This window comes from Tachyglossus aculeatus, chromosome 23 (assembly GCF_015852505.1).
Source record: "Tachyglossus aculeatus isolate mTacAcu1 chromosome 23, mTacAcu1.pri, whole genome shotgun sequence".
NCBI classification, from domain to species: Eukaryota; Metazoa; Chordata; class Mammalia; order Monotremata; family Tachyglossidae; genus Tachyglossus; species Tachyglossus aculeatus.
Window position 1 is genome coordinate 21,119,004 of NC_052088.1, and position 72,089 is coordinate 21,191,092.

General features: G+C 42.9%; 1 protein-coding gene and 2 non-coding genes across 3 annotated transcripts; all 3 read left to right on the forward strand.

The window, feature by feature from the left end:
- The first annotated feature begins 32,346 nt into the window (after nt 1-32,346).
- Nucleotides 32,347-40,163, forward strand: LOC119944653 (cytochrome c oxidase subunit 7C, mitochondrial). Its single transcript, XM_038765710.1, has 3 exons — nt 32,347-32,509; nt 38,260-38,403; nt 40,059-40,163. Exons 1-2 carry the CDS (start codon nt 32,435-32,437, stop codon nt 38,374-38,376), a joined length of 192 nt encoding a protein of 63 aa, XP_038621638.1. The 5' UTR covers nt 32,347-32,434; the 3' UTR covers nt 38,377-38,403; nt 40,059-40,163.
- Nucleotides 38,019-38,081, forward strand: LOC119944899. Its single transcript, XR_005456040.1, has one exon. It is a non-coding gene; the product is annotated as a small nucleolar RNA Z39 (small nucleolar RNA).
- Nucleotides 39,646-39,709, forward strand: LOC119944887. Its single transcript, XR_005456029.1, has one exon. It is a non-coding gene; the product is annotated as a small nucleolar RNA Z39 (small nucleolar RNA).
- Nucleotides 40,164-72,089: the final 31,926 nt, after the last annotated feature.

Sequence of the window (72,089 nt, forward strand, 5' to 3'; positions counted from 1 at the left end):
ATTTATGAAGGCAATTAAATGCAGGATGACTCAGCAGCCTGAATAAAACAAAATTAAGAGATTAAAAAAAAATTCCAACACTATCTATGAGCAGAATCTCACCTCTGGTTCATTTTTATTTATCTGTAAATTAATTCCACAGAATGCTCCGTCAACCGCAGAAGAGATCAGATTTCAGACTCGAAATCTAGCCTGAGACTTTACCATCAACTCAAGGCCATTATGCATGGGATTAACGAAGAATCACTGAATGAAATGTCAGCACTAATTGCCTTATCAACAAGAATAATTTGGCAGATCCATTACATTTCTCTGACCACTCAGCCCTGCTGTAGAGCAAGCCCAGAACCCAAAATCAAATGGAAAGCATTGGTCTATTAGGCAGTAGCAATTTTGTGGTTGGCATTATTATCACTAAGGTATTATGGGAGAGCCCAGTTGCAGAGCATGTTTCGTGACATATTACAGAAAAATGATTCTACTGAGATATTTAACTATTCTCATGTATTATTAAATATTTATTCATTCATTCATTTAATCATGTCTTTTGAATGTTTGCTGTGCGCAGTGCACTGTACTAAACACTTGGGAATGTACACTATAACAATAAACAAAGAGACGTTCCCTGTCCACAATGAGCTTACAGTCTAGAGGGGGAGACAGACATTAATGCAAATAAGTCAATTATGGATATCTACATAAGTGTTTTGGGGCTGGGTGAATAAAGGTAGCAGGTCAGGATGACTCGGATGGGAACGGGAGAAGAGGATAAGAGGATCTATTTATTTTATTTTGTTAGTATGTTTGGTTTTGTTCTCTGTCTCCCCCTTTTAGAATGTGAGCCCACTGTTGGGTAGGGACTGTCTCTATATGTTGCCAATTTGTACTTCCCAAGCGCTTAGTACAGTGCTCTGCACATAGTAAGTGCTCAATAAATATGATTGATTATGATGATGATGATTTAGTCCAGGAAGGCCACTCGGAGGAGATGTCCCTTCAATACAGCTTTGAAGAAGGGGAGAGTAATTGTCAGATTTGAGGAGGGAGAGCGTTCAAAGCCGAAGGCGGGACGTGGGCGACGGTCAGTGCAGAGATGGACATGATCGAGGTAATAATAATAATAATGATGACCTTTAATAAGCGCTTACTATGTGCAAAGCACTGTACTAAGTGCTGGGGAGGATATAAGGTGATCAAGTTGTCCCATGTGGGGCTCACAATCTTAATCCCCATTTTACAGATGAGGTAACTGAGGCTCAGAGAAGTTAAGTGACTTACCCAAGGTCACACAGCAGACGCGTGGTGGAGCTGGGATTCGAATCCACGACCTCTGACTCCAAAGCCCGGGCTCTTTCCACTGAGCCATGCTGCTTCTCTACAGTGGTATCATCAATCGTATTTATGGAGCGCTTACTGTGTGCAGAGCACTGTTCTAAGTGCTTGGGAAGTACAAGTTGGCAGCATGGTACAGTGAGAAGGTTACATCAGAGGAGCGAAGTGCACGGGCTGCGTTGTAGTTGTAGAGTAGCGAGATGAGGTAGGAGGGAGCAAGGTAAACGAGTGCTTTTGAGCCCATGATGAGGAGTTTTTTGTCTGATATGGAGGTGGATGGGCAACCACCGGAGTTTCTTGAGGAGTGGGGAAACACGTGCTGAACGTTTTTGCAGAACAATGATCTGGGCAGCAGATTCAGCAAGAAGGCTGATACAGTAATTAACAGTAGTACATTATTTACTGTTCATTCTTCCCTCTGTAGCCTGAAAGCCTCCTACATTTATGTGCTGCTGAAAGGCTGGTTTCATGGGCCTAGGAGGCCTTCCCAGACTGAGCCCCCTCCTCCCCCTCTCCATCACCCCCACCTTACTTTCTTCCCTTCCCCACAGCACCTGTATATATGTATATATGTTTGTACGGATTTATTACTCTATTTATTTATTTATTTTACTTCTACATATTTATTCTACTTATTTTATTTTGTTAATATGTTTTGTTTTGTTCTCTGTCTCCCCCTTCTAGACTATGAGCCCACTGTTGGGTAAGGACTGCCTCTATATGTTGCCAACTTGTACTTCCCAAGCGCTTAGTACAGTGCTCTGCACACAGTAAGTGCTCAATAAATACGATTGACCGAATGAATGAATGAATGCATGGAAAATCCTGAAAACTTAAGGGTCAACTGACATATGGAAACAACAGGACAACCATCTGTTTACAGCTATTTTCTATCATTAGATAAGCTATCATTACTTTCAAAAAAAGTCACCTTACAGAAGAAACCAAATGGAACTCTTACACCCCAACTTAATTTGCTATATGTGGAAGGGGAGTCCGGTATGGGGAAATGGAGGAACAGACTCATTAAAGGTAGAATGGTCTTTCAGCTCAAAGATGATTGATGCAATAGCTTATTCCCTCTAACCTTCAATTCAGGAGAAATTTCAAAAGGGGCTCCCCAAAATAAATGTAACCCAGAGATTATGGTGATAATGATTATGGGAGATGAGGGAGACTCCATATTTCTGCCATGCACTTATTGGAGATCCGCTGGTTGAAAAAATTCCTGGAATTTGGTCTACAGCATCACGGCACAAGCAACATTCATTCATTCATTCAATCGTATTTATTGAGTGCTTACTGTGTGCAGAGCGCTATACTAAGCACTTGGAAAGTACAAATTGGCAACATATAGAGATGGTACCTACCCAACAACGGGCTCACATGTGACTCAAAAGCCAGCTAACCATAGAGGGGTGGTTGATTTTACTGCTTTTTGTTGCAAGTCGGCACGATCGGCCTGAAAAGCATCATGGTTAGGTCATGCAAAATAAAGTGTTTCTTTTCCCATAATAATAATATAATAATGTTGGTATTTGTTAAGCACTTACTATGTGCCAAGCACTGTTCTAAGCGCTGGGGAGGTTACAAGGTGATCAGGTTGGCCCACGGGGGGCTCACACAATTTTAATCCCCATTTTACAGATGAGGTAACCGAGGCCCAGAGAAGTGAAGTGACTTGCCCAAAGTCACACAGCTGACAGTCAGCGGAGCAGGGATTTGAACCCACGACCTCTGACTCCAAAGCCTGGGCTCTTTCCACTGAGCCACGCTGCTTCTCTGAGACGTCATTCTCATTGCCTACCATTGAATGGGGTGTGATCATTCTAGACTGTAAGCCCGTTGTCGGTAAGGATTGTCTCTATCTGTAGCCGAATTGTACTTTCCAAGCACTCAGACAGTGCTCTGCACACAGTAAGAGCTCAATAAGTATGACTGAATGAATGAATAAATGTCCTTCTAATGTTTCTTCCTGAGAGATGCTCAACATCATAAATAACCTCTGTTTTATTAAGGTCATAAGGTAGAGAGTCTGCTCAACCTGCTAGGATTGATTGGGTAATCTGGCTACTTCCCAATACAACTTTTAGCATCGTTTTCCATCGTATTATTGGGTTGATACTTTTCACTATTTATGGCTGCATACTAACCTTGGCAGGATTATAGCAGCCTCATTTGGAGTTCTGCTTGGGCTATTAAAATAATTGAGCTTGTACAGACTGGCACTGTGACACTGAAATGAAAACCTTAACTTTTTCATTTGCTCAGATCTCCATTATAAATTTATAACCCTAATGTCGGGTTTTTTTTACTTGTGTGTGTCTCTACGAGTACAAGCATGATATACTTTTACACTGAAGTCACTTTAGCTACTCAACCGAGATTTATGTGTATATTGCAAAAGCAAACAAACAAACAAACAAAATCTTGTTGGGGTACCCAAAAACCCATTATTTACACCAATCAACTATTAAACCAAAGCCATTTCAAATGCAGCTAAGGTAAAAAATGAATGTGATGTTCCCCAAGCACAATAGAATAGCAAATACATTTCATAGCTGAATCAAAACTTTCCTTTTACAAACAAAACATATTTCAGTCACATTACATTATCATAATCAAATATACCATTTTTGTGAGGTGTATTTGCCTTTCTATATCATCCAAGATATTGGAATCACCGATGAAATGTGTTATCAAAATCGAAGTGACAGGTAGGACAAAAAGTGTTGCATATGGGTTTTCAAATACATTAATCTCATTGGAAAACTAAAGATAAATGTGACCACTTGGATTAGAAAATAAATAAAACCACTGCAAGTGTTATTCTCTTGTCTATTTCAATATAACCACTCACACTACTCTGAATTCATGCATTTACATGTTTTAAACACTAATCTGAATGATGGCCTCAAATCTGTCATGTTTTCCCAAGTTTGTTCCCAGACTTTATTTTTTACGGCGATCCTAAATTATTTCCCAATCCAAAACATATTCTTTAATTATGTTTCTCTAATCCTTGAACTTCTGGGGTCCTGGTGGTGAAACCTGAGTTCTAATCCCACCTCTGCCACTTGATTGCAGTTTGACCTCCAACAAAGTCACTTCCTTATTCTGTCTGTCAATTTCCTCATCTGTATAATGAAGATTCAATATCCATTCCCTTCTTAGAGTATGAGGCCCATATGGGACATGTACTGTGTCTGTGTCTGACCTGATTATCAAGTAGTTACCTAAATGGTCAAGTAATAATAATAATAATAATAATAATAATAATAATAATAATGGCATTTATTAAGCACTGACTATGTGCAAAGCGCTGTTCTAAGCACTGGGGAGGTTACAAGGTGATCAGGTTGTCCCACAGGGGGCTCACAGTCTTAATCCCCATTTTACAGATGAGGGAACCGAGGCCCAAAAAAGTGAAGTGATTTGCCCAAAGTCACACAGCTGACAATTGGCAGAGCTGGGATTTGAACCCATGACCTCTGACTCCAAAGCTCGGGCTCTTTCCACTGAGCCACGCTGCTTCTCTGTTGGCACACATTAAGCACTTAACGCCACAACTATTATTAAGAGCATTAAATTTTGAATACAAATACATTGTACAATCATATCATTATTAATATATTTAATAAGATTATTTAAATCACCAGAGTATGAGAATCACTGAAGATTGGATGACTCTGTCACATGGGGCCTGGAATTTCTCTTAAATCCAGCTCGTAACACAGTCCATCGTTAGTCTTTATTCATTCCCTACAATGTGGAGTCACTTGGTTATTTAGAAATAGAAGATATGGTCCCTGCCCTTAAAGAGTTTATAATCCGTAATGATCAGCAAAAGTATCCCTTTAGTGCGTTTGCCTTTTAATCTTCAAAAGCAGTTTGAACAAGTTTATGGTCAAAGAAAAAACTGTTCACCTCTGGATGAGTTTGTCCCTGCCCCTAAAAGAAATTATTTTACAGCCTAAACACCTAAAATGACCTAAACACTCTGCTAATGAGTAGTTGCCCATGAAGGAGGTGTTCATTTTCCAGACAACTGTTGGGACTTTCTCTGCAGAGTTCCACAATACATGAGGTTGTATCTTCGTTTTATATGAAAGTCTTCTTGGTTAAAAACGTTAAGAAATGGCAGGCTACGAAAATAAGCAGTCAAATATATCAAAAGGAGACATTTGAGATTTTTTTTCGAAAGTATCCTGAGTCTGCATCTCAAAATATAGGGGTAGAGTATATGGGTAGAGTTTTGCCTGAAGGTGAGAAAAATAATCTGTTTTTCATAACCTATACTAGGTCACTGGGTCCAAATGGAGTCCGAGTGGTTTCTGATTGAACGTCTAGATTGAAAGCTTTTTGTGGGCAGGGAATATGTTGGCCAACTCTGTTGTATTGTACTCTCCCAAGTGCTTATACAGTGCTCTTCAAGTGGTAAGCGCTCAATAAATACCACTGATGATGATGATGATGATGTTGATCTCTAAAGATAAAGAGGAGGTAAGAGTTGAACAATCATCTTCTTAATTTGATCAATCTATGACCACCATCAGTGCTGTTTATTGAGCCCTTAGTTTATGCAGAACACTCTACTAAGTGTTTGAAAGAGTACAGAAGAGTTAGAAAACACAATTCCTGCCTTATAGTTTAGGAGAAACATACGAGTAAATTACAGACAGGGGGAATAACAGAGTATTCAAAATGTGTACGTAAGTGCTACCAGGGGGCTGCAGAAACTAAAGTGCTTAGGTGGCATGGAAGGGCTGAAGTGGGAGACGGTTTCCTTCTAGCTGATCCAGAAAGTGGAATGACAGTTGAATCCCTCTGATCCACTTCCATTTGACTACATTCACTTCTTTGTTCTTACTAACAAGATAAATAGGAATAATTACTGAACGGACAAAAGGTAAGCAAAATGGCAACAGAAATCATCATCATCATCATCAATCGTATTTATTGAGCGCTTACTGTGTGCAGAGCACTGTATTAAGCACCTGGGAAGTACAAATTGGCAACATATAGAGACAGTCCCTATGCAACAGTGGGCTCACAGTCTGGTACCGATGACAGCAGCGTGGCTCAGTGGAAAGAGCCCGGGCTTTGGAGTCAGAGGTCATGGGTTCAGATCCCGACTCTGTCAATTGTCAGCTGTGTGACTTTGGGCAAGTCACTTCACTTTTCTGGGCCTCAGTTCCCTCATCTGTAAAATGGGGATTAAGAATGTGAGCCCCCCGTGGGACAACCTGATCACCTTGTAACCTCCCCAGCACTTAGGAACAGTGCTTTGCACATAGTAAGCGCTTAATAAATGCTATTATTATTATTATTATTATTATTATTATTAAACATTGAATTTCTTCCAAACAAGACCTTTTGGGAAAGGGCTAATCAACTATCCCCTCCTGATGAAACTCCTTATCCACACTGCAGTGAAGTACATGTAACAGAATGTTTGTAAGCCAACATTGCAAACGGGAAAAATGAGAGCGATACTTGGTTTTAAAATGAGCAGCTTATTGCCATTAAGACAAGCAAATTACTACTGCAGCCCATCATGCACAACCCTAACTATGGGCACATTCTGAAATGTCTGCTTAGAAAAATTACCATCAGAATAGCTAAAGGCGGCTTCGAGGTATATAATTCGTAGAATGGCATAGAAATGTTGGTCTGTAATTTAATCAGTTATAAATACAGCGTGATCAACTGTTCTAAAACAGAAGTATATTATCTACCATGTTCACTCATTCATTCATTCATTCAATCATATTTATTGAGCACTTACTGTGTGCACAGCACTGGACTAAGTGCTTGGGAAGTACAAGTCGGCAACATGTAGAGACGGTCCCTACTTCCTTCCCTTCCCCACAGCACCTGTATATATGTATATATGTTTGTACGTATTTATTACTCTATCTATTTGACTTGTACATATTTATTCAATTTATTTTATTTTGTTAATATGTTTTGTTTTGTTCTCTGTCTCCCCCTTCTAGACTGTGAGCCCACTGGTGGGTAGGGACCGTCTCTATATGTTGCCAACTTGTACACCAAGTGCTTAGTACAGTGCTCTGCACACAGTAAGCGCTCAATAAATACGATTGAATGAATGAATCATTAACTAAATAAATAGAATAGTAAATATCATCATCATCATCATCATGTTAATCCAAGCAATCATCTCATCCCACATTGATTACCATACCTGTCTCCTTGCTGATCTCCCTGCCTCCTGTCTCTCCCGACTCCAGTCAATCTTCACTCTGCTGCCCAGATGATTTTCCTACAAAACACATTCAGTCCACATTTTCCCACTCCTCGATAACCTCTAGTTTTTTGCCCACCCACCTTCGTATTAAACCGAAACTCCTTACCATCAGATTTAAAGCACTCAATCACCTTGCCGCCTCCTTCCTCTCCTTGTTACTCTCCTACTCCAACCCGGCGTGCACATTTCACACCTCTAATGCCGACCTACACACTGTACCTTCATCTCATCCATCTCACCGCCAACTTCTCACCCACATCCTACCTCTGGCCTAGAAAGCCCTACCTCTTCATAGCCACAGACTGATACTCTCCTCCACTTCAAAGCCGTATTAATCAATCAATCAATCAATCAATCGTATTTATTGAGCGCTTACTATGTGCAGAGCACTGTACTAAGCGCTTGGGAAGTACAAATTGGCATCACATAGAGACAGTCCCTACCCGATAGTGGGCTCACAGTCTAAAAGGGGGAGACAGAGAACAGAACCAAACATACCAACAAAATAAAATAAGTAGGATAGAAATGTACAAGTAAAATAAATAAATAAATAAATAAATAAACAGAGTAATAAATATGTACAACCATATATACATATATACAGGTGCTGTGGGGAGGGGAAGGCGGTAAGGCGGGGGGATGGAGAGGGGGACGAGGGGGAGAGGAAAGAAGGGGCTCAATCTGGGAAGGCCTCTTGGAGGAGGTGAGCTCTCAGCAGGGCCTTGAAGGGAGGAAGAGAGCTAGCTTGGCGGATGGGCAGAGGGAGGGCATTCCAGGCCCGGGGGATGACGTGGGCCGGGGGTCGATGGCGGGACAGGCGAGAGCGAGGTACAGTGAGGAGATTAGTGGTGGAGGAGCGGAGGGTGCGGGCTGGGCAGTAGAAGGAGAGAAGGGAGGTGAGGTAGGAGGGGGCGAGGTGATGGACAGCCTTGAAGCCCAGGGTGAGGAGTTTCTGCCTGATGCGCAGATTGATCGGTAGCCATTGGAGGTTTTTGAGGAGGGGAGTGATATGTCCAGAGCGTTTCTGGACAAAGATAATCCGGGCAGCAGCATGAAGTATGGATTGAAGTGGAGAGAGACACGAGGATGGGAGATCAGAGAGAAGGCTAGTGCAGTAGTCCAGACGGGATAGGATGAGAGCTTGAATTAGCAGGGTAGCGGTTTGGATGGAGAGGAAAGGGCGGATCTTGGCAATGTTGCGGAGCTGAGACCGGCAGGTTTTGGTGACGGCTTGGATGTGAGGGGTGAATGAGAGAGCGGAGTCGAGGATGACACCAAGGTTGCGGGCTTGTGAGACGGGAAGGATGGTAGTGCCGTCAACAGAGATGGGAAAGTCAGGGAGAGGACAAGGTTTGGGAGGGAAGACAAGGAGCTCAGTCTTCGACATGTTGAGCTTTAGGTGGCGGGCGGACATCCAGATGGAGATGTCCTGAAGGCAGGAGGAGATGCGAGCCTGGAGGGAGGGGGAGAGAGCAGGGGCAGAGATGTAGATCTGGGTGTCATCAGCGTAGAGGTGATAGTTGAAGCCGTGGGAGCGAATGAGGTCACCAAGGGAGTGAGTGTAGATTGAGAACAGAAGGGGACCAAGCACTGAACCTTGGGGAACTCCCACAGTAAGAGGATGGGAGGGGGAGGAGGAGCCTGCAAAAGAGACTGAGAAAGAACGACCGGAGAGATAAGAGGAGAACCAGGAGAGGACGGAGTCTGTGAAGCCAAGGTCAGATAACGTGTTGAGGAGAAGGGGGTGGTCCACAGTGTCAAAGGCAGCTGAGAGGTCGAGGAGGATTAGGACAGAGTATGAGCCGTTGGATTTGGCAAGCAGGAGGTCATTGGTGACCTTTGAGAGGGCAGTTTCCGTGGAATGAAGGGGACGGAAGCCAGACTGGAGGGGGTCGAGGAGAGAGTTGTTGTTGAGGAATTCTAGGCAGCGCGTGTAGACAACTCGTTCAAGGAGTTTGGAAAGGAATGGTAGGAGGGATATGGGACGATAACTAGAAGGTGAGGTGGGGTCAAGAGAGGGTTTTTTTAGGATGGGAGAGACATGGGCATGTTTGAAGGCAGAGGGGAAGGAACCAGTGGAGAGTGAGCGGTTGAAGATGGAAGTTAAGGAGGGGAGAAGGGATGGAGCGAGAGATTTCATAAGATGAGAGGGAATGGGGTCAGAAGCACAGGTGGCCGGAGTAGCACTTGAGAGGAGGGAGGAGAGTTCCTCTGAGGATACCACTGGGAAGGATGGGAGAGTAGCAGAGAATGTTGAGAGCCGGGGGGTTGGAGAAAGGGGGGAAGAGACTTTGGGGAGGTCGGACCTGATGGATTTAATTTTGTTAATGAAGTAGGAGGCCAGATCGTTGGGGGTGAGGGAAGGAGGAGGGGGAGGAACCGGGGGCCTGAGAAGGGAGTTGAATGTACGGAAGAGCTGGCGGGGGTGATGGGCATGGGTGTCAATAAGGGAGGAGAAATAGTTTTGTCTGGCAGAAGAGAGGGCTGAGTTAAGGCAGGAAAGGATAAACTTGAAGTGAACGAGGTTGGCATGGTGTTTAGACTTTCGCCAGCAGCGTTCGGCAGCTCGAGCATAAGAGCGAAGGAGGCGGACAGTGGCAGTGATCCAGGGCTGTGGGTTAGTGGTGCGAGAGCGGCAAAGGGAAAGGGGAGCGAGCGAGTCTAGCTGAGTAGAAAGGGTAGAGTTGAGAGCAGTAATCTGATCATCAAGACTGGGTAGAGAGGAGAGGGCGGCGAGGTGGGGTGTGAGGCGTTCCGAAAAAGCACAAATCCTCCAAGAGGCCTTCCCTAAGCCCTCTTTTCCTTCTCTTCCGCTCCCTTCTGTGTCGCCCTGACTCCTTCCCTTTATTCATCCCCATGCTCAGCGTCACAGCACTCCTGTACAGATCTGTAATTTCTTGATTTCTATTAATGTCCGCCTCCCCCTCTACAACGTAAGCTCACTGTGGGCAGGGAATGTGTCTGTTATATCGTTATCTTGTACTCTCCCAAGCAGTTGGTACAGTGCTCCGCACACAGTAAGTGTTCAATTAATACGATTGATTGATTAGTTATAACCTCCTCACCGTGCCTCGTTCTCGCCTGTCCCGCCATCGACCCCCGGCCCACATAATAATAATAATGATGGTATTTGTTAAGCACTTACTATGTGCAAAGCACTGTTCTAAGCACTGGGGGGATACAGGGTGATCAGGTTGTCCCACGTGGGGCTCACAGTCTTCATCCCCATTTTCCAGATGAGGGAACTGAGGCCCAGAGAAGTGAAGTGACTTGCCCAAAATCACACAGCTGACAATTGGCAGAGCAGGGATTTGAACCCATGACCTCTGACTCCAAAGCCTGGGCTCTTTCCACTGAGCCACTCTGCTTCCCCTGGCCTGGAATGCCCTCCCTCCGCACATCTGCCAATCTAGCTCTCTTCCTCCCTTCAAAGCCCTACTGAGAGCTCACCTCCTCCAGGAGGCCTTCCCACACTGAGCACCCCCCTTTTTTCCTCTCCCCTTCCCCTCCCCACAGCACCTGTATATATGTTTGTACAGATTTATTTCTCTATTTATTTTACTTGTACATATTTACTATTCTATTTATTTTATTTTGTTAAAATGTTTTGTTTTGTTGTCTGTTTCCCCCTTCTAGACTGTGAGCCCACTGTTGGGTAGGGACCATCTCTATATGTTGCCAACGTGTACTTCCCAAGTGCTTAGTACAGTGCTCTGCACACAGTAAGCGCTCAATGAATCAGTGGGATTTATCGAGCACTTCCTGAGTGCAGGGTATTGTATTTTGCACTTAGGAGACTACAGTAGAGTTGTTAAACACAATCCCTGGCCTTAGAGAATGTGCTTTTTTCAACACAATTCAAAAATACATTGCAGGAAAATGACAGTTGATTCCCAGTTACTATCTGAACCATCTGCTGACACAGCTAACTGAATCAAGAAATGTAAATCTATGAGCTCATAAGACAATCTTGAGTGTAATATCTGTTCTCTAAGGAGAAACCAGATATGAAAAAATGTAAAGTGCTAAAGTGATGAACCAAAGAGCTCAGCAATTGCTGCTAGTACACAGCATTTCTACCGCTCTTGTTGAACTAGGAAAGAACTTGCTAGCAGTTTTACTTACTGTTTCTCAAGAAAAAAACAAACAAAAAAAAAACCAAAGCTGGGAATGTACTCATATTCCTCATCTCAGTTTTATGAGTGAGGAAATTAAAACCCAGACTGTTTCTTCAAGAGACGGACAAAAGTGACATGTCTCAGCTGTAGGTCTTTCCCACCGTTTGGTGTAATCCTGTAATGGTGGGGAGGCAGCTTGTCCTAGTGGAAAAATCACAGACTTGGGAGTGAGAAGACCTGGGTTTCCATTCTGGCTCTGTCACTGGCCTGCTCTATGACCTTGGGCTTCTCTGTGTCTCAGTTTCCACTTCTGTAAAATGGGGAGTAAATACCTGTTCTCCCTCCCTCTTAGACTGTGAGCTCCTTGTAGGACAGGAATCCAATATGATCTGATTACCTTCTATAGAACCACAGTGCTTAGTACCGTTCTTGGCAAATAGTAACCGCTTAACAGATACTGTTGCAACAATTACTACTTAGGGACAGAAATAAGTACTTTAAGTGTAAGTAGATTGTAAACTCGTTATGGTAATTTTGTTGTATTGCATTGTTGCATTGTAATAATGGCATTTATTAAGCGCTTACTATGTGCAAAGCACTGTTCTAAGACCCAAGCACTTGGTACAGTGCTCTGCACTTAGTAAGCACTCAATAAATACCATCGATTGACTGATTGAGTGATTGTGGAAATAGGTGAGAGTGGGAAACTGATGTTTGCATTTCAGACTTTCAGTAAGGATTTGGTCCGAAAAGTGAAGAAAACTATTCTCCTTGCGTAAGATGCTCAGGTGGATTCCCTTCCCTGCATTAGGGTTGCGGTACTCTGAGTTACAATACTTAAGCACCCCCCTCAACTCTGCTGCTCTGAGAGAAAATGTGCACTGAAACAGCATCAGGGCTCTCATTGATTTATTAATAATAATATTGTGATATTAGTCAAGCGCTTGCTAACTGACCATCACTGCACAACGCCCTGGAGTAGATGCAACACAACTGGATTCAACAGTTTTGCTGTTCCAAATCTAGTCAGTCCGTCGACCATATTTATTGAGCGCTTACTGTGTGCAGTAAGCGCTTGGGAGAGTACAATATAGCAATTCATTCATTCATTCATTCAATCGTATTTATTGAGTGCTTACTGTGTGCAGAGCACTGGACTAAGCGCTTGGGAAGTACAAGTTGGCAACATATAGAGATGGTCCCTACCCAACAACGGGCTCACGGCCTAGAAGGGGGAGACAGACAACAAACCAAAACATGTGGCCAGGTGTCAAGTCATCAGAATAAATAGAAGTAAAGCTAGAAGCACATCATTAACAAAATAAATAGAATAGTCAATCTGTACAAGTAAAATAAATAGAGTAATAAATCTGTACAAATGTATATACAGGTGCTATGGGGAGGGGAAGGAGGTAGGGTGGGGGGGGAAGGGAAGGGGGAGAGGCAATGTAACAGACACATTCCCTGCCCACAATGGTTTTATAATCTAGAAGGGGAGAGTCTAAGGGTCTAATCCCAATTTTGTATGCTCCTTGTGGGCAGGGAGCATGAATACCAATTCTACTGTATTGTACTCTCCTAAGTGCTTAGTGCAGTGCTCTGCATGCAGTAAGCACTCAATAAATACCCTCGATTTAGTGATGCGGTAACTGAGAAACAGAGAAGTTAAGATTGTCCAACACTCACCCTGTCTCCCCCTCATCTGAGTTGTGGCAACAGCCAAATATAGGACATGAACAAATAATAATTAATAATTATGTAACCTGTTAAGTCCCCTCTCAGGGTCACACCTGGAGGGTTTCCAGTATTCTAACAGTCACGATTAAGGGAGGGAGACTCAAGCTTGCCCAATCCATTCGTAACTTGGGCAGTGGCTAGCGAGCGGAAGACAATCTGCCACAAACAAGGATGACATGCAAATTCGTGAAGCGTTCCATATTTTCTCTATTTATTTTACTTGTGCATATTTACATATTCTATTTATTTTATTTTGTTAATATGTTTTGTTTTGTTATCTGTCTCCCCCTTCTAGACTGTGAGCCCGCTGTTGGGTAGGGACTGTCTCTCTATGTTGCCAACTTGTACTTCCCAAGTGCTTGGTACAGTGCTCTGCACACAGTAAGCACTCAATAAATACAATTGAATGAATGAATGAATGAACTCAAAACTCACCTGTGCTGGGAAGCAGTGGAGTAGGAGAGAGTCGAGGGAGGAGACTTAAGTTCAATGAGCAGAAGGAGGTCATGGTAAACAATTTCCATACTTTCATCAGGAAAACCCTATGGATCCTCTACCAGAATGATTGCAGGTGGAGGTGGGGCGTTCTGGAAGAGATGTGTTCATAGTGTTGCTATGGGTCGGAAGCGACTCGACAGCATAAGACAAGAAAACCTGTTAAGTGCTCACTATGTGCGTACCATTGGACTAAGTGCTAGGGTAAGTGCTATAGAACTGGATCAGCTCAGTCTTAGGGGGAGAAATAACAGAAATTTCATCCCAGTTTTACAGATAAGGATACTGAGGCATAGAAACATTAAGTGTCCTGCGCCAAAACCACACAGCAGGCAAGCGGCGGAACTGGGATTAAACTCAGGTCTCCCAACTCCCGGTCTTGTGGTCTTTCCGCTAGCCCACATTCATTCTCTGGTTGCCTCCTTCCAGGATTGCCACCACTTCTTCCTCCTTCCTGGTAGTAGGAAAGGTACATAGGGATCAGAGGGATGAGGAGAAGGGGTTTCAGGAAGGAGAAATTGTGTCACGAGCACAGAGATAATCCACAATGGCCCTGCTCTAGCATCAAATGAACGAAAAGCACAAAGTGGAGGGAAACAATCTTGAGTTGTTCCCCTCACTCACCCAAAAAGAAACCTTACCCTGAGACATGCAGTCATTTACTTCGGGTTTCTTCACACGCATGATGAAGTTAGAATTTTCCTGCCCACTAATGTAAGAATTCAAATATTAATTGATAGGCAATTTAATAGAGAAATATTATTGGTATGAAGCCAAAGGAGAAATGTTAACCAGATAGTCACCCAATGTTCTTTCAATGCAACTGTTTGAATTGCCAGACTGTATTCCCACTGATTCATTATAACTAGAACTTAATCCTTGTCCTGTGAAAATATAATGAAGAACTGAGCCGATCCTTCCTGAGAGGGCGGTGAAATGGATGCTTGGGTGACGGAGGGGGAGAATTGTACTGTCGATCCAATAGTGTAAAATGGAGGTGCCCCATCCCGTCGTTATTAAAGGCTTCATCCAACTTCAGAAGCTGAGGAAAGGTGAAGAAGTGATTTATGATTCCACTGAACTTGGTTCTGTCATTAGATCTGCCTCTGAGATACCCTGCGCCTTAAGTCAAAATACCCCAATCAGCAGGAGGTAGCCAGAATAAGAATGTATAGGTCTGGGCTAAAACCAAGAAACCACATTTTCTTCTTTCTGCTGTCAATACTCAGCTAACCTCCTTAAATTGTTTTGCAGTTCAAAATTACCCACAGTGGTAATTAAATCCAATTATATGTACTTCATTCTTCCCAGAACTGCCTTGTTCCATTTATGCATATCCAGAAAAGTCTATTCGCAGATGTAGCAGATTGGGCAATTCTTCTAATGAGCCAGCAAACAAAAGAGAAGATGCTGGAAAATTTTCACAGCCTGATATTTGCTTTTATTTTTCTTTTATGTTTTATCTTTTGTCGGTCCTGACGGGGTTCTGTGCACACCACAAAAAAATGAAGCATTTGCAGTGATGCAAATAAAATATTGACATCATTTAGGAAAATCTAAATGAAGCCAATTCAGAGTTGAGTGTCTTCAAAAAGTAGTATTGTTTTTCAATCATGTAGAAGCGGGAGCCAAAAACGAAAGTCAGAATCTCTTTCACTGTTATGATACCCAACAAATTATAAATGCCGTTTCTCCGTTTAGGTGGGTAAAGGTATCCAATGAATGTGTTTCTTCATAAGAGTTCCCCATGAAATAAACAATATAAGAATCTGAAGACAGGATTTGTCATTAAAATAACTTTTCTCAAAATGCATTTGCTTACAATCACAATACAGATAAATCCAAGGGCTCTGCCAGAAAAGTCTGAGCAATTACAATCCTAAAAATTATAGCCTTGGTATAGAAAATTTTCTTGGTAAAGAATCTGTATATGCCTCATAAGCATCAATTCTATAATTATTCAGCATATTCCTGTACAGGTGTTTGTGTCTATAATCTCAGATAATTAACTCAGCAGCAAGAGAAGAAAAGGAAACAAGTTTGGATCCTTTGAATCAAGGGAAATATTTATCTTGTTGAACACGAGCAAAAAATGTTATCAATGAACCAATTTTCCCCCTGGGAAGAGAGGAAAATAGGGACATGTAAACCTCGGAAAGCTTTTTGATTAAACCGTAAGGAGTCTTCTCTCTTAATTTAGCTGTGCCCAGTAGAGTTGTACCGCCAGAGGAAAACATAGCCCAGTGTGTGGAATAGTACATATATATATACGGATTTATTTTTGACCAATTCTGCATATTTAAATTCTTTGATGATTTTGGTACTGAAGCTTATTTGATTATTAAGTGGGAAGCTGGGATGATCAAGCTCATATATCCTTGATGAAAAGTCCTGGGGGAAAACGAACTGTTGCTTTAGACATCATCTTGTAAACATTATGTTTGTCTTTCATGGAAGAGTAGATGCTTTGATGTGTGCAGGGAACAAGTCACTTTGTTATTCTATACTTCCCAAGTGTATAGCAGGGTACATTTATATTTAAAAACTTTGATGACTGTGTTTAATTGTACCAATTTAGGTACATTTGTAGATGAAGCATCAAAGCAACTACTCTCCATAGCTATTTACTTTCTTAAAAAGCAACCTTTGGGCTTTGAATGCTTCCTCAGATGGTTTGATCAAATGGCATCTTCTGTGAAAATTTTAAAGAAAATAGATTTTTTTTTCCATTTTCATTAATAACAAGGAGTGGAAAAGAAACGAACTTAAATAAACAAGACTTGAGCTCATTGTGGGCAGGGATTGTCACTCTTTATTGCTGTATTGTACGTTCCCAAGCGCTTAATTCAGTGCTCCACACAAAGTTAGCACTCAATATGATTGAATGAATGAATAATCAGTCACTTGTATGTCATATGTTCCTTATGAGCCACGATCATCACGCAGTAATACTTGGGTGACTGTCACAGAGGCTTCTGAAGATGTTGTAATTATAGATTATACATTATAAATTTGAGTACCTACTGTGCAAGGTGTATGAAGTGTATAGGAACATACAGAGGGAGAAAAAGACATGGTCCCTGCCCTCAAAAGGTTTGCAGTCTAGAGTGAAAGGCAACCAGATTATGATTGACTGGACAGGGAGGGGTTTATGGCAGAGACACCAGCAAATAAGCCAAGAAGGACACCAGCAAATAAGTCAAGAAGGACTCCGTTATGGAAAAGGACATGTATGGCCTAGGGAATAAAGCATGGGCTTAGGAGTCAGCAGGACTTGGGTTCTAATCCTGGCTCCACCACTTGTCTGCTGTGTGACCCTGGACAAACTACTTAACTTCTCTGGGCCTCAGTTCCCTCAACTGTAAAATGGGGATTAAGACCATGAGCCTCAGGTGGGACATGGACTGTGTCCTACTTGATTAGCTTGTATCTACCCCAGCTCTTAGTAAAATGCCTGGCATATAGTAAATGCTGAACAAATATCATTTAAAAAAAAATGTTTCTCCATCACTGTAGGTAGCCTTTTTGACACATTCATTCATTCATTCATTCATTCAATTGCATTTATTGAGCTCTTACTGTGTGCAGAGCACTGTACTGAGCGCTTGGGAAATACAAATCGACTCCCTTCCCTTCTTCTCCTCTCAGACCCACCCACATCCTTTCTTTTATTTTTCAAAACTTTTCTTTACCAGAGTGCGTGGTATTTCCACTCCCGTGAGGTACTGTCCCTCTCTGGCCCCAGTGCTCAAAAACACAGATTATATTCACCATTAATGGTTTCTGACCATCTAACGTGGAAAGCACACTCCCCTAGTCACTTATGGAACATTTAGAAGACGTACAAAATGCATTCTTGGCCTTCAAGGAGCTTATAATCTTCTCTTTGAGAATAGCCAACTTCTTCCCACAGAATGAATGAATCAAGTGGGCACATCCTGGGGTGATAACAACGGACTCATTGTTGAATCCCTGTTCTCAATTCCAGAAGCAAATGGGAAACAATTGCTTGAGTTCATAGAACTCCAGAAAAATGTACTGCTGAAGAAAACTTAATGAGTGGGGTAATGCCTTTGCATGTGAAATTTCAACTAAGTCAAGATGGTAGTGGAAATGAACAATGACAATGTGTTTTCCAGATTTAAAAATTTTATTTTCGGTATTAAAGTTTGAAATTTTGCCTAGTCCAGCAATTTTCTGAGTCACCAGAATGATTCAGAAACCGAGAATGAGAGGGAGAGGGAGAGAAAGGGAGAGAAGGAATTTACCAAGTGAGGTAATGAAGAACACACCATCTTAAATAGATTCAGTCTGCAGATTAGACCCATGATTCTAAGCTTTGGAATGGAGTTTCAGAAAGCAGAGTTTCTGGGTACCACGAGGCAGGTTAACAGAGGTATCTGAGCAAATGTCTGGAAGCCTGCAGGGGAAATCTGTTACTGGGTAGCCATGAGCAGTAAGGAAAAGGAAAACGACCACGGTATCTGCCCATCTCTCCACATCTCCTCATTACGTCCCGCACCATATCTCAGCTCTGGACTACAATTTTCAGGGACTGCGACCAGGCCAGGCTGCGGGATGTTGTCCACTAGCGGACTTGACATGACTGCCTCCATTTTGTGTATGCTGACAATAACCCTCCATTTTGTGCAGGCCGAGAGAACAACTCCTTTTTGCATTTTATGCAAGGCTCGGCAACAGATGTCTTCAAGGCCAGTAACAAGTAACAGGTATCTATGCAAGGCCATAGGGCAGATAACAACCTGCACAAGGCAGTGAGAACAGAGAATAATGAGAATGTGTAACATCCTGTCGGTCCTAATCGGATTCCTGAAATCCCTAAATGCTCCGCTCCCATGTTGCTGTAACTCAATAAAAGAAACAGTGAGAATGGGAATGGGGCTGCTTGTCACTCGTACCTCTCCCGGGAGGTGAACGGGCAGGTAGCCACTTTCCTTCTTTACTGCTCTATCTGAACTCATGTTTCCGAGTCATTTTTCCTCTCTGCGTCACCACCCTGGGTACAAGAACCCTGCGGCCGATTTACACCGAATTAACCTATTTTGCACCCTACTTGTCGATAACAGGGAAGAGAGAAAAGGCGGCATTTCCACCAAAATTTCACCCTGCCAGGAACTGTTCTTCCCTCCTCTCCATCAGTCAACCGATCAGTGGTATTTATCGAGTGCTTACTAATGTGCGGAGCACTGTGCTAAGCGGTTGGGAGAGTACAATACCACAGAATTAGCAGAGAGTTTCCCTGCCCTTAACAAGCTCTCGTTATCCATCTCCTGTCCTCTAGCATGGTGGATGAATGAGGGTTCTTCTCCTTCCACGAAAACTAAAGCGATGATGGCTTTTTTAAGTTGAATTGAAGTCAACCAATATATGAGAATCGGTCTGCCATATTGATCAGTGAGAATAAAGGCAGCTTCATAGCTTCAGCTTCAACTTAGTACAGTGCTCTGCACACAGTAAGCGCTCAATAAATCCGATTGATTGAATGATTGATTTCCACTACCATCTATGAAGCAAAGGGAGCACATTCCTCGGGCTGAATCATCATGAAAATGAGGTCTATTTTCTAATTGGATTTTCGATTATTCATGCTCTATATTGCATCAACTTAACGCTTTTTCTCCTAAGGAGTCGGATCACTTTGTGAAAAGCATCACATTTCCCAACTTCCATTCAAACTACATTGATAACGATACTTATTAAGCACTTACGACGTGCTAAACACTATGGTACCTGCGGAGGTAAGTGTGTAAGATCAAGGAATCACAATCTAAATGGAAGAAGTTATACAGAAAATAGGAGGCGTGATGCTAACGGGAATAAAATACCTATTCCGCAAACAAAAATGAAGGGTCGGATTAAATGAGCCAGCTTGATCACTGGGCTCGATCTCGTCACTCTCCACTTTCCCACTCCTCCCTCTGACCTGGGACATCCTCCCCAGCTCAATATACACCACACTACCACTCTCCCCATCTTCAAAACCTTAATAATAATAATAATAATAATGGCATTTGTTAAGTGCTTACTATGTGCAAAGCACTGCTGGGGGGGGATACAAGGTGATCAGGTTGTCCCATGTGGGGCTCGCAGTTTTAATCCCCATTACACAGATGAGGGAACTGAGGCTCAGAGAAGTTAAGTGACTTGCCCAAAGTCACACAGCTGACAGTTGGCAGAGCCGGGATTTGAACCCATGACCTCTGACTCCGAAGCCGGGCTCTTTCCACTGAGCCACGCTGCTTCTCTGTAATGTCCCCTCCAAAATGCCTTCCCCAATTAAGCCCTCTTTTCCCCAACCCCCTCTCCCTTTTCAACATCCACGCCAGTGGATCTGAACTCTTTCGGGACTTGATGATAATGAAGGCATTTGATCTTCACCCCGCCCTCAGCCCCACAGCATTAAGGTATAAATCCATAATTTATTTATTTATATTAATGTCTGTCTCCCCTTCTAGACTCTAAACTCTCTTTGGACAGGGAATATGTCTGCCAACTGTTGTACCGCACAAAGCACTCAATAAAACACCTTACACATAGTGACCACTCAATGAATTATCATTCATCCATTCAATCGTATTTATTGAGCACTTACTGTGTGCGGCGCACTGTACTAAGCGCACGGGAAGTACAAGTCGGCAACATATAGACATGGTCCCTACCCAACAACAGGGTGATAATAATAACAATAATAATAATGATAATAATAATAATAATCATAATGGCATTTATTAAGCACTTACTATGTGCAAAGCACTGTTCTAAGCGTTGGAAAGGTTACAAGGTGATCAGGTTGTCCCTTGGGGGGCTCACAGTCTTAATCCCTATTTTAGAGATGAGGTAACTGAGGCACAGAGAAGTGAAGTGACTTGCCCAAAGTCACACAGCTGACAGTTGGCAGATCCTGGATTAAGGTACATATCCATAATTTATTTATTTATATGAATGTCTGTCTCCCCTTCTAGACTCTAAACTCTGTTTGGGCAGGGAACGTGTCTGCCAACTCTGTTGTACCACACCAAGCACTCAATAAAACGCCTTACACACAGTGAGCACTCAATGAATATACCATTCATTCATTCAATCGTGTTTATTGAGCGCTTACTGTGTGCAGCGCACTGTACTAAGCGCACAGGAAGTACAAGTCGGCAACATATAGAGACGGTCCCTACCCAACAAAAGGCTGATTATAATAATAATGGCATTTATTAAGCACTTACTATGTGCAAAGCACTGTTCTAAGCTCTGGGGAGGTTACAAGGTGATCAGGTTGTCCCACGGGAGGCTCACAGTCTTAACCCCCATTTTACAGATGAGGTAACTGAGGCACAGAGAAGTGAAGTGACTTGCCCAAAGTCACACAGCTGACAATTTATAATCTACAGGGGAAGACAATTAGACACAAATTGCCAAAGTACAGGTTTATGTTTTGCGTTGGTTTAATTCTATGATGATCTTAGAATAGTGCTCGTCACTTAATTGGCTCTTCATAAATACCCTTGTCAGTTCAACCTTCACAACATCGCTAAAATCCTCCCTTTACTTTCCACCCATACTGCTTCCATGTTAATCCAAACACTTGTCCTCTCCCACCTTAATTAGCACATCAGCCTCCTTGCTGAATTTCCTGTCTCCTGCCTAGGCTCTCCCCATTTTAGTCCATACTTCACTCTGCTGCCTGGATCATTTTTCTATGAAATTATTGAAGTCCATGTTTCTCCACTCCTGAAGATCCTCCAGTAGTTGCCCATCCAACTTCACAACAGAAACTTCTTACTATAGACTTTAAATCACTCAAACACCTTGCCCCCTCCTACCTTATTTCCCTGATTCCCTTCCCTGTCTCCCCCTTCTAGACTGTGAGCCTACTGTTGGGTAGGGACCGTGTCTATATGTTGCCAACTTGTACTTCCCAAGCGCTTAGTACAGTGTTCTGCACACAGTAAGTGCTCAATGAATATGATTGATTGATTGATTGATTGACAATTGGCAGATCCGGGCTTAAGGTACATATCCTTAGAACAGTGCTTTGCACGTAGTAAGTGCTTAACAAATGCCATTATTATTATTATTATTATATCCATAATTTATTTATTTATATTAATGTCTGTCTCTCCTTCTAGACTCTAAACTCTCTTTGGGCAGGGAACATGTCTGCCAACTCTGCTGTACCTCACCAAGCACTCAATAAAACACCTTACACACAGTGAGCACTCAACGAATATACCATTCATTCATTCAATCATATTTATTGAGTGCTTACTGCGTGCAGTGTACTGTACTAAACACACGGGAAGTACAAGTCGGCAACATATAGAGACGGTCCCTACCCAACAACAGGCTGATAATAATAATGATGGCATTTATTAAGCGCTTACTATGTGCAAAGCACTGTTCTAAGCGCTGGGGAGGTTACAAGGTGATCAGGTTGTCCCACGGGAGGCTCATAGTCTTAACCCGTATTTTACAGATGAGGTAACTGAGGCACAGAGAAGTGAAGTGACTCGCCCAAAGTCACACAGCTGACAATTGGCAGATCCGGGATTAAGGTACATATCCATAATTTATTTATTTATATTAATGTCTGTCTCCCCTTCTAGACTCTAAACTCTCTTTGGGCAGGGAACATGTCTGCCAACTCTGCTGTACCACACCAAGCACTCAATAAAACGCCTTACACACAGTGAGCACTCAATGAATATACCATTCTTTCATTCAATCGTATTTATTGAGCGCTTACTGTGTGCAGAGCACTGTACTAAGCGCACGGGAAGCACAAGTTGACAACATATAGACACGGTCCCTACCCAGCAACGGGCTGATTAAATACCCAGTTCTTGGGAGAACAACCTTCTGATTCTCCGCTCCAGGACAGAGACCCTTGTCACTCTGGTTTGCATTTTCTACAGTTACTGAAACCTGATCACTGTTAATTATATCAATCAATCAATCAATCATATTTATTGAGCACTTACTGTGTGCAGAGCACTGTACTAAGCACTTGGGAAGTACAAGTCGGCAATATCTAGAGACGATCCCTACCCAACAGTGGGCTCACAGTCTAGAAGGGGTAGACAGACAACAAAATAAATCTACGTTTATATGAAATTTTCAACTATTCTTTCACTCGGAGCTAATGCGATAACTTCGGGCAACTATAAAATCTGCCAATCCATATCCATCAACTCCCCTTTCCAGTGAAGGGAACTTCTACACCCAAAATATTTCTTCACCTAGAAAAGACTGTTTTCTAGAGCTTTGATTTCACTTTTTTAAGACCAAATCCAGAAGTGACCAATACCTTTTTTGATAAAACTGTGCCAGGTAATGTCATTTCAGTCGCAGAATATTCAACTGAGAGAATGCAAAACAATGAGCCCACTGTTGGGTAGGGACCGTCTCTATATGTTGCCAACTTGTACTTCCCAAGCGCTTAGTACAGTGCTCTGCACACAGTAAGCGCTCAATAAATACAATTGATTGATTGATTGATTGATATATCATTATATACCCAATTCACTGCTGAAAAGAATTAGGATCACTGAGTCTAGCTTTGGGTCCATCTGAAGTAAGGTTCACCTCCCTAAAGATGTTTTCCGCTTTCTACCAATAAATTATTGAGATGCTTCATTTCATTTTTAATTCACTTAATAATGAGAGATCGCCAGCAAACCATCTGTTTCCGGGGAATGATCGACTAGAGAAACGGTTAAATAGAGATCGGGAATCTGCCTCATAAACACTAAAAGGAGTCTAAATTCAGATGAAAATTATTCCCATGAGATCTCTCCAAAGTTTAAATCCCTTCCTGAAGAGGAAACTCGAAGCTCAAATGACACATTAACTAAAAATTGATCAAAACATCTAAGGCTGCACTTGATATTCAGGAAAAAGGGCAAGTCCAAAATGAATAAGATGATTTTTTTGAGTTAAGGAACCAGAGTATAATTTTATTTTTCCCGAACAGCAGGCTTGATTCAACAAGTATGAGACGGGCAACCTATATTCAAATACTTTGGCCTTTGGTTGAATAATAATAATAATAACAATCATGATAATAATAATAATAGCAATAGAAATAATAATAATAATGGCTCTTGTTAAGGGCTTACTAAATGCCAGGCATAGCACTAAGTGCTGAGGTGGATGCAAGCAAATCCGGTTGGACGTGGTCCCTGCCGTATGCAGGGTTCACAGTCTTCATCCCCATTTTACAGATGAGGTAACTGAGGCACAGAGAAGTTTAGTGACTTGCCCAAGGCCACAAGCAGACAGGTGCCAGAGCTGGAATTAGAATCCACGACCTACTGACTCCCAAGCCCTTGCTCTAACCATTCATTCATTCAATCGTATTTATTGAGCGCTTACTTTGTGCAGAGCACTGTACTAAGCGCTTGGGAAGTCCAAGTTGGCAACATATAGAGACGGTCCCTACCCAACAGTGGGCTCACAGTCTAGAAGGGGGAGACGGAGAACAAAACAAAACATATTAACAAAATAAAATAAATAGAATAAATATGCACAAATAAAATAAATAAATAAATAGAGTAATAAATTCGTACAGACATATATACACTACACCATGCTGCTCCACATGCTTTGGAGTACATCCTTGAGGATCATTTTGAAATAATAATTATAATAATAATAGTAGAGAAGCGTGGCTCAGTGGAAAGAGCCCGGGCTTGGGAGTCAGAGGTCACGGGTTTGAATCCTGGCTCCGCCACCTGTCGGCTGTGTGACCTTGGGCAAGCCACTTCACTTCTCTGGGCCTCAGTTCCCTCATCTGTAAAATGGGGATGAAGACTGTGAGCCCCATTTGGGACAACCTGATCACCTTGTATCCCCCCCAGTACTTAGAACAGTGCTTTGCACATAGTAAGCACTTAACAAATACCATCACCATTATTATTATTATTATTAATAGTACTTTAGTACTGATCACCTTGTATCTCCCCCAGTGCTTAGAACAGTGCTTTGCACATAGTAAGCACTTAACAAATAACATCACCATTATTATTATTATTATTATTATTATTATTATTATTGTTAATAATAATAATAATAGTACTTTAGTTCTGATCACCTTGTATCCTCCCAGTGCTTAGAACAGTGCTTCGCACATAGTAAGCACTTAACAAATACCATCACCATTATTATTATTATTATTAATAGTACTTTAGTACTGATCACCTTGTATCCCCCCCAGTGCTTAGAACAGTGCTTCATACACAGTAAGCACTTAACAAATACCATTATTATTATTATTATTATTATTATTATTATTATTATTATTAAAAGTACTTTAGTACTGATCACCTTGTATCCCCCAGTGCTTAGAACAGTGCTTTGCACATAGTAAGCACTTAACAAATGCCATCACCATTATTATTATTATTATTATTATTATTATTAATAGTACTTTAGTACTGATGACCTTGTATCCCCCCAGTGCTTAGAACAGTGCTTTGCATATAGGAAGCACTTAACAAATACCATCACCATTATTACTATTATTATTATTAAAAGTGCTTTAGTACTGATCACCTTGTATCCCCCAGTGCTTAGAACAGTGCTTTCCACATAGTAAGCACTTAACAAATGCCATCACCATAATTATCATTATCATTATTATTATTATTATTATTATTATTATTATTATTAATAGTACTTTAGTACTGATGACCTTGTATCCCCCCAGTGCTTAGAACAGTGCTTTGCATATAGGAAGCACTTAACAAATACCATCACCATTATTATTATTATTATTAAAAGTACTTTGGTACTGATCACCTTGTATCCCCCAGTGCTTAGAACAGTGCTTTGCACCTAGTAAGCATTTAACAAATGCCATCACCATTATTATTATTATTATTATTATTATTATTATTATTATTATTATTAATAGTACTTTAGTACTGATGACCTTGTATCCCCCCAGTGCTTAGAACAGTGCTTTGCATATAGTAAGCACTTAACAAATACCATCACCATTATTATTATTAGTAGTAGTAGTAGTACTTAAGTACTGATCACCTCATATCCCCCCCAGTGCTTAGAACAGTGCTTCGCACATAGTAAGCACTTAACAAATACCATCACCATTATTGTTATTATTATTATTAATAGTGTTTTTATGCGCTTACTACGTGTCCAACACTGTTCTAAGTGCCAGGGGTAAATACGAGTTCGTCAGATTGGATCCGGTCCCTGTCTCACAGTGGGCTCACAGTCAAAGTAGAAAAGAAAGCCTTCAATTTCTACTTGTTTTTGACCCCTGATTTGTTGGTGGTTAATTATGAAGGAGACTTCAAGGTAGGCCAATAAGGTTTTCTTAGCCATTGTGCAGATGTGCTTTCTTAGATGTGGGCAGATTCATTCATTCGTTCATTCATTCATTCAATCGTATTTATTGAGCGCTTACTGTGTGCAGAGCACTGGACTAAGCGCTTGGGAAGTACAAGTTGGTAACATATAGAGACGGTCCCTACTCAATAGCGGGCTCACAGTCTAGAAGGGGGAGACAGACAACAAAACAACACATATTAACCGAATAAAATCAATAGAATAGTAAATATGTACAAGTAATAAATCTGCACAAACATATATACAGGTGCGGTGGGGAGGGGAAGGAGGTAGGGCGGGGGGGGAGATGAGGGGAGACAGAAAAAAACCCAACTCAGAAACTAGTGAAAACACCCATAATCCGTCCATAAATACAAATCAATATCAGAAGCAGTTTCCTTCCAGTGCCAACCACCTTCCGTAGAGTCCCAAATTTCTAACGAGAGTTAAGCCCATACTCGTTCAGATGGCTGAATGCGACATTAAACCTGGAATAGATGACGTTTTAATTTTGGAAAAGGAGAACTGTTGGAAAACACTTCTTAAATAAAATAGAACTCTATAAAAATGCTACCTTTAGAGGGTCACGCTGAAAGGGAACCTTGAAGATAATATTTTAGTTTTCCTGTTGGGTTATATCACTCGGCTCTGAAGCAATTTTTGTGTTGGGCCTTCCGGGTTGATGATGACCAAGTAATCGAGTTTTGCGGGAGAAAACGGTAAACCCTCAGACGGCCAGGCGACACGGTAGCAGTGTGCTTTAAAACTTTTTCAAAAAGACCCGGCCAAAAGGCTGGCAGGGGAATTGGGGGGAAGGAAGGAAGGAAGGAAGGACACGAAAAACCGTAAAAAATGGGATGTAAAAGCGTTGCTTTCCCCTACACTTTCCAGAAGTCACTAGAGCGTTCTGGGAGTCTATCACTACCATCATTATCAGTGAGATTTATTGAGCCCCTACTGTGTGCAGAGCACTTTAATAATAATAATAATAATAATGGCATTTATTAAGCGCTTACTATTTGCAAAGCACTGTCCTAAGCACTGGGGAGTTACGAGAGGATCAGGTTGTCCCTCGCGGGGCTCACAGCCTTTTCATTCATTCATTCAATCGTATTTATTGAGCGCTTACTGGGTGCAGAGCACTGGACTAAGTGCTTAGGAAGTACAATCAATAGTATTTATTGAGCACTTACTGTGTGCAGAGCACTGGACTAAGCGCTTGGGAAGTACAATCAATCCATCGTATTTATTGAGCACTTTCTGTGTGCAGAGCACTGGACTAAGCGCTTGGGAAGTACAATCAATCCATCGTATTTATTGAGCACTTACTGTGTGCAGAGCACTGGACTAAGTGCTTAGGAAGTACAATCAATAGTATTTATTGAGCACTTACTGTGTGCAGAGCACTGGACTAAGCGCTTGGGAAGTACAATCAATCCATCGTATTTATTGAGCACTTTCTGTGTGCAGAGCACTGGACTAAGTGCTTAGGAAGTACAATCAATAGTATTTATTGAGCACTTACTGTGTGCAGAGCACTGGACTAAGCGCTTGGGAAGTACAATCAATCCATCGTATTTATTGAGCGCTTACTGTGTGCAGAGCACTGGACTAAGCGCTTGGGAAGTACAAGTTGGCAACATATGGAGACGGTCCCTACCCAACAGTGGGCTCACAGTCTAGAAGAGTGGGCTCACAGTCTTAACCCCCATTTTCCAGATGAGGTAACTGAGGCCCAGAGAAGTGAAGTGACTTGCCCAAAGTAAAACCTGGGATGTAAAAGGGTTGGTTTCTCCCAAACTTTCCAGAAGTCACTAGAGCATTCAGGGAGTCTATCATTACCATCATTATCAGTGAGATTTACTGAGCCCCTACTGTGTGCAGAGCACTTTAATAATAATAATAATAATGATGACGGCATTTATTAAGCGCTTACTATGTGCAAAGCACTGTCCTAAGCACTGGGGAGTTACGAGGGGATCAGGTTCTTGGAGAGTCCTGACTCTTATTTGTCTTGTGGAAGGTCTAACCAGCTCTAACAGAGTTTTCCTTCAGTTCGAAGATGAGACTTCACCCCAAAATGTCATGGAAAGTCTCTAAATACTTTGTCATATTCCTGCTGGGCAGGAGAAATTCAATATTAACCTTGAGGGTCAAAGTTCCGTTGTATATTCAAATTCTCTCCGTCCCACCATCTAATTTATTTCCCTTAAAACCTGATTTCTCTCAGACCCTGGGCTCTGTAGTTTACACGACTCTAGCATTTAAAATTCAGGGGAAGCTCAGGGCCAGAGGCGCTGCATACATTCATTTATAGGGGGTTATAAATTACCTGTGTGCCCTTCGTGTACATGAAAAATGGTACGTGAGAAAAGGAAGAAACCCTTCCAGGAAGAATATCTCCGGTAAACCGGGCTGAAGAATTTCATCCGGCTCCGCTGCTTGTCCGCTGTGTGACCTTGGGCAAGTCACTTAACTTCTCTGGGCCTCAATTACCTCATCTGTAAAATGGGGATTATGACTGTGAGCCCTGCATTGGACTATGTGCCAAGCACTGTTACAAGGTGATGAGGTTGTCGCCCAGGGGGTTTACAGTCTTAATCCCCATTTTACAGAGAGGGAATTTAGGCCCAGAGAGGTAAATAATAATAATGATAATAATGGCATTAATTAAGCACCTACTATGCCAAGCACTGTTCTAAGCGCTGGGGAGATTACAAGGTGATGAGGTTGTCCCACAGGGAGTTCACAGTCTTAATCCCCATTTTACAGAGAGGGAATTTAGGCCCAGGGAGGTTAAAAATAACAAGGAGAAGAAGAAGAATGACATTTATTAAGCGCTTACTATGTGCCAAGCACTGTTGTAAGCGCTGGGGAGGTTACAAGGTGATCAGGTTGTCCCCCAGAGGGTTCACAGTCTTAATCCCCATTTTACAGATGAGGGAATTTAGGCCCAGAGAGGTTAAAAATAATAATAATAATAAGAATGGCATTTAGTAAGCACTTACTATGTACCAAGCACTGTTCTAAGCGCTGGGGATGTTACAAGGTGACATCTGTGACTGGGGGTTCACAGTCTTAATCCCCATTTTACAGAGAAGGAACTTAGTCCCAGAGAGGTTAAAAATAATAATACTAATAATGGCATTTATTAAGCGCTTACTACGTGCCAAACACTGTTCTAAGTGCTGGGGAGGTTACAAGGTGATCAGGTTGTCCCCCAGGGGGTTCACAGTCTTAATCCACATTTTACAGGGAGGGAATTTAGGCCCAGAGAGGAGGAGGAGGAGAAGGAGAAGGAGAAGGAGAAGGAGAAGGAGAAGGAGAAGGAGAAGGAGAAGGAGAAGAAGAAGAAGAAGAAGAAGAAGAAGAAGAAGAAGAAGAAGAAGAAGAAAAAAAGAAGAAGAAGAAGAAGAAGAAGAAGAAGAAGAATGGCATTTATTAGGCGCTTACTATGTGCCAAGCACTGTTCTAAACGCTGGGGAGGTTAGAAGGTGATCAGGTTGTCCCCCAGGGGGTTTACAGTCTTAATTCCCATTTTACAGAGAGGGAATTTAGGCCCAGAGAGGTAAATAATAACAATAATAATATAATAATAATAAATAATAGTAATAATAATGATAATAATGGCATTAATTAAGCACCTACTATGCCAAGCACTGTTCTAAGTGCTGGGGAGGTTACAAGGTGATGAGGTTGTCCCAAAGGGGGTTCACAGTCTTAATCCCCATTTTACAGAGAGGGAACTTAGGCCCAGAAAGGTTAAGAATAATAATAATAAGAAGAAGAATAGCATTTAGTAGGCGCTTACTACGTGCCAAGCACTGTTCTAAGCACTGTGGAGATTACAAGGTGATCAGGTTGTCCCCCAAGGGGTTCACAGTCTTAATCCCCATTTTCCAGATGAGGGAATTTAGGCCCAGAGAGTTTAAAAATAACAAGAAGAAGAATGCCATTTATTAAGCATTTACTATGTGCCAAGCACTGTTTAATAAGGGCATTTATTAAGCGCTTACTATGTGCCAAGTACTGCTGTAAGTGCTGGGGAGGTTACAAGGTGATGAGGTTGTCCCCCAGGCGGTTCACAGTCTTAATCCCCATTTTCCAGATGAGGGAATTTAGGCCCAGAGAGGTTAAAAATAACAAGAAGAAGAATGGCATTTATTAAGCATTTACTATGTGCCAAGCACTGTTCTAAACGCTGGGGAGGTTACAAGGTGATCAGGTTGTCCCCCATGGGGTTTACAGTCTTAATCCCCATTTTACAGAGAGGGAATTTAGGCCCAGAGAGGTAAATAATAATAATAATAATAATGGCATTAATTAAGCACCTACTATGCCAAGCACTGTTGTAAGCGCTGGGGAGGTTACAAGGTGATGAGGTTGTCCCACAGGGAGTTCACAGTCATAATCCCCATTTTACAGAGAGGGAATTTAGGTCCAGAGAGGATAAAAAAATAATAATAATAATAATAAGGGCATTTATTAAGTGCTTACTATGTGCCAAGCACTGTTGTAAGTGCTGGGGAGGTTACAAGGTGATGAGGTTGTCCCACAGGGGGTTCACAGTCTTAATCCCCATTTTACAGATGAGGGAATTTAGGCCCAGAGAGGTTAAAAATAATAATAATAAGAAGAAGAATGGCATTCAGTAAGCACTTACTATGTACCAAGCACTGTTCTAAGTGCTGGGGAGGTTACAACGTGATCAGGTTGTCCCACAGGGGGTTCACAGTCTTAATCCCCATTTTACAGAGAAGGAACTTAGTCCCAGAGAGGTTAAAAATAACAAGAAGAACAAGAATGGCATTTATTAAGCATTTACTATGTGCCAAGCACTGTTGTAAGCGCTGGGGAGGTTACAAGGTGATCAGGTTGTCCCCCAGGGGGTTCACAGTCTTAATACCCATTTTACAGAGAGGGAATTTAGGCCCAGAGAGGTGAAAAATAACAAGAAGAAGAAGAAGAAGAATGGCATTTATTAAGCGCTTACTACGTGCCAAGCACTGCTGTAAGTGCTGGGGAGGTTACAAGGTGATGAGGTTGTCCCCCAGGGGGTTCACAGTCGTAATCTTAGAGAAGCAGCGTGGCTCATTGAAAAGAGCCCGGGCTTTGGAGTCAGTGGTCATGGGTTCAAATCCCGGCTCCTCCAATTGTCAGCTGGCTGACTTTGGGCAAGTCACTTCACTTCTCTGGGCCCCAGTTCCCTCATCTGGAAAATGGGGATTGACTGTGAGCCCCCTGTGGGACAACCTGATCACCTTGAAACCTCCCCAACAATAACAGTAACAATGTTGGCATTTGTTAAGCGCTTACTATGTGCAAAGCACTGTTCTAAGCGCTGGGCAGTGGGGGGGGGGGATACAAAGTGATCAGGTTGTCCCATGTGGGGTTCACATTAATCCCCATTTTACAGATGAGGTAACTGAGGCTCAGAGAAGTTAAGTGACTTGCCCAAGGTCACACAGCAGACACATGCCGGAGTCGGGATTCGAACCCATGACCTCTGACTCCAAAGCCCGGGCTCTTTCCACTGAGCCAGGCTGCTTCCCAGTGCTTAGAACAGTGCTTTGCACATAATAATAATAATAATAATAATAATAATGGCATTTATTAAGCGCTCACTATGTGCCAAGCACTGTTCTAAGCGCTGGGTAGGTTACAAGGTGATCAGGTTGTCCCACGTGGGGCTCACAGTCTTAACCCCCATTTTACAGATGAGATAACTGAGGCACAGAGAAGTGAAGTGACTTGCCCAAAGCCACACAGCTGACAATTGGCGGAGCCAGGATTTGAACACATGAACTCTGACTCCAAAGCCCGTGCTCTTTCCAGTGAGCCACGCTGTTTCTCATAGTAAGCCCTTAATAAATGCCATTATTATTATTATTATTATTATTATTATTAATCCCCATTTTCCAGATGAGGGAATTTAGGCCCAGAGAGGCTATAACTACAAGTCCCACAACCCCCCGCGCGCTCTCGCGCGCATGCGTGCGTGTGTGCGCGCTGACGTCACGGGCCCCCCCGGCGTCGTCCCTGCCCGTTCTCCCGGCACCCTTTGCGGCGGCAGGATTGGCCAAGGTCGTGGAGAAGAAGGAGGTTGAGGCAGTCCGCCATGTTGGGGCAGCCCATCCGCAGGTTGGCCACTTCTGTGGTCCGCAGGAGCCATTACGAGGAGGGGCCGGGGAAGGTAACGTCTTCAGGGGACACCACAGCAGCGTCCTCAGGGGTTGGGGAGGGCTGTGAAGCGCTTACGTGGTGCCAGGCACTGTGCTAAGCGCTGGGAGGGGGGATCCCCAAGGCCATCAGGTTGGCCCACGTGGGGCCCACGGCCTTCATCCTCATCAATCGTATTTATTGAGCGCTTACTGTGTGCAGAGCACTGGACTAAGCGCTTGGGAAGCGCCTCCTCCAGGAGGCCTTCCCAGACTGAGCCCCTTCCTTCCTTCCTCTCCCCCTCGTCCCCCTCTCCATCCCCCCATCTTACCTCCTTCCCTTCCCCACAGCACCTGTATATATGTATATATGGTTGTACATATTTATTACTCTATTTATTTATTTATTTATTTTACTTGTACATTTCTATCCTATTTATTTTATTTTGTTGGTATGTTTGGTTCTGTTCTCTGTCTCCCCCTTTTAGACTGTGAGCCCACTGTTGGGTAGGGACTGTCTCTATGTGTTGCCAATTTGTACTTCCCAAGCGCTTAGTACAGTGCTCTGCACATAGTAAGCGCTCAATAAATACGATTGATTGATTGATTGATTGATTGGGAAGTGCAAATTGGCAACACATAGAGACAGTCCCTACCCAACAGCGGGCTCACAGTCTAAAAGGGGGAGACAAAACCAAGCATACTAACAAAATAAAATAAATAGAATAGATATGTACAGGTAAAATAAATAAATGAAAATAGAGTAATAAATATGTACAAACATATATCAATCAATCAGTCGTATTTATTGAGCGCTTACTGTGTGCAGAGCACGGTACTAAGCGCTTGGGAAGTACAAGCTGGCAACAGATAGAGACAGTCCCTACCCAACAGCGGGCTCGCAGTCTAAAAGGGGGAGACAAAACCAAGCATACTAACAAAATAAAATAAATAGAATAGATATGTACAGGTAAAATAAATAAATAAAAATAGAGTGATAAATATGTACAAACATATATCAATCAATCAATCAATTGTGTTGAGCGCTTACTGTGTGCAGAGAGCACTGTGCTAAGCGCTTGGGAAGTACAAGCTGGCAACATCTAGAGACAGTCCCTACCCAACAGCGGGCTCACAGTCTAAAAGGGGGAGACAGAGAACAAAACCAAACATACTAACAAAATAAAATAAATAGAATAGATATGGACAAGTAAGATAAATAAATAAGTAGAGTAATAAATATGTACAAACATATATACAGGTGCTGTGGGGAAGGGAGGGAGGTAAGATGGGGGGGATGGAGAGGGGGACGAGGGGGAGAGGAAGGAAGGGGCTCAGTCTGGGAAGGCCTCCTGGAGGAGGGGAGCTCTCAGCAGGGCAGCCTGGCTCGCCTTGGGAGGCAGATCCTGCCACTTAGTATCAATAGTGATGGCATTTATTAAGCGCTTACTACGGGCCAAGCACTGTTCTAAGCGCCGGTGTGTCCCAAGTGTTTGAAACACTTAGCTGTGTGACCTGGGGCAAGTCACTTCACTACTCTAGGCCGCAGTTCCCTTATCTGGAAAATGGGGATTAAGTCTGTGAACCCCCTGGGGGACAGCCTGATCATCATCATCATCAGTCGTATTTATTGAGCGCTTACTGGGTGCAGAGCGCTGTACTGAGCGCTTGGGAAGTACAAATTGGCAACATATAGAGACAGTCCCTTCCCAGCAGTGGGCTCACAGTCTAAAACGGGGATACAAAACCAAACATACTAACAAAATAAAATGAATAGATATGTACAGGTAAAATAAATAAAAAGAGTAATAAATATGTACAAACATAAATCAATCAATCGTGTTTATTGAGCGCTTACTGTGTGCAGAGCACTGTACTAAGCGCTTGGGAAGTACAAGCTGGCAACATATAGAGATAGTCCCTACCCAACAGTGGGCTCACAGTCTAAAAGGGACAGACGGAGGACAAAACCAAACATACTAACAAAATAAAATAAATAGAATAGATAGGTACAAGTAAAATAAATAAATGAATAAATAGAGTAATAAATATGTACAAACATATATACAGGTGCTGTGGGGAAGGGAAGGAGGTAAGATGGGGGGGATGGAGAGGGGGACGAGGGGGAGAGGAAGGAAGGGGCTCAGTCTGGGAAGGCCTCCTGGAGGAGGTGAGCTCTCAGCAGGGCCTTGAAGGGAGGAAGAGAGCTAGCTTGGCGGATGGGCAGAGGGAGGAGGGCATTCCAGGCCCGGGGGATGACGTGGGCCGGGGGTCGATGGCGGGAGGCCGCAGTTCCCTCATCTGTAAAATGGGGATTGACTGTGAACCCCCTGGGGGACAGTTGATCACCTTGTAACCTCCCCAGCGCTTTGAACAGTGCTTTGCTCATAGTAAGCGCTTAATAAACGTCATTATTATAATTATTATTTTTAACTTCTCTGGGCCTTAGTTCCCGCATCTGTAAAATGGGGATTAAGACTGTGACCCCCCTGTGGGACAACCTGATCACCTTGTAACCTCCCCAGTGCTTAGAACAGTGCTTTGCTCATAGTAAGCGCTTAATAAATGTCATCGTTATTATTGCTATTATTTTTAACTTCTCTGGGCCTTAGTTCCCACGTCTGTAAAATGGGGATTAAGACTGTGAACCCCCTGTGGGACAACCTGATCACCTTGTAACCTCCCCAGCGCTTAGAACAGTGCTTTGCTCATAGTAAGCGCTTAATAAATGTCATCGTTATTATTGCTATTATTTTTAACTTCTCTAGGTCGCAGTTCCCGCATCTGGAAAATGGGGATTGACTGTGAACCCCCTGGGGGACAACCTGATCACCTTGTAACCTCCCCAGCGCTTACAACAGTGCTTTGCTCATAGTAAGCGCTTAATAAACGTCATCATTATTATTATTTTTTTTAACTTTTCTGGGCCTTAGTTCCCTCACCTGTAAAATGGGGATTAAGACTGTTAACCCCCTGTGGGACAACCTGATCACCTTGTAACCTCCCCAGAGCTTAGAACAGTGCTTTGCTCATAGTAAGCGCTTAATAATTGTCATCATTATTATTATTATTATTTAACTTCTCTGGGCCTTAGTACCCTCATTTGTAAAATGGGGATTGACTGTGAACCCCCTGTGGGACAGCCTGATCACCTTGTAACCTCCCCAGCGTTTAGAACAGTGCTTTGCTCATAGTAAGCGCTTAATAAATGCCATCATCATTATTATTGCTATTACTTTTAACTTCTCTGGGCCTTAGTTCCCTCATCTGTAAAATAATAATAATAATAATAATGATGGTATTTGTTAAACGCTTACTGTGTGCGTTTAACAATAATGTCATCATTATTGTTATTATTATTTTTAACTTCTCTGGGCCTTAGTTCCCTCATCTGTAAAATAATAATGATGGTATTTGTTAAGCGCTTACTATGTGCAAAGCACTGTTCTAAGCACTGGGGAGGTTACAAGGTGATCAGGTTGTCCCACGGGGGCCTCACAGTCTTCATCCCCATTTCACAGGTGAGGGAACTGAGGCCCAGAGAAGTGAAGCGACTTGCACCGCACCGTGCTGCTTCTCCCAAGCGCTTAGTACAGTGCTCTGCACACAGTAGTAGTAATAATGGTGGTATTTGTTAAGTGCTTACTATGGGCTGTTCTAAGCGTTGGGGTAAATACAAGATTATGAGGTTACCCCACGTGGTGCTCCCAGTCTTAATCCCCATTTTACGGATGAGGTAACTGAGGCACAGAGAACTTAAATGACTTGTTCAAAGGCACACGGCTGGCAAATGGCAGAGTCGGGATTAGAACCCACGACCTCGGGCTCCCAAGCTCATAGTCTTTCCACTAGGCCATGCTGCTTCTCAGTAAGTGCTCAATAAATACATTTGACTTGACCGACTGTGCGGGTAACTCCCCTGGCTCAAAATATAATGATAAGTTTCTTTCTTTTCCCAAAAGAAAAAATCTTTTCCCTCCCCTCAGCCGGTAGCCCCCACTGGGCCCTGGGATCTATTAAAGGGACAGGCCCTTAGGCATCTTAAATAGTTGCAGGAAAGGTGGTCATTCTGGGTCCCATTGCCTCATAATAATAATAATAATAGAGGCACGTATTACATGTCAAGTGTTGATCACCAGAGTAGATACAGTCCCAGTCCCAAGTGAGGTTCCCACACTGAGGGAGAGAAGAAAAAGTCTTTTGAGGCCTTTGATTTTACTGATGGGAAAACAGGCGCAGAATAGTTAGGTCACTCCCCCAAGGTCATAGAGCATCATCATCATCATCAATCGTATTTATTGAGCACTTACTGTATGCAGAGCACTGCACTAAGCGCTTGGGAAGTACAAGTTGGCAACATATAGAGACAGTCCCTACCCAATAGTGGGCTCACAGTCTAAAAGGGGGAGACAGAACAAAACCAAACATACTAACAAAATAGAATGAATAGAATAGATATGTACAAGCAAAATAAATAAATAGAGTAATAAATATGTACAAACATATATATATATATATATATATATATATATACACATACATACACACACACACCACATGGCAGAGCCAGCATTAGAATTGGCTCATAATAATAATAACAGGCTCTTTCCACTGAGCAGTGTGGCTCAGTGGAAAGAGCATGGGCTTTGGAGTCAGAGGGCATGGGTTCAAATCCTGGCTCCGCCACTTGTCAGCTGTGTGACTTTGGGCACTTCTCTGTGCCTCAGTTACCTCATCTGTCAAATGGGGATGAAGACCGTGAGCCCCCTGTGGGACAACCTGATCGCCTTGTAACCTCCCCAGCGCTTAGAACAGTGTTTTGCACGTAGTAAGCGCTTAATAAGCGCCATCATCATCATTATTGCGTGTCAATATTGATCACCAGAGTAGATACAGTCCCAGTCCCATGTGAGGCTCCCACACTGAGGGAGAGAAGAAAAAGTCTTTGAGGCCTTTGATTTTACTGATGGGAAAACAGGCGCGGAATAGTTAGGTCACTCCCCCAAGGTCATAGAGCAGACACACAGTCTTTTAGACTGTGAGCCCACTTGGGTGGGGACTGTCTCTATATGTTGCCAACTTGTACTTCCCAAGCGCTTAGTACAGTGCTCTGCACTCAGTAAGCACTCAATAATTGCGATTGACTATATGTTGCCAACTTGTACTTCCCAAGCACTTAATACAGTGCTCTGCACACAGTAAGTGCTCAATAAATACGATTGATTGATTGATTGATTGACACACCACATGGCAGAGCCGGCATTAGAACCCAGCCCCCGGACTGGGCCGCAGTGTTTCTCTGAGGCCCCTGACGTGCAAAAAGCCAAAGTCCCAAATTTTATTTGGTGCGTTGTTAATTGAACAATCCTCCCAGAAGTGGATAGGCCTAGGCCCGGTGACCTGTCTAAAGGGCAGACCTTTCATTTTAACTCAAAGAGCCCCTCGACTTTTCTCAGTTTAAGAATAAGCAGCGTTTGGATAATGGACGGGAGGTAAAGCTCCTTTATCATTCATTATTGATCCTGTCTATAACTGTTTCCAGTGGTGCACATGATGAGGACATAACGGTATGAAAAATTAATGATACTGTAAACGCTTTCTGATGTACCATTGTTTCACTGATGTTTTAGAAGGCTCAAACGGGTTGGAGTGAAAACTAAGGCATCTTATTTTTCCCCCAGTGGATTTTGTTAACATCGAGCCTTTTATGCTAGTAATTTACCCCGGCTTTCATGTTCTATTTGATTTTACTAATTCCAAAGTGTTTGTTCACATTTCCTCGCAGAACCTGCCATTCTCTGTAGAAAACAAATGGCAATTGCTGTTAAAAATGACTCTCTTCTTTGGCTCTGGATTTGCCGCGCCGTTCTTCATAGTCCGACACCAGCTGCTTAAGAAATGAAGTGAGTGGTTTCCCTTCAGGAACCAGGTAACTGATTATGGATAATTGTGGCTACAGTACTTGTTAAGCGCTTGAAGTAAGTGCCAAACACTGTTCTAAGCACTGGGTTAGATGCAAGCTAATCAGGTCAGATCCCTGTGCCACATGGGACTCAGTCTCAGTAGGAAGGAGTAGGATTTAGTCCCCATTTTACATTTTGCAGATGCTGGAACTGAGGCACAGAGAAGTTAGGTGACACGCCCAAGGTCACACAGCAGACAAATGGCAGAAACGGGATTAGAAACCACGTTCTCTGCCTCCCGGGCTATGCTACAGATTAATTTCTAGACTGTGAGCCCACTGGTGGGTAGGGACCGTCCCTATATATAGCCAGCTTGTACTTCCCAAGCGCTTAGTACAGTGCTCTGCACACAGTAAGCGCTCAATAAATACAGCTGAATGAATGAATGAATTAACTGATATATGACCTGCTGATGAAAGTGTATTGAACTAGAGATTTCCTACCTCAGCCCCCTGTAATAGTTTTCCGGGAAGTGCTAGTTCCTATTCCCAAACAAAATATCCTTGATCTAAATCTAATCCAAGACCTGTGGAAAATGCTCTCATGAAATAGTACTTAGTTTGTATAAATATCCACGTAGTTTTATATAATATCTGTCTAGTCATTTACAGTAGTCTCATTGATTCAAGATTTTGACACTATGTAACAGGTTGGCCAATATGTGGTGGTAAGAACTGATGCTAGGTAGTGTTCTTAGACTATTGTAAGAGAAAAAAAAATCAGGTGCTGAAACTATTTTACTGTAAGCATGCCTTTATTTGACAGGCATATTATGAGGATAAGTAAGATAATGTATGCGGTAGTCCTTCAGGGCTTTTCTAGACTAAGCTTATGAAAATCTAGAAAAGAAAAGTAATTTTCCCCTGCCTTGCTAATACTGGGCGGCAACAAATCTTCCTAAACTACTTCAAGAGTGTTTCCTTATAGCTCATGGCTAAATTAGACTGTAAACTCCCTGTGGGCAGGGAATATACCTTCCAACTCTGTTGCATTGCACCCTCCCAAGTGCTTAGTACAGTAGCTCTACAGTAAGCTTTCGAAACATTAGATTGATCTGACTCTGCGGGAAAAATCTAAATCTGAGAATTAATATTTTTGGCCCTAAAACTGTATATTCCTTGTTTGGGTCTATTAAAAGTGTGGCACGAAGGTGTAGAAATCCTCTCTTTACTGTCTGCTCTGAAGAACTATGTACCTAGGATGTTTTGGTACAGGTGATGTGACAATTTCAGTATGAGTATAACTATGATACTGTAAACGCTTTCTGATGTACCAATTGCTTATGATTATGAGACTATTTGCTTGTAGATTTAAGTGCAGTGTAGTGGTTTTTTTTTAAACCTCTCAATGCTTTCCAGTTTATAGGTTCTAAGTGCATGACTGCAGCAATGTAAATCTCTCAGAAGAAAGAACTTATAAAAGGAGAGAGCTTATTAAAAGTTGTGCCTTTTTTAATTCCTTCTGGATGTACAAGTGTGCTACATTGATGTGAATATTACTTGCTCTGCCACTATCTAGCCTGAAGGATGTAATTCAGCCATGCAACTAAATGCTTGGCCCCTTGCCCAGGGCCTTAAAGTGTTCAATAGCAAATAATTATTTTTTCTTTGTTTTTCCTCAGATTTCACCTGGAACATATTTCATGATGTATCCTTGAAGAGCATCTAATATTACAAATATTTACCACACTAGATGTGATTGTAAATAAACCTATTATCTCAATGTTCAGGAGTCTGTTTCTTTGTGGCATACTGGATTAAATTGTAATATAGAGGTGACTGCTCTTGTCATCCTTGTCCGATTTGAGTGGCAAGTCTTGTCATCTAAAATCAAAAGTGCTGTTTACTGCCTTTTGAAGCAATAGCTCCTATACATAATTGGAATCTTGAAAATGATCTGAATACTATCAAATAAATTTTGAATTGATGGTTGCATGTGACGTAACAATTTTAGTACAGACAAAACTGTTACTGTAAACACTTTCTGATATACCTAAAGAGTAATGGGGGCTTTTTTTAGGTTGTCCCAGACAATTTTAGAAAAACATGAAAACATTCCAGAATTGGGACTGTGTCGGTTAAATAGTCAGGCCTCTGTTAAACCAACCCTAAATTCTTTGCATTAAGTGCACACTTCAAGACTGGGCCCGTTGTTCGATAGGGACCGTCTCTATATGTTGCCGACTTGTACTTCCCGAGCACTTAGTACAGTGCTCTGCACACAGTAAGCGCTCAATAAATAGGATTTTGAATGAATATTTAGGTTAGACTTGGAGGTTTGAGCCATCTAGTGAAAAGAGGAGAAAGATCCCAAAGTGCCTCTCCTTAAAGCAAGTCTCGTTTGTATGGGCTACCATCCTCCACACTGACTAGTATAGCAAGATCAATTACAAGGGGGAGGGCTCACTGGGGAGGAGACTTCACTTTAGTGTCCAGAAAGAAAAAATTCCAAGGAAAGGTTCCCATCTGTACCACTGGAATTGAGCAGGGAATGCTAGTGCTCAAGATTAAGGATGCGGTTGCAGCCACTTGTCAGCTGTGTGATCTTGGGGAAGCCACTTCACTTCTCTGTGCCTGTTACCTCATCGGGAAAATGGGGATTGACTGAGCCCCACGTGGGACAACCTGATCACCTCGTATCTCCCCCAGCGCTTAGAAGAGTGCTTCCCGCATAGTAAGTGCTTAACAGTATTTTCAGCACCATAAAATTCCTGTGGATCTGTGCCCTTGTTACCTTGCCTTTCTCATCTACATTCATTCAATCGTATTTATTGAGCGCTTACTGTGTGCAGAGCGCTGTACTAAGCGCTTGGGAAGTACAAGTTGGGAACATATAGAAACGGTCCCTACCCAACAGTGGGCTCACAGTCTAGAAGGGGAGACAAAACAAAACATTAACAAAATAAAATAAATAGAATAAATATGTACAAATAAGATAGAGTAATCAATCAATCGTATTTATTGAGCATTTACTGTGTGCAGAGCACTGTACTAAGCACTTGGGAAGTACAAGCCACAGCTCTGTACTTGTCTCTAAAGCCCTTCTGAAATCTCTCCAGGAGGCCTTGGTAGCTTTCTCATAATTTCCCTGCCACTCAAAGCATCTGTGTCATTAGCCCTGGACTCACCCGCCTTCCCCGCAGCATTTAAGAAGCTACTTAAATGATTATCTTAATTGAAACTTGGAGTTAAATTTATTAAAGAATGTTTGCTTCAATAACAATTTCTGATGCTTCCAGTTTTGTCCTCATCAGCCATGCTCAAGTTGTCAAATGGTCACCCCCTCCTCCCCGTCTCCATCCCCCCCGCCTTACCTCCTTCCCTTCCCCACAGCACCTGTATGTATGTTTGTACATATTTATTACTCTATTTTACTTGTGCATATCTATTCTATTTATTTTTTTTGTTAATATGTTTTGTTTTGTTCTCTGTCTCCCCCTTCTAGACCGTGAGCCCACTGTTGGGTAGGGACTGTCTCTATATGTTGCCAATTTGTACTTCCCAAGCGCTTAGTACAGTGCTCTGCACATAGTGAACGCTCAATAAATACAATTGATGATGATGATGATGACCGTCTATCTGTTGCCAACTTGTACTTCCCAAGTGCTTAGTCCAGTGCTCTGCACACAGTAAGTGCTCAATAAATACGATGGATTGATTGTACTTCCCAAGCGCTTAGTACAGTGCTCTGCACACAGTAAGTGCTCAATAAATATGATTGATTGATTGATTGTACTTCCTAAGCACTTAGTCCAGTGCTCTGCACACAGTAAGTGCTCAATAAATGCGATTAAATGAATGAATGAAAAGACTGAGCCCCCCGAGGGACAACCTCATCCTCTCGTAACTCCCCAGTGCTTAGGACAGTGCTTTGCATATAGTAAGCGCTTAATAAATGCCATCATTATTATTATTAAAGTGCTCTGCACACAGTAGGGGCTCAATAAATCTCACTGATAATGATGGTAATGATAAACTCCCAGAACGCTCTAGTGACTTCTGGAAAGTGTAGGGGAAACCAACCCTTTTACATCCCAGGTTTTACGGTTTTTCGTGTCCCCTTCCCTTCCCTTCCCTTGCCTTCTTCCCTTCCCTTCCCTTCTTCCCTTCCCTTCCCTTCCCTTCCCTTCCCTTCCCTTCCCTTCCCTTCCCTTCCCTTCCCTTCCCTTCCCTTCCCTTCCCTTTCCTTTCCTTCCTTCCTTCTTTCCTTCTTTCCTTCCTTCTTTCCTCTTTCCTTCCTTCTTTCCTCTTTCCTTCCTTCCTTCCTTCCTTCCTCTTTCCTTCCTTCCTTCCTTCCTTCTTTCCTTCCTTCCTTCCTCCCCCGCCACAATTCCCCTGCCAGCCTTTTGGCCGGGCCTGTTTGAAAAGGTTTTAAAGCACACTGCTACCGCGTCACCTTGCTGTCAGAGGGTTTACCCTTTTCTCCCGCAAAACTTGATTACTTGGTTATCATCAACCTGGAAGGCCCAACAAAAAATTACTTCAGAGCAGAGTGATATAACCCAACAGGAAAACTAAAATATTATCTTCAAGGTTCCCTTTCAGCGTGACCCCCTAAAGGTAGCATTTTTATAGAGTTATATTTTGTTTAAGAAGTATTTTCCAACAGTTCTCCTTTCCCAAAATTAAAACATCATGTATTCCAGGTTTAATGTCGCATTCAGCCATCTGAACGAGTACAGGCTCAACTCTCGTTAGAAATTTGGGACTCTATGGAAGGTAGTTGGCACTGGAAGGAAACTGCTTCTGATATTGATTTGTATTTATGGACAGATTATGGGTGTTTTCACTAGTTTCTGAATTGGTTTTTTTTCTGTCTCCCCCATCTCCCCCGTGCCCTACCTCCTTCCCCCCCCACTGCACTTGTATATATGTTTGAACAGATTTATTACTTGTACATATTTACAATTCTATTTTATATGGTTAATATGTGTTGTTTTGTTGTCTGTCTCCCTCTTCTAGACTGTGAGCCCGCTATTGGGTAGGGACGGTCTCTATATGTTCCCAACTTGTACTTCCCAAGCGCTTAGTCCAGTGCTCTGCACACAGTAAGCGCTCAATAAATACGATTGAATGAATGAATCTGGCAGCGTGGCTTACTGGAAAGGGCCTGGGCTTGGGAGTCGGAGGTCCTGGGTTCTAATTCTGGCTCCACCACTTGTCAGCTGTGTGACTTTGGGCAAGTCGCTTCACTTCTCTGGGCCTCAGTCACCTCATCTGTAAAATGGGGATGGAGACTGGGAGCCGCATGTGGGACAACCTGATTACCTTGTATCTATCCCAGTGTTTTGTTGTCCATCTCCCCCTTCTAGACTGTGAACCCGCTGTTGGGTAGGGACCGTCTCTATCTGTTGCCAACTTGTACTTCCCAAGCGCTCAGTACAGTGCTCCGCACACAGTAAGCTCTTAATACGATTGAATTAATGAAAAGTAGCTGGCACATAGTAAGCACTTAACAAATACCATCATTATAATCATTATTCTTATTATTAGTATTATTATTATTATTATTATTTTCTTAGATGGTGAGTTCTTTGAGGGCTACTACTGTGCCTGTTAGCTTTTATGCTATTTTCCCCAACACTTAATGAGAACCAAAAATGGGCCCACCTGTCTAGTTTCATTCATCCATTCATTCAATCGTATTTATTGAGCGCTTACTGTGTGCAGAGCACTGTACTAAGCGCTTGGTTTCATGCATGCAGCTTTGCTAACTAGCCAAATTTTCTCCTCCCGTTGCCATTCTTTCCAGGTCCGTCAGGATGAGAAGCAGCGTGGCTCAGTGGAAAGAGCCCGGGCTTTGGAGTCAGAGGTCATGGGTTCAAATCCCGGCTCCGCCGATTGTCAGCTGTGTGACTTTGGGCAAGTCGCTTCACTTCTCTGTGCCTCAGTTACCTCATCTGTAAAATGGGGATTAAGACTGTGAGCCCCCCGTGAGACAACCTGATCGCCTTGTAACCTCCTCAGCGCTTAGAACAGTGCTTAGCACATAGTAAGCGCTTAATAAATGCCATCATTATTATTATTATTATTATTACCTGGGTTCTAATGCCGGTTCCACCCCACACTTGCTTTGTGAGCCTCAGTTTCCTTGCCTGTGGAATGGAGACTCAGTACCTGTTCTCCTTAGACTGTGAGACCCCACGGGAGACCTGATTATCTTGTATTTACCTAGAGCTTAGTGCAGTGCTAGACACACAGTAAACACTTAGCAAATAATAATAACAATAATGATGACATTTATTAAGCGCTTACTATGTGCAAAGCACTGTTCTAAGCGCTGGGGAGGCTACAAGTTGATCAGGTTGCCCCACAGTGGGCTCACAGTCTTAATCCCCATTTTCCAGATGAGGTAACTGAGGATCAGAGAATAATAATAATAATAATAATGGCATTTATTAAGCACTTACTACATGTAAAGCACTGTTCTAAGCGCTGGGGAGGTTACAAGGTGATCAGGTTGTCCCTCATGGGGCTCAGTCATCATCCCCATTTTACAGATGAGGGAACTGAGGCCCAGAGAAGTGAAGTGACTTGCCCAAAGTCACCCAGCTGACAATTGAGCTGGGTAGAATATTATTCATTATTGAATGAAGAGAGTATTTGCAATCAGTAGATTGCAATCAGTTGTATTTGCAATCAGTATTTTCATCAGTAGAGTATTATTACTCTATTATTACTCTATTTTACTTGTACATATCTATTCTATTTATTTTATTTTGTTAATATGGTTGTTTTTGTTCTCTGTCTCCCCCTTTTAGACTGTGAGCCCACTGTTGGGTAGGGACTGTCTCTATATGTTGCCAATTTGTGCTTCCCAAGCACTTAGTACAGTGCTCTGCACATAGTAAGCGCTCAATAAATACGATTGATGATGAATTGGTGGAGTCGGGATTTGAACCCATGACCTCTGACTCCAAAGCCCGGGCTCTTTCCACTGAACCAAGCAAACACCACTATTATGATGATGACGATGATGATTATGCCTCAGGAGATCCTCCCAAGCTACTGCTATTTTCTTCCATCAGATCACTGCTGAGTGTGGAAATGGCTGCTACAAATTGAACTGGGAAAAATACTTTTAGGAACTGGTGAATAAAATAATAATAATAATAATAATAACGGCATTTGTTAAGCGCTTACTATGTGCAAAGCACTGTTCTAAGCGCTGGGGGGATACAAGGTGATTGGGTTGTCCAACGTGGGGCTCACAGTCTTAATCCCCATTTTACAGATGAGGGAACTGAGGCTTAGAGAAGTTAAGCGACTTGCCCAAGGTCACCCAGCAGACATGTGGCAGAGCTGGGATTCGAACCCATGACCTCTGACTCCAAATCTGTAGGATTGATTTAAGCCCAGAGGAAAAAAGTGAGCAAGCCCATTTGAAAATGGAATGCTAACTAGATATTAGACTAAAATGAAAGAAATTCAACTGCGCATCTAGCTTTAATTCTATTTGTTCTGACGATTTTGACACCTGTCTCCATGTTTTATTTTGTTCTCTGTCTCCCCCATCTAGACTGTGAGCCCGTCATTGGGTAGGGCCTGTCTCTGTATGTTGCCGACTTGTACTTCCCAAGCGCTTAGTACAGTGCTCTGCACACAGTAAGCGCTCAATAAATACGATTGAATGAATGAATAAATGAATGATAATAATGACGGTGCTTAAGTACTTACTGTGTGCTAGGTGCTCTAATACATGCCGGGGTGAATACAAGTATTGGACACAGTCTTTGTCCCGCGTGGGACTCACAGTCTCAACCCCCATTTTTCAGATGAGGTAACTGAGGCACAGAGAAGGGAAGTTACTTGCCCGAGGTCACACAGCAGACAAGTGGCAGATTCAGGATTGGAACCCATGACCTTCCGACTCCCAGCCCCATGTGCTATCTGATGCATTTGATCATTTTCTTTGGTAGTTTGGATAAAAGTCTAGACCATTTCTTCCAAAATTATTTGGGGAATCATCAACAGCGTCGCAAATCATTTAACTTTTCTGTTAAATGGGGAAAAGGTACCTGTTCTCCCCGTTGTGGGACAGGGGCTGTGTCCAAACTGGATTTTGTGTCCAAATTGTTTGTATTTTATCGACCCCGGCACTTACTACAGTGCTTGCTTGGCTTAAGGAAATGCTTAACGTATACTGCAATTATTGCTATTATTATTATTACCATTATTGAGGGCCTATTATGATCGGAGGGGGAACACGTAATAGAAGTGGGAGTGAATCCCATTCAAGGAACTAGAGATAGAAAACGCCCGTTTCTTTTGCAAAGTCGTGTAATTCCTTGTTGTGTGGTTTAGTCCCGGCTCTGCCACCGGAGTGCGGTGAAACAGCAGACAAGTCACTCAAATAAAATCTCTGTTCTTTAGTTTTCTCCTCTGGAAAATGGGAAAAAACCCACCCGCTCTCCCTTGCGTCCTTTTTAGATTGTGACCGCAAGTTATCTGTTAGAGAAGCAGCGTGGCTCAATGGAAAGAGCACGGACTTTGGAGTCAGAGGTCATGGGTTTGAATCCCGGCTCCACCACTTGTCAGCTGGGTGACTTTGGGCAAGTCACTTCACTTCTTTGGGCCTCAGTTCCCTCATCTGTAAAATGGGGATTAAGACTGTGAGCCCCCTTGGGACAACCTGATCACCTTATAGCCTCCCCAGCGCTTAGAACAGTGCTTTGCACAGAGTAAGCGCTTAATAAATGCCATTATTATTATTATTATTATCTTGTGTGTTCTCCAGTGCTTAGCGTAAAGGCAGTACTTAAATGACGTAATTACTTTGGATTATTTTTTCATCTTAAGTTTTATTTTTCTATTATTTGAAGAACTTTAGGAAACATTTGGAATATCCTCCCTAAAAAATGTAATCTTGCCTCTTACTCAAACCGCCTTAGATATGTGAGCCCACTGTTGGGTAGGGACTGTCTCTATATGTTGCCAACTTGTACTTCCCAAGCGCTTAGTACAGTGCTCTGCACACAGTAAGCTCTCAATAAATACAATTGATGATGATGATACTAGTGATCTAGATCTGTTTGACTTAGAGAGATCGATATTGACTGTAAGCCCATAAGCTTCTTATAGACTGTGAGCCCACTGTTGGGTAGGGACTGTCTCTATATGTTGCCAATTTGTACTTCCCAAGCGCTTAGTACAGTGCTCTGCACATAGTAAGCGCTCAATAAATACGATTGATGATGATGATAAGCCTCTTCCATTCCTTAAAGCAGTACGTGGGCTTCCAACCACCAATAAAGTTTTATCCTCATGTGGAAAATCGATGCGGGTCATATTTTTTAAAATAAGTTGACAGTACTAACTAGAGAGAATATTTTTGCGGTGCCTTATCTCCGAGACGCTTGCCCTGCGGAGCGAAGCACTAGACTGTGAGCCCACTGTTGGGGAGGGACTGTCTCTATATGTTGCCACATTGTACTTCCCAAGCGCTTAGTACAGTGCTCTGCACACAGTAAGCGCTCAATAAATACGATTGATTTGATTTAAACAAGATGATACTTGAGGATTGAAGATGGACGTGAGCAGGAGTTGTGGGGGTGGGACAAAAAGCAGCAGGGATATATGATTTCCAGAGGTCTTTTCCCTGTAAAATACTTGATTGAATTTTGGAAATCCCTTTCCCAGTTTTATGCACATTGAATCATCCAGGAAATTTAGTATTCCTTTCACATAAGAATCCCCCCCCTTCCTTCCTCTCCCCCTCGTCCCCCTCTCCATCCCCCCATCTTACCTCCTTCCCTTCCCCACAGCACCTGTATATATGTATATATGTTTGTACATAGTTTTTACTCTATTTTACTTGTACATATCTAGTCTATTTTATTTTGTTAGTATGTTTGGTTTTGTTCTCTGTCTCCCCCTTTTAGTCTGTGAGCCCACTGTTGGGTAGGGACTGTCTCTATATGTTGCCAATTTGTACTTCCCAAGCGCTTAGTACAGTGCTCTGCACATAGTAAGCGCTCAATAAATACGATTGATGATGGTGATGATGATAAGAATTTCCCCCCCTCCTTCCTCTCCCCTTTGTCTCCCTCTCCATCCCCCCATCTTACCTCCTTCCCTTCCCCACAGCACCTGTATATATGTATATATGTTTGTACATATTTATTACTCTATTTCTTTATTTATTTTACTTGTACATATCTATTCTATTTATTTTATTTTGTTAGTATGTTTGGTTTTGTTCTCTGTCTCCCCCTATTAGACTGTGAGCCAGTTGTCGGGTAGGGACCGTCTCTATATGTTGCCAACTTGTACTTCCCAAGCGCTTAGTACAGTGCTCTGCACACAGTAAGCGCTCAATAAATACGATTGATTGATTGATTCCCCATTAACTCTAATTCAGTATCTTGGCTTTTATTGTTGCCTTCCTATATATTGGTCATGTTCTTAATTCTTGCCTCCCACCTCAGCATCCCTTCCATCCTGTTGCTTCGTAATCGTTATAATGATGGTATTTATTGTGTGCCAAGTCCTGCGGTAATAATAATAATAATAACAATGGCATTTATTAAGCGCTTACTATGTGCCAAGCACTGTTCTAAGCGCTGGGGAGGTTACAAGGTGATCAGGTTGTCCCACGTGGGGCTCACAGTCTTCATCCCCATTTTACAGATGAGGGAACTGAGGCCCAGAGAAGTGAAGTGACTTACCCAAAGTCACCCAGCTGACAGTTGGCAGAGCCGGGATTTGAACCCACGACCTCTGACTCCAAAGCCCGGGCTCTTTCCAGTGAGCCACGCCGCTTCCCTGCGGTAGATACAAGATGTTAGGTTGGACGCACTCTCTGTCTCACGTGGGGCTCACAATCTGAGGGAGGGAGACAGTTTTGGATCTATTTTACAGTTGAGCAAATTGAGGCGCAGAGAGGTTACGTGGCTTCTTCAAGACAGACCGGGATTCATTCAGTCGTATTTATTGAGCGCTTCCTGGGTGCAGAGCACTGTACTGGGCACTTGAAAAGTACAATTCGGCAACAGAGACAATCCCTACCCATCACTGGGCTCCCAGTCCAGGAACGGGCTTAGGGTTGGAGCCTTGGGTGTTCTTTTCAGTCAATCGCTCAGTCAGCTGTATTTATTGAGCACTTCCCATGTGCACAGCAATGTACTGAGCACTTGGGAGAGTCAGGTACAGTAGAGTTGGTATTTTTATTTATCTATTAGGGCATTTGTTAAGTGCTTACTAAGTGCCAAGCACCATTCTAAGACTTCTAGACTGTGAGCTCACTGCTGGGTAGGGACCGTCTCTATATGTTGCCAACTTGGGCTTCCCAAGCGCTTAGTGCAGTGCTCTGCACACAGTAAGTGCTCAATAAATACAATTGAATGAATGAATGAGTCATTATTATTATTATTATTATTATTATTATTATTATTATTATATATCTAGGATGAACACCCTGCCTGAAGATGCCAGTTTAGGCCACTGTGGTTTACCTGACAGACCAGGTAAGAGCCTTTCCAAATATAGTGTTTGCTTCGCTCAATTCCCTTTGATTCCCTACCCCTCCACCTAAAATCCAGAATCCTCACCCCCTGCTTAAGTTCCGCGGTACGATCTTGTGATGCCTCCAATCCGTTACATGATGCCTCCAATCCATTACACTTCCCCCGGCATTATAAAACGGGTTTAATGTGCAATAAATCAAATAAGAGCCGGTCTTCTCCAGAAGGCTCATTTTCACTTTTAATGCAGTAGACAAATTAAACCTTCCTCCAAGAATCAGCAACCTCTGCCGAACGGAAGGGAACGTCAGCAGTCCATCAAGCAGGGGTCGAGGGTCACGAGGGGTTGGCGACCGGGACCGCGCGTTCTGGGCAAAGTTTTGAGTTGCCAAGCTGCACGCGCAGATATTCTGTGTTTCGTCGGGGACGCGTTTAGTGTACCTGTGCTGGGCCTTGTCACAAACTCATTCTGTATGTTGTGCCTTTTGTGAGGTAAGCATTTATTTTAAAAGAGCAAGAGGCAGGCTCAAGGGGAGATTACTTTTAGGGACGTGACCTCACCGAAGAGATCTGGAAAATTGAGGTGTGGTTGTTATGGCAACCTCACGTTGTAGTTTTTATTGGGTGTCTTGTGGTATAATACAGAATTGAAAATGTTCTGGAAAGGCCAAAGCACATACAAGGCACGCACCCTTAGGTACTCCAAGCGCGTGGCAGGGACAGGGCTAAAGAATGATTAGAAGCAGAGGTATTGGCTTCGAAAAAGCAGCCGTGAACAAGGATGTAATGAACCGGAGGACATTCCCAAATGAACTTCTTGGGTGGCTACATATTCAAGATCAGACATGATTTGTACCCTTGGAAAACATTTGGTCAAAATAAGGAAGCAAAATAAACTCAATCAATAGGCACTATAGTATACATAAATGCATTGATGGGAAGATTTCTGCAATCAGATTAGTAATTGGGTGGAGTTAAAAACCTCTTAGAGAAGGTGGCCTTTTTCTAATCAAGAGGAGCATCAGGGAGAGCTGTGACAATATTTTAAATTCCTTTTGTTCAAGTGATCTCTTTTAGGATCTTCCACCGACAGCCCAAACTGAACCTGTCAATCAATCTATCAATCGTATTTATTGAGCGCTTACTGTGTGCAGATCACTTTACTAAGCGCTTGGGAAGTACAAGTTGGCAACATATAGAGACAGTCCCTACCCAACAGTGGGCTCACAGTCTAAAAGAACTCTGTCCAAAACAGAACTCATATTCCCACCCAAACCCTGTCCTCTCCCTGCCTTTTCCCGTCGCTATAGACAATTCTAGACTGTGAGTCTGCTGTTGTGTACGGACCGTCTCTATAGGTTGCCAACTTGTACTTCCCAAGCGCTTAGTCCAGTGCTCTGCACACAATAAATACGATTGAATGAATGAATGAATGAATACGAGCCTTCTCCCTGTCTCACGAGCCGGTACCAAGGTGTTATCCGTGACTCAGCTCTCTCATTCAACCCACATATTCAATTTGTCACCAAATCCTGTCGATTCAACCTTCACAATGTTGCCAAAATCTCCCCTTTCCTCCCCATCCAAACTGCTACAATGTTAATCGAAGCACTTACCCTATCGCCCCTCGATTAGTGTGTCACCTTGCTGACCTCCCTGCCTCCCATCTCTCCCCATCCAGGAAGCCTTCCCAGACTGAGCCCCCTCCTTCCCCTCCCCACAGCACCTGTATACATGTTTGTACAGATTTATTACTCTATTTATCTTGTACATATTTACTATTCTATTTTGTTACTATGTTTTATTCTGTTATCTGTCTCCCCCTTCTAGACTGTGAACCCATTGTTGGGTAGGGACCGTCCCTATATGTTGCCAACTTGTACATCCCAAGCACTTAGTCCAGTGCTCTGCACACAGTAAGCTCTCAATATATGTATATATGTTTGTATGTATTTATTACTCTATTTATTTTATTTGTACATATTCTATTTATTTTATTTTGTTAATGTGTTTTGTTTTGTTCTCTGTCCCCCCCTTCTAGACTGTGAGCCCACTGTTGGGTAGGGACTGTCCCTATATGTTGCCAACTTGTACTTCCCAAGCACTTAGTCCAGTGCTCTGCACACAGTAAGCTCCCAATATATGTATCTATGTTTGTATGTATTTATTACTCTATTTATCTTACTTGTACATATTTACTATTCTATTTTATTTTGTTAATATGTTTTGTTTTGTTGTCTGTCTCCCCCTTCTAGACTGTGAGCCCACTGTTGGGTAGGGACCGTCCCTATATGTTGCCAACTTGTACTTCCCAAGCGCTTAGTCCAGTGCTCTGCACACAGTAAGCTCTCAATATATGTATATATGTTTGTATGTATTTATTACTCTATTTTATTTGTACATATTTATTCTATTTATTTTATTTTGTTAATATATTTTGTTTTGTTCTCTTCTAGACTGTGAGCCCACTGTTGGGTAGGGACCGTCTCTAAATGTTGCCAACTTGTACTTCCCAAGCACTTAGTACAGTGCTCTGCACACAGTAAGCGCTCAATAAATACGATTGAATGAATGAATGAATATGATTGAATGAACGAATGAATGAATTCCAGTCTATATTTCATTCTCCTACCCAGATCACTTTTCTACGATCAATTCAGTCCATTTTCCCCACTCCTCAAGGGCCTCCAGGAGTTGCCCACCCAACTCCCCATCAAACAGAAAGTCCTTACCACGGTTTTTAAAGCAGTCAATCAACTTGCCCCCTCCTATTGTATCTCCCTGATTTTCTACTACAACCCAGCCTGAACACTTCACTCCCCTACCACCAACCTACTCACTGTACCTCAGTCTCATCTGTCTGGCGACCGACGCCTTGCCCATATCTCGCCTCTGGCCCGCAATGCTCTCCCTCTTCATATCCGACGGACGATCACTCTCTCCACCTTCAAAGCCTTATTAAAACACATCTCCAAGAGGCCTTCCCCGAATAGGCTCTCATTTTCTCTCCTCCCACTCCCTTCTGCCTTGTCCTTTCACTTAGATTTCCACCCTTTACTCACCCCTCCCTCAGCCTCACGGCACTTATGTATATGTCGGTAATTATTTATATTGATATCTCTCTCCCCATCCAGACTGTAAGCTTGTGTGGGTAGGGAATGTGTCTACCAACTTTATTATATTTTACAGTGCCATGCGCGCAGTCATTGCTCAATAAATGCAATTATTGCTAGACTATGTGAGTAAATTGAAAAATGGTTTCTAAAATCTTTCCGCTGTATTGTGGAAAGGAAACCAAACCTGTATATATTCATTCAGTCATATTTATTGAGCGCTTACTGTGTGCAGAGCACTGTACTAAGCGCTTGGGAAGTACAAGTTGGCAACATATAGAGACGGTCCCTACCCAACAGCGGACTTACAGTCTAGAAGGGGCTAGACAGGTATATATGTATACCTGTATATATGTATATATGTTTGTACAAATTTATTACTCTATTTTACTTGTACATATTTATTCTATTTATTTTATTTTGTTAATATGTTTTGTTTTGTTGTCTGTCTCCCCCTTCTAGGCTGTGAGCCCGCTGTTGGGTAGGGACCGTCTCTGTATGTTGCCAACTTGTACTTCCCAAGTGCTTAATACAGTGCTCTGCACACAGTAAGTGCTCAATAAATACGATTGAATGAATGAGTGAATTCCACCCGATTCGATGTTCACGGACTACGTTCTTGGCTCTGATTGTATTCCTGGGTTAGTATTCCATCCTAATGTCACAGAAGATGAGAATTTTCATGAAAGAGCCTGTCCTGGGAACGATTAGCATACTTGAAACATTCATAAATAATATAAATAAATAATATTTATAATATTTATATATATATAACCTAGTCGGGCAAATTTTAATTATTTTATTATTAATAATAACTAGGGTATGTGTTAAGAGAAGCAGCATGGCTCAGTGGAAAGAGCCCGGATTTGGAGTCAGAGGTCATGGATTCAAATCCCTGCTCCGCCAATTGTCAGCTGTGTGACCTTGGGCAAGTCACTTAACTTCTCCGGGCCTCAGTTACCTCATCTGTATAATGGGGGTTGACTGTGAGCCCCCCATGGGACAACCTGGTCACTTCGTATCCCCCCAGTGCTTAGAACAGTGCTTTGCACATAGTAAGCGCTTAATAAATGTCACCATTATTATTATTATTAAGTGCTGACTGCACACAGTTAGTGCTCAATAAATAGGATTGATTGATATGCCAAGCGCCGGGGCAAATTTAAGATAAAATTCAGGTCAGACACAACCCCTGTCCTGCACAGGACTCAGAGTCTAAGGGCAAGGGAGAACAGTTATTTAATCCCCATTTTACCAAGGAGGAAACTGAAGCACAGAGACTTTAAGTGACTCACCCAAGGTCACATAGTAAGCAATGGCAAAGCCAGGATTAAAACCCAAGCCCCCTAATTCCCACGCTTGTGTTCTTTCCTTCAGGCCATGATGACAATCCAAAGCTCGGAAGAAAGGAAGCTCGTGAAAATCAATAATCTGAAGCACTAGGATGAAGCAAGTTCAGGCTTCTGGTGCTCACTGTCATCTTCCTGTCATTCCTCTGACACGGGTAAGTATGGGAAAAACCGCACAAAATTTTTATTGACTTGCTAAATTCAAGGCACTCTGCCGGCAAATCTTTCTGAACCTCAGGATAAGCTCCTTAAATAGTAACTTAAGGCTCTTGGGGACCCGTCTGCCCCAGACTAGCTTGCAGAGTGCAAGAGGAAATCAAAATAATTTGTCTCTTTTTTACACCCTCCGCCTCTCCCGTATGTAAGTATATTGTAGCATTTTCCCCCTAAGATATGCAAGTGCATATTGAGATGGCGATAAATCATGTAGAATTTTACCTCATAATGTTACCAATATCCCCGGGATCTCAGGTGAATACATTTAATTGGTAGTTATTCTGGTCTTGCTAGACACGAGGAGGAGAAATAGATTAAACCACTGAAAATGACTCTGTTAAAAGAGTTTCTGAGCAAGATCGTACTATTTACTTTAACATTTCTGCTGTGGTAATAAGAACAGGCTTATCATGCACAAGCGTATTGTTTACCCGCCAATTAAACTCACAATGCCGACGAATGATTTAATTATACTTCAGGTGAGGGCTGGAAAACATGACTTGTTCTGGCTTCTGATGTGTGGACACAGTTGTCAGACTGAATTACAGGTGAAGAAAAAAATAGAGACATCACGCACACCGACAGCAGTGTACACAATGCACATACCAAGTGCCAATTTGCTGCCATCATCTATTCTAACTCTCCCTTGGGGAAGATTTATTTAAGGGAAAAAGAGTGATTTTCCCCGAAAAGCTTAATCTCATGGCAAAATGGAAGGGATTTTAAAGCGGTCTCTCGTTACTCGAAGTTGATGACCTTCACTGAGGAAGCGCTGAAGCTGTGGATAAAGCCCATATCCCATTATGTAGCACTCTGACGGACCGGGTGTTTATGGTAGAAGCCATTTTAGCTAGTTTCTGCACAGATTTTCATTCTTAAAACCCCGGCTCCGTAAGAGAACGATGTGCTTAAAGTACAGGGCTTAGGGATAGAATTGGCTTTCTTTCAATCGTATTTATCGAGCGCGTACCGTGTGCAGCGTACCGTGTTTCAGAGAAAGTTTGCTGTAGCAACCTAGGATTTCATAGGTAAAGAAGCAAAATTGCCAATTAGATCTGGGGGAAAGGTGATTGAAGGTGATTTCTTGAAAGTTGCTTCCTGCTGCTGAAGATGCTCTTTTCCGAAACTCAGTTAGCTGGTGCTTTCTGCAAATTCGAGAAAGCAGGGCTGGCTTCGGAGGATAAGCGAGAAGCAGCATGGTCCTGGGGAAAGAGCCCAAGTCTGGAAGTGAAAGGACCTGGGTTCGAATTCCAGATCTGCCACTTGCCTGCTATGTGACTCTGGCATAATGTGTGGCATAATAATGTCCCCCTCTCCATCCCCCCCATCTTACCTCCTTCCCTTCCCCACAGCACCTGTATATATGTATATATGTTTGTACGTATTTATTACTCTATTTATTTATTTATTTTACTTGTACATATCTATTCTATTTATTTTATTTTGTTAGTACGTTTGGTTTTGTTCTCTGTCTCCCCCTTTTAGACTGTGAGCCCACTGTTGACTCCTCTCCTCCAACCCACATATTCAATCTCGCTAAATCCCGAATCCAAGCATTCATCAAGTAATCCATACTTGTACATACTTATTCTATTTATTTTACTTTGTTAATATGTTTTGTTTTGTTCTCTGTCTCCCCCTTCTAGACTGTGAGCCCATTTTTGGCGAGGGACCGTCTCTAGATGTTGCCAACTTGTACTTCCCAAGCGCTTAGTACAGTGCTCTGCACACAGTAAGCACTCAATAAATGCAATTGAATGAATGAATGAATCTACCCTGGTGTTTGGCACTTAGTACTTTAGAAATACTATCATTTTTACAAGGGAACCAGAAGGCCTCTAGTCATAAATTTCGTTGACTCTTGGAAAAAATGACATTACTTCCACAGCTGTACCTATGGAAATATACCTATGGAAGAAGATGGGTTTTATTTAGACAAGATGAAGAATAATGATGGCATTTGTTAAGCGCTTACTATGTTCAAAGCACTGTTCTAAGCACTTGGCAATTAGTTAAGTACTTTAGAAATACTATCATTTTTACAAAGGAACCAGAAGGCCTCTAGTCATAAACCTGGTTGACTCTTGGAAAAAATGTCATTACTTCCACAGCTGTACCTATGGAAATATACCTATGGAAGAAGGTGGGTTTTATTTAGACAAGATGAAGAATAATGATGGCATTTGTTAAGCACTTACTATGTGCAAAGCCCTGTTCTAATCGCTTGGCACTTAGTAAGTACTTTAGAAATACTATCATTTTTACAAGGGAACCAGAAGGCCTGTAGTCATAAATCTGGTTGAGTCTTGGAAAAAATGACATTACTTCCACAGCTGTACCTATGGAAATATACCTATGGAAGAAGATGGGTTTTATTTAGACAAGATGAATAATAATGATGGCATTTGTTAAGCGCTTACTATGTGCAAAGCACTGTTCTAAGCACTTGGCGCTTAGTACTTTAGAAATACTATCATTTTTACAAGGGAACCAGAAGGCCTCTAGTCATAAATTTGGTTGACTCTTGGAAAGAATGACATTACTTCCACAGCTGTACCTATGGAAATATACCTATGGAAGAAGATGGGTTTTATTTAGACAAGATGAATAATAATGATGGCATTTGTTGAGCGCTTACTATGTTCAAAGCACTGTTCTAAGCGCTTGGCACTAAGTAAGTACTTTAGAAATACTATCATTTTTACAAGGGAACCAGAAGGCCTCTAGTCATAAATCTGGTTGACTCCTAGAAAAAATGACATTATTTCCACAGCTGTACTTATGGAAATATACCTATGGAAGAAGGTGGGTTTTATTTAGACAAGATAAATAATAATGATGGCATTTGTTAAGCGCTTACTATGTGTAAAACACTGTTCTAAGCGCTGGGGAGGATACAAGGTGATCAGGTTGTCCCACATGGGGCTCACAGTCTTAATCCCCATTTTACAGATGAGGTAACTGCGGCACAGAGAAGTTAAGTGACTTGCCCAAGGTCACACGGCTGACAATTGGTGGAACTGGGATGAGGTTCAGATATGAATTCCAAGATTAATAGAAAATGTGGTCCTTTTATAGGAGCATAAAATTGTGTAACTCCGATTCCCTTATCTTCTGCATCTTTCCGCATAATACTGGCTCCAAGAGGAACATTGTTTACTTGGAGATTTGCAATTAGGACAATTAATTCAATGGATTTCAAATTGAAGAAAACTTGGTTCTTAATTAGAAATCGATGATCTTTGAATAGATAAGTTACTATGATGCTAACGATGGATTCTCACAGCAAATTTAGTATTTAAAATTTGCACTTTTAAAATCTGATAAGAGCTAGCACTATTGACGATATTACTGAATGGCCGTGAAATAGCTCAGGCAAGTCGCTAAATCAGCCGGCTACTAGTACTACTAGTATCTGTTTGCGTAGAAGCCCATCATTGTAGGCTTTTCATTAGTATCTTTTTATATTAGACATACAATTTGAGCAAGCATGACTCAGTTACAGCTACGACATGTGATGCCTTTACCTACAACTAGGTAATGAAAAGGCAGATATCTTAGAATGCTGTTAGTTGCATGTTAATTGCATAACATGAGCATCCTCAGGTTATCCTCATGTTACCAAAAAAATTGCAGTTTCAGGGAGTAACTAAGGCATCACAGCGAAGTTGGTCAACAATAATAAAATACAAGTTTGCTTTTGTCCCACGGTGTCTCAAGAAACCAGCTTTTTTTAATTTTCTCAAACTTCTTGAATTTCATCCGGAGTGAATTTTAAATTTTTTTTTTTCTCAGCTATCCTGAAACAAATGTCGTTCCTTCATTTTTCTTTAAACTCGTATAACATTCGGTTAATTGAGGGCAGGGATCGTGACTACCAACTAACTAGACTATACTCTCCTAAGTGCTAAGTACAGTACTCTGCACAAAATAAGTGCTCAATAAATACCACTGATTGATTGGATGATACTTCTGGATCTTGAGATGTAGTAATTACTTTAGTAATTCTGAAATGCTCATGCTAAACGCGACCAGTTTTTTTAAAAAAACTCTCCATATGAATCTGGAGAGAGAGCAAGCCAGGAAACGGAGAACTAGAGCGTCGGCGAAAGAAAGGGCCAACTAGAAGGAAAATGGAAAATAATTACAAAAGGACATCAGATTTGAATTCGTTGGATTAACCCACATCCTTCCCCCAGCTCCCGCCATTTATAAAATCATTTTACCTTTTCCCACTTCCCCAAGTTTGCAAACTCTGTACTCTCTCCAACACTTAGTACAGTGCACTACAGATAGTTGGTATAAAGCAGGTCACTGGGCAGAGGTAAGTGAAAGTGTGTGGATAGTTGGCACTGAACCACACCACAAATGCCAAAAAAACCCCAAGTACCTGTCCCGTCGACCAGTAAGATTTACCTTTTCCCTCCTAACCATTGGTTTCTAAACAATATTCACTCTAAAGTAGCAAGGGCCAAGAAAACCTGCACTATTTTATTTTCACGGACAGAGTGCTTAAGTATGTGATAGATTTTTCTCTCAACGGCACTTACATTCATAGATGCAGTCTCGCTCTCGACTGCGTAATCTTCAAACCGAAGGGCACTCTACTAAGCGTTCAAAAATTAATATAGCCAGACCTTCCATAACATGTGTTTTCAGTAGTCATATTGGATAGGATGCTCTTGAGGAATTAAGGAACATTCTTCCACTCAGTGAGCAACTCCCTGGAAAAAGTATGATGGGAGTCAGAAAAAAATGTTGTGCACAGGAGTTGCGGTATCGGTCCATGTGTGAATATTATGAGTTTTCATAAATGTGAGGTTCTCGGGAAAACATCCCTGGAGCTATGGAAAAACTAACAGTAGTGATGAAGCGGAGGATGAGGAGGATAATGGAGGATGATAGAGTTTGAGACAATACATGGTAGAGGAGGAGAAGAACAGAGAGGATGAAGGTGGAAGGCAGACAGTGCAGGTGGAGGAGTAGGATGGAAGATGTCTAAAACAACACTACCCAAATGGTTATTTAATAATAATAATAATAATAATGGCATTTATTAAGCGCTTACTATGTGCAAAGCACTGTTCTAAGCACTGGGGTGGTTACAAGGTGATCAAGTTGTCCCACGGGGGGCTCACAGTCTTAATCCCCACTTTCCAGATGAGGTAACTGAGGCACAGAAAAGTTAAGTGACTTGCCCAAAATCACACAGCTGGCAATTGGAGGAGCCGGGATTTGAACCCATGACCTCTGACTCCAATAGCCATTTGCCTAAACCTACACTATTCATTTTCAGATACAGAAGATCATCAGCTAGAAAGTGACCTTTTCTCCCTGCAAACATTCCCTATTTGTACCACTCCGAATGGTGGTAGAGGTTCGTGAGAATGACTGAGTGATCACAAGATTTATCATGCCAAGCAGCTCTTTAATAGGGATTAACTTCACATTGTCCTGCAAATTAACAACCGCAGGTGTAATTGTTTGTGCATTTCTGCAAATGCCAACTTCGTCCAACATCTGTCTTGCCAGATGAGAAAGTCCAACTCGTTTGCTTTCATTTGAACTCTACTCATCTTCGAAAGGTCACTTGAGCTTTAACCAGCTAAACAGGATGAACTAGCTTCTAGTACATGAACACAGATCTTCTGAAACGTACTGCTCCATTTGTATCGATAGAAAAGTTCCCACTCTGCTCATTTTCAAAAGACATATCATCCCCCAACAGCAAAAATCAGCTAGCCCAAATGGTACATTGCACATATATTATTCAAGCACCTTTACACATTGGACTTTTTCATCTTCTATTTGGGTATTAGCGGAATGAGTTTGGTTGCATCAGTGGTTTGGGAAAATATTTGATCGATCCAGAATCCATCCAGACTTCTGCCGATGATATGCCTGGGCACTTTCATTCATTCTTAACAATAATAATAATAATAATAATGATAATGGCATTTATTAAGTGCTTATTCTGTGCAAAGCACTGTACTAAGCACTGGGGAGGTTACAAGGTGATCAGGTTGTCCCACGGGGGGCTCACAGTCTTCATCCCCATTTTACAGATGAGGGAACTGAGGCACAGAGAAGTAAAGTGACTTGCCCAAAGTCACACAGCTAAGTGGTGGAGCCGGGGATTTGAACCCATGACCTCTGACTCCAAAGCCCGGGCTCTTTCCACTGAGCCACGCTGCTTCATTCATTCATTCATTCAGTCGTATTTATTGAGCACTTACTGTGTGCAGAGCGCCGTACTAAGCGCTTGGGAAGTACAAGTTTGCAACGTATAGAGATGGTCCCTACCCAGCAACGGTGTCTAGAAGGGGGAGACAGGCAACAAAACAAAACATGGAGACAGGCACTTAGCCAGCCAAAGAGGACTTGCCTTCGTGGGGCAAACGGGGAAAATATTGATCTGCATGAATGACCCCAAAATGGATACCTGATGCTAACACGCAAGGCGAATCAAATCAGATCGGGGACTAAAGGTCCAGTCAGTGTGAAGGCTGCTATCTGGGCATGATATGGAGGGATTATAGCTCTGCTACATTGGTGCCAACCTGTTGATGCCAGGGCCCAAGTGGGGAGTGACGGGTGAGATGTGGTGTAGGGTTGGAGAGCAGGGAAGGATTTCAGCACCCTCAGCACTGGATTGACACCAGGCCACGTCCCTTGGAGGAATCCGCTAAAATGGAATTTCAGGACCTCTGCCCACGGAGGAATGGAAACACACATTTGGATCTCAGTAGACAGGTAGCAAGAGAGCAGGTGAGCATCAGTGAGAGAGCAAAAACACCTATGGTTGGAAGAGTTAAGCAGAGGGAAGAGATATCTTAGAGAACACCCCCTTACCCAATACCACCAAACAGTTGTGTCAAGTCTTTTACTTCCCATCTCTGGAACTTCTGTTGATGGGGAATGCTATCCTGTCCTTCCATTACTACCATTGCTTTAATCAAAGAATCACCACCCTCTCAAATCTTAGGCCCTTGATAGAACGACCAGGATGTGTGTGATGTCATACCAAGCACTCAGGGGTAGAAAATGAAAAATTGAATTTTTAATAATGGCATTTATTAAGCGCTTACTACATGCAAAGCACTGTTCTAAGCGCTGGGGTAGATAAAAGGTAATCAAGTTGTCCCACATGGGGCTCACAGACTTAATCCCCATTTTCCAGATGAGGTAACTGAGGCCCTGCCCAAAGTCACCCAGCTGACAAGTGGCAGAGCTGGGATTCGAACCCATGACCTCTGACTCCAAAGCCCGGGCTCTTTCCACTGAGCCACACTGAATTTGAAAGTAGTCCATCCCCACAATCAACTGACAGTTTGAGTTGAGAGAGAGAGGGCATTGCAGCCCTGCTTCTGGCCCTCCCTCCTCATATTCATTCATTCAGTCAGTCAGTCAGTCACATTTATTGAGCGCTTACTGTGTTTAGAGCACTGTACTAAGCGCTTGGGAAGTACAAGTCGGCGACAGATAGGGACGGTCCCTACCCAACAACGGGCTCACAGTCTTGAAGGGGGAGACAGACAACAAAACAAAACATGTAGGCAGGTGTCAAAATCGCCAGAATAAATAGAATCTACTTTCTGACAGGCAACTATTCTTTCCCCTTCAAAAAGAGACCTTCCCTGACTAAGCCCTCCTTTCCTCTTCTCCCACTCCCTTCTGCCTCACCCTGAATTTCTCCCTCTTCTTATCCCCACTTCCAGCCCCACAGTCCTTATATACATATTTGTAATTTATTTCTTCATCTCAATGTCTGTATCCCCCTCTAAAATGTAAGCTCATCGAGGGCAGGGAATGCGTCTGTTTATTGTTACATTGTACTCTCCCAGCTGCTTAATAATAATAATAATGACGGTATTTGTTAAGCGCTTACTATCATCATCATCAATCGTATTTATTGAGCGCTTACTATGTGCAGAGCACTGTACTAAGCGCTTGGGAAGTACAAATTGGCAACATATAGAGACAGTCCCTACCCAACAGTGGGCTCACAGTCTCAAAGGGGGAGGCAGAGAACAAAACCAAACATACTAACAAAATAAAATAAATAGAATAGATACTAGGTGCAAGGCATTGTCCTGAGCACTGGGGGATACAAGGTGATCAGGTTGTCCCACGTGGGGCTCACAGTCTTAATCCCCATTTTACAGATGAGGGAACTGAGGCCCAGAGAAGGGAAGTGGCTTGCCCAAGGTCACACAGCAGACAAGTGGCGGAGCCAGGATTCAAACCCATGACCTCTGACTCCCAAGCCCGGGCTCTTTCCCCTAAGCCACGCTGCTTAATACGGTGCTTTGCACAGCAGAAGCCCTCAATACCTACACTTGACCTATTGCCGGACTAACATGAAAAAAATGAACAATTCGATCAATCAATCAATCAATCAATCGTATTTATTGAGCGCATACTGTGTGCAGAGCACTGTACTAAGCGCTTGGGAAGTACAAGTTGGCAACATATAGAGACAGTCCCTACCCAACAGTGGGCTCACAGTCTAAAATTCAACTTTAAAGATGTCATCACCTCCTACTCCGCGAGGTCGCATTCAGCCCCAGTGTACTGCCCCTCCTCTCTGCCAGGGTAATGAAGAGAAATAGCATCTCAGTGGTCTACTGCAGAGAAGCAGCGTGGCTCAGTGGAAAGAGCCCGGGCTTTGGAGTCGGAGGTCATGGGTTCAAATCCCGGCTCCACCAAGTGTCAGCTGGGTGACTCTAGGCCCGTCACTTCACTTCTCTGGGCCTCAGTTGCCTCATCTGTAAAACGGGGATGAAGACTGTGAGCCCCTCATGGGACAACCTGATTACCTTGTACCTACCCCAGCGCTTAGAACAGTGCTTTGCACATAGTAAGCGCTTAACAAATACCAACATTATTATTATTATTATTAAATCCCAGTTGGTTTTAAGGGCTTTGCTGGGGGAGATTCTGCTCCCGTGAGTGACGTGACTAGAAAAGCAACCCACCCATAAAAGAGAATCAGGCGCTTTCAGAGTGGCGATGCGGTACTGAGCAGGTAGTTCTAGTCCCCTGAGCGGGAAAAACGGAGAAATTGCTTTGTTTTTGTTGGAACTTTGAAACCAGACAAGGTAGTTTTTATTACTAACTGTGATTAAAACTGTGAGCCCCCAGTGGGACAACCTGATCACCTTGTAACCTCCCCAGCACATAGTAAGCGCTTAATAAATGCCATCATCATTATTATTATTAATATTGAAATAGCATTCCTTTGCACCCTCCTGCTGGGTAGTTCAATGATGTGCCAGCCAAGGGCCCAATAAGCCCACAAGCTGGTTCTTAGGCCAGCCTGGACACCTTGGGATCCTCCCAGCGGCATAGACGCTTTAAATTTCCAGATCGGGGATGAAAATGAGCTCACCCATTCCACTCACGTCAGCTGGAGCCGACATCCACATCTGCTGCCATTCCTTAGTTCTCTTTCGTCTGGCGAGGCCACAATCCGTGGACCTGTAAACGGTCAAATCAACTCAGAGGACTCGGTTCATTGGACTTCCCAAGCGCTTAGTACAGTGCTCTGCACACGGTAAGCGCTCAATAAATACGACTGAATGAACGGATGCCCCACAAAAAATATCCTTTTTGCTCATTCGCTTACCCACCTAGGGACTTAAAATCAAAACGGAACTGAAACAGAGGAAATCCTCTGTTTTAGGGGAAGCAGCGTGGCTCAGTGGAAAGAGCCCGGGCTTTGGAGTCAGAGGTCATGGGTTCAAATCCCTGCTCCGCCACTTGTCAGCTGTGTGACGTTGGGCAAGTCACTTCATTTCTCTGGGCCTCAGTTCCCTCATCTGTAAAATGGGGATGAAGACTGTGAGCCCCTCATGGGACAACCTGATTACCTTGTACCTACCCCAGCGCTTAGAACAGTGCTTTGCACATAGTAAGCGCTTAACAAATACCAACATTATTATTATTATTATTAAATCCCAGTTGGTTTTAAGGGCTTTGCTGGGGGAGATTCTGGTCCCGTGAGTGACGTGACTAGAAAAATAAACCAAAAATAAAAGAGAATCAGGCACTTTCAGAGTGGTGATGCAGTACTGAGCAGGTAGTTCAAGTCCCCTGAGCGGGAAAAACAGAGAAATTGCTTTGTTTTTGTTGGAACTTTGAAACCAGACAAGGTAGTTTTTATTCAAGGGACGCAAACCTGAACAAGGAGAATTGGAAGCAAAACCATTATACCCCCCACCCATCCTTAGGCTCCGTTGTGCTTATTTAAATGTGGGTGACCTATTGCTACGTAATATGGACAGATCACGTCAACAAAGGAGGGATTTGCGTTTGCCGCTGGAGCAGATGGCGACTGAACTCAACGGAACAGTCTGCACTCGTATAAGAAAATGAAATGTATACTGTATGGAGAGTTTCAACTGGACACAGCCCCGCGGACCCCCGATGAGGTAACTGAGGCCCAGAGGAGTGAAGTGACTCACCCAAAGTCACACAGCCGACAAGTGGCGGGGCCGGGATTTGAACCCATGACCTTTGGCTCCAAAGCCCGGACACTCTCCACTGAGCCACGCTGCTACTGAGAAGCGTGGGAGTCAGCGATCGTAAGGTCTCATCCCCGAGCGCTTAGTACAGTGCTCTGCACACAGCGCTCGGTAAATACGATTGAATGAGTGAATGAATATATATTTGTACAGCTTTATTACTCTATATTACTTGTCCATATTTACTATTCTATTTATTTTGTTAATGATGTGCATTTAGCTTTAATTCTATTTGTTCTGACGACTTGACACCTGGCCACATGTTTTGTTTTGTTGTCTGTCTCCCCCTTCTAGACCGTGAGCCCGTTGTTAGGGAGGGGCCGTCTCTATATGTTGCCAACTTGTACTTCCCAATCAGTTAATCAATCAATCAATCGCATTTATTGAGCGCTTACTGTGTGCAGAGCACTGTACTAAATGCTTGGAAAGTACAAGTTGGCAACATATAGAGACTTAGTGCTTCCCAAGCGCTTAGTACAGTGCTCTGCATACAGTAAGCGCTCAATGAATACGACTGAATCAATCAATCAATCAATCAATCGTATTTATTTAGCGCTTACTGTGTGCAGAGCACTGTACTAAGCGGTTGGGAAGTCCAAGTTGGCAACATATAGAGACAGTCCCTACCCAACAGTGGGCTCACAGTCTAAAAGGGGGAGACAGAGAACAAAACCAAACAAACTAACAAAATAAAATAAATAGAATAGATATGTACAAGTAAAATAATTAAATAAATAAATAAATAGAGTAATAAATATTGAATGAATGAAATGAATGAAATGAATGAATGAATTCCCTCACTTCTTGGTATCCAAATGGGGACAGCATTCCTCTGAAGGGGTGACTCAGCTCTGTGGGTGCTAGAACACTCTTGGTCTTGGCGTTCAAAAAGTAGCGAAGGCCATTCTGGACAGGAGAAAGGGCTTCCTCCCGGGAATGGAATCGCGAGTCACCTACAACGGAGCCCAAACCTCAAAATCCAGAAAAACGGCACGGCCTAGTGGATAGACCACGGGCCTGGGAATCAGAAAACCTGGGCTCCGACACCGGCTCGGAGAAGCAGCGTGGCTCAGTGGAAAGAGCGCGGGCTTTGGAGACAGAGGTCATGGGTTCAAATCCCGGCTCTGCCGATTGTCAGCTGTGTGACTTTGGGCAAAGTGACTTCGCTTCTCTGGGCCTTGGTTCCCTCATCTGCAAAATGGGGATTAAGACCGTGAGCCCCCGGTGGGACAACCTGATCGCCTTGTACCTCCCCAGCGCTTAGAACAGTGCTTTGCACATAGTAAGCGCTTAATTCATTCATTCAGTCGTATTTATTGAGCGCTTACTGTGACAGAGCACTGTACTAAGCACTTGGGAAGTACAATGAGGGCTTAATAAATGCCATCATTATTATTAATAATAATTTAATAATAATAATTTTGGTATTTGTTAAGCGCTTACTATGTGCAAAGCACTGTTCTACGCACTGGGGAGGATACAAGGTGATCAGGTTGTCCCATGTGGGGCTCACAATCTTAATCCCCATTTTACAGATGAGGTAACTGAGGCCCAGAGAAGTGAAGTGACTTGCCCAAAGTCGCACAGCTGACAATTGGCGGAGCCGGGATTTGAACCCATGACCTCTGACTCCAAAGCCCGGGCTCTTTCCACTGAGCCACGCTGCTTCTCTTATTACTATTATTATTGTCTGCTGTGTGACCTATGGCAAGTCACTTAACTTCTCTGTGCCTTAGTTACCTCATCTGTGGAACGGGGATTATGTCTCTGAGTCCCACATGGGAAATGAACCATTTCCGTCTGTTTAGCTTGAATCTAGTACTTAGTACAGTGCCTGGCACATAGTAAGTGTTTAACAAATGCCATTTTTTTAAAAAAAGGACATCTATCCAGTGAGATCTCACCAAAGAAATGCACCGTGATGATTCAACGAGGCCTGTGTGGATTTCTGCCCCGGTCTCTATTCTTTGATGTTCCATCAATCCTCCCATAATGCATATTTTTACCACGTTTGGGTAGATGTTGCCGACTTATACTTCCCAAGCGCTTAGTACAGTGCTTTGCACACAGTAAGCGCTCAATAAATACGATTGAATGAATGAATGGATAGAACACTATTAGGAAACTTCCTTCCTGCAGCACTCATCTTTCTGAGCAGACTGCGATGAGATGTCAGAGGAAATCGTTGGGCTCAGGCATGAATTGTCAGCCTTATTTTCTGTAATGTGAACTTTTCTTAACATACAGTTCACCAGGAATATAAATCCTGCATTATAGAAGGACTGAGTTAATTCAATCAAATCCTTTTCAGTCTCTCTTTCAGTGGATGGACATGATGGCTGATTGTGAAAAACGGTCAGACAGCATTGCCAAGAGAGTTCCATTTTGGTGGGGATGAGATGTTATTCTTCTGCCTCATCTAATTCTCCAAATAAACCTTTGGTTCATGTCTTTCTTACCCAGCCCCTTCCATGTTTTCAGCAGTGTCAGCCCTAAGCCAGCTGCCATTCATTCAGTCATTCAATTTTTCAACGGTATTTATTGTGCTATAATAGGGTTGCAAGAGTACTTGCAAAGAGCAAATGAGAACTAATCCCTGACCTCAAGGAGTTTCCAGTGTACTAGAAGAACCATGAATATGCAGTCCATCCCCTTCGCCACCTGAAAATATCACAAATAGGCTAAAATGCCAAGTGGCAGGGGAATACACTGTTAAAAATGTTATACCCACACATACTAGTTAGTTAAAACCAACTTTTTAACCTGGTATAGCCCTGCCTAGCCTGGCCTAAAACAGTCTGGCCTAAACTGAACTGGATGAAGTAGCACTGAGAAGCTCCACTCCTAAATAATAATGATGGTGTTTGTTTTCTCCTCTCCTCTCCCCTCCCCTCCCCTCCCCTCTCCTCTCCCCTCTCTCCTTCTCCTCTCTCCTCTTCTCTTTTCCTCTCTCCTCTCTCCTCTTCTCCTCTCTCCTCTTTCTTATTCTCCTCTTCTCCTCTCTCCTCTCTTCTCTTCTCCTCTTCTCCTCTCTCCTCTCTCCTCCCCTCCCCTCTCCCCTTTCTCCTCTCTCCTCTCTCCTCTTCTCATCTTCTCTTCTCTTCTCTCCTCTCCTCTCCCCTCTTTTCTCTCTCCTCTCTCCACTTTCCTCTCTCTCCTCTTCTCCTCTCTCTCTTCTTCTCCTCTCTCTTCTTCTCTTCTCCTCTCTCCTCTTCTTCTCTTCTCCTCTCTCCTCTTGTCTTCTCCTCTGTCCTCTGTCCTCTCTCCTCTCTCCCCCTCCTCTTCTCCTCTCACCTCTCTCCTCTTCTCCTCTCTCCTCTCTCCTCTTCTCCTCTCTCCTCTTCTCCTCTCCTCCTCTCTTCTCTCTCCTCTTCTCCTCTCTCCTCTCTCCTCTTCTCCTCTCTCCTATTCTCCTCTTCTCCTCTCTCCTCTCTCATCTCCTCCTCTCTCCTCTTCTCCTCTCTCCTCTTCTCCTCTTCTCCTTTCTCCTCTCTCCTCTTCTCCTCTTCTCCTCTTCTCCTCTCTCCTCTCCTCTCCTCTCCTCTCCTCTCCTCTCCTCTCCTCTCCTCTCCTCTCCTCTCCTCTCCTCTCCCCTCTTTCCTCTCTCCTCTCTCCTCTTCTCTCTCCTCTCTCTCCTCTTCTCCTCTCTCCTCTTCTCCTCTCTCCTCTCTCCTCTTCTCCTCTCTCCACTCTCCTCTTCTCCTCTTCTCTCTTCTCTCTTCTCTCTCCTCTCTCCTCTCCTCCTCTTCTCTCTCCTCTCTCCTCTTCTCCTCTCTCCTCTCTCCTCTTCTCCTCTCTCCACTCTCCTCTTCTCCTCTTCTCTCTTCTCTCTCCTCTCTCCTCTCCTCCTCTTCTCTCTCCTCTCTCCTCTTCGCCTCTCTCCTCTCTCCTCTCTCCTCTTCTCCTCTTCTCCTCTCTCCTCTCTCCTCTTCTCCTCTCTTCTCTCTCCTCTTCTCCTCTTCTCCTCTTCTCCTCTTCTCCTCTCTCCTCTCTCCTCTTCTCCTCTCTCCTATTCTCCTCTTCTCCTCTCTCCTCTCTCATCTCCTCCTCTCTCCTCTTCTCCTCTCTCCTCTTCTCCTCTTCTCCTTTCTCCTCTCTCCTCCCCTCCCTTCCTCTCCCCCAGGAGAATCTATCCCAGGAAAGGCCAGATCCTAAAGAAGAGTAAGCTATTCCCCCACATGTGTGTGATGCATTGTAGGGGGCCCAGCAACTCTTTGAAAGCACTTGGGGAACCGGACCAGCAGATTCTAGTCAGTAAATTCTATTTAGGAAATGGAACCCTGAAAAAAACTGGATTCCATAGTCCTGCAAACTTTTTTCTGGGGCCCAGTGTAAGGATCCTCACGAGTAGCTCCCTCCCCTTTAGGATCAGGACTTCTAATATTGCACAGAGCGGAAGAAGCAGAAACTAACAGACCAGTGATCCGCTGCGGCGTTCGTCTACGGAATGCAAAGCTCAACCTTTTTACTGCCAAACAGCCGGGCACTGGGTCACATCTTTCCATCAAGAAAATGTATTCCCGTTGACTTTATTTCATTATTGAACTACACTTACCACCCCAGGCCAGGATGTGAAGTGAGCCATTTAGACTTAAATACTTGATTCAATTTGCTCACTGGAGAAAACTCTCTGCCTTTTAAAGTTCTATGGCCCATTGTTATTTATTTGGGTCCTAAGTGTACCTGAAACTTTACTCTTCTCTCCGTAGAATATGCCAACAAAGAATAAAAAGTGAAGAGATTGCAATAAGAAGGTTCATTAAATTTGCACAAAATCATACTACATTCTTAACCCAGAGCGTGAAAAAAACATGTTGATCTTCTATTCCTGAAAGCACCGGTCTGTGGCAAGACGTTACGAGAAAAATTTCCACACTTTGCCAAAACACATAAAACTTTTTCTAAATAGAGGAAAAAACGGCTACCTCTAGATATTGGCTGGACCGATTTTAATAAGCATGTCATTATCCTTTTCAAAGGTATCCCGTCAGTCCCAAAATACAGTTTTGGGAGGTGCAGCTTTCTCCTGCCACAAAGACATATTTCTTTCTAAATATGAACCCAGAAATAGCCATTTCAAATTAAGAATTCCTGGTTTAGTCCCGTGATTTCTTCATTAGCTCCACATTTTAGGTGTTGTAAAGGGAGGAATGATTATTGCCTTGTTCATTTTGATTTACTGGGCCCCGGGCTTCCTTACTAAGCTCTTGAAAAATAAACTGTGCTACATGGGTCATTTATGATGTGATTTAATAAGATGCTTTTTTATTATTATTATTTCTAGCTGGTAGCCTAGTGTATTCGATTTCAATCACCTGGTGAAATACATCCTTTTTTGTATCTTTCTTTAAGTCCTCCTGTTTTTCTGACTCCATCGAGAAGCAGTGTGGCTCAGTATAAAGAGCCCGGGTTTTGGAGTCAGAGGTCATGGGTTCAAATCCCGGGTCCGCCAACTGTCAGCTGTGTGACTTTGGGCAAGTCACTTCACTTCTCCATGCCTCAGTTGCCTCATCTGTATAATGGGGATTGAAACTGTGAGCCCCCCGTGGGACAACCTGATCACCTTGTAACCTCCCCAGCGCTTAGAACAGTGCTTTGTACATAGTAAGCCCTTAACAAATACCATCATTATTATTATTATTATCTGCTGAGGTAACTCAAAGCAACATTAGTGTATATTTGGTCAATTAAAGGTATCTTCTAAGAGAGATTTCAGAGTCACAGGAGGAGTAGAATGAGGAAGTTTGGTAACACTGGAATCCCTGGCCCTCAGTTTTCTGGGAATATTGCTTTGGAAAGGGCATCTCTGTCACTTGTGCTCATCCTGCCAGATTGCAAATGCATTCATTCCCTCCTGGAGTTGACTCCTTACTCCCAGACAGGTTGAGAAAATGGATAACTTTGTTGCTTTGGTGGATTATATTCCCGTGAATGAGTATCTCCCTAAATGAACACCAGTCAGATAACTGCTGTGCCAACACCCCGTGGAATCCGCGGCGTAGCAACAAATGATTTCATTGACGTGGAAGAGGAAAGTGTGAAATGAAATCTAGACTGCAGACATGTCATCTTCCATTAAACTGAAGGGATCGGTTAGCGGATTGAAAGTGCCCTGCTGCACAATGGTTTATCATTATCCACGTGACGGGAGCCAGCCGGTTTTGGCTCTGAGCGTGACCCTTGCAGAAAGCAAACCTCACCCTTCTATTAACTGCGGAAGGGAAAGTCAGTATTTTCAGGAGGAATGAATGAACATTTAAATGCTTTCAAGTGTTGTCTCAGAGCTCGCTCCCAAATGATACAACCATCTTTAGCCTTATGGAAGACAGCGAAGCCTGGTGAATAGAGAGAAGACAGAAGGTCCTGGGTTCTAATCCCACTGCGACCACCTGTCTGCTGCGTGATGGCCTTGGGCAAGTCACTTCACTTCTCTGTGCCTCAGTTACCCCATCTGCAAAATGGGGATTGAGACCGTGAGCCCCATATAGGACAGGGACTGTGTCCAGTTTGAAAGAGCTTAGTACAGTGCTCTGCCCACAGTAAGTGCTCCATAAATACGATTGAATGAATGAATGAATGAATTTGCTTGTATCCACCCCAGTGGCTAGTACAGTGCCTGACACATAATAAGCACTTAACAAATACCATCACCACCATTGTAAGGCGTGCTCTTCCTTTGTTTATTGGGATTAGTCAACCCGACACTCCCCTATATAAGTAGGCAGGCCTGCTGTTAGCCCAGTGGAAAAAGTGTCACTCAGGTAATCAGGAGGCCTGCGTTCGAATCCCGTACGTGCAAGTAGGGGGATACCTGCTGGAGCTAGGCAATCCATCAAAGGCTACTTTTTCTGACCCACGAACCCCCTAAGCTGGACTGTGAGGTGGATAGGCCCAACTGAAATCCTGAAAAAAATATCTAACACAGCCTTGGACAGTGAAGACTACAGCTGTTACTAAGGCAATTGTCTCCTGAGTTCTGGAGCTACT

Excerpts from the sequence above, each read along its gene's own strand:
- LOC119944653 (XM_038765710.1), top strand. The coding sequence starts at position 32,435 with ATGTTGGGGCAGCCCATCCGCAGGTTGGCCACTTCTGTGGTCCGCAGG. Across the intron at positions 32,510-38,259 it reads ACGAGGAGGGGCCGGGGAAG|AACCTGCCATTCTCTGTAGA; the intron begins GTAACGTCTTCA and ends ATTTCCTCGCAG.